Raw genomic sequence first — 71475 nt, 5'->3', positions numbered from 1 at the left:
TAACTCTCTGCTAGCTGCCCCTGTGTAAAGAACTCACTGTTCAATGTTCCTCTCTGGCTGCCACTGCACAGAGAGCTATTGTTTAGCAAATTCCTTACCTAGAGCTATGGAGTGAAGTTGAAACATTGAGTAGGAGTCCATAGGCTCGTGCTTCTTGCGTGTGCTTCTCGCGTTGTACCAATGAAATATGAGTTCTGTTGTGTGGACAGTAGCTTAGAACCAATCACAGCTTGTTTAGCTGTATGCGATCACGCCCCAATAGTATATCAGATGCTCTGTGCTTAATAAAATGGGATCAAGCTGGCAAACCATACTGGTGTTATTCTTGATACCCGGGCTGTATCCGTCGACAGCTCAAAGAGGAGTTTCTCCTGGTCCCTGAAGTTGTGTGTTCGAGCAACAAATCATCCCGGATTCCAGCACAAACCGGCCTGGCAGTTTGGCCAGGGCCCAGGGAACAACTGAGCCTGCGCAGAGCGACAGGGTGAGAAGTTCATCAGCGAGGAAGAAGAGGTGCTTCATCTGTGCGACCCTGGCCCAGAAATTTACGACCCTTGACCGGAACTTGAAGAGCTCATCGCGCAGGCACAAGGGGAGGAGACCTGATTACCATGAGGAGCGAGGGGGGGGATAGGCCACGGATCTGCACAGGCGTCCATGAATACGCACTATTTTGTAACAGAGAGGCCGGACGGGAGCTACGAACGGCGCGCATGCTTGTGGTGGAGCGATCCCCCATGCGCCCGGCGCTGGATAAACAAACCTGCGTTATAACCCCTCAGTTACGGAGTGATTTCTCCGCACGGCAACTGGCCCCGCCCCTCCCTCACTGCCAATGGGCTCCTGGCCCCGCCCCTCCGCTCAACTGCCAATGGTCTGCTGGCCCGCCCCTTAGATTTAGAAGTGCTCTAGATGTAGCAGGCAAATGAGTTAAACTGCATTAAAAGTAAACCCGTGCGTGGGATTACTTTTGCCCAAGGACCTGGGTGCACTTGGTGGGTGATGCAGAAGGCCGGGGAAGTGCGATGTGTGCCTCGAGGGTTGGGTTTTAGGTGAAAAGAGCCGATGGATGGAACTGTTTGACGTTAACTGCCAACTAAGGCTGTTCTTGCATCGCGTCATCGCTCCGGCTGACAGAGCTTCCCCTAACGGCCTGACGTGACTAGAAAAGATGAACTTTGGCAGGGTCAGCACTGATGGCAGCACCTGGTGCCCGGCAGCGCCCTGCAGATGGACACCTCCGCCCTGCAGACTGCGAGCGGGGACCGCGCCAGAGGCACCAGCTCCGCCTGTGGCAGAGACTTCACGCCATCGTCCCGCTGAGCCCGAGGTCACCCGCTCCGCCGACGGAGCCAACTCCGCCTCATCCCTCCTGCCTGCAAAGCCTGTCCTGAGAGATGGAAGCCAAAGTTATGGGCTAAATGATCTCACTGCACATTTTGGAGGGGTGGCCCACAGACGAAGGGAATGAGATCTGTGGAGACACATTTGAGAGCAGGGAATGGGACGGGGATTCCTTAGAATGTCTTGGCAACCTGAGCATGACGTGAACGGTATATAAATGGTGTAACGTAAGGGGTGGAGCCTGCCCTGGTTTCACTGGGATAGAGTTAATTTTTCTCCTCAGTAGCTCGACTAGCGCTGTGTTTTGGATTCCGTACGGGATTTGCCATGAGAAGAATGCTGATCCTACAGGGGTTGATGTCAGAGATCAAGGTCTCGGCAGGGGCAGAGCCAGAGCCCCAACTTAGCCAGCGGCATGTCCCATCTCCTGTAACGTCGTGCTCAGGGTGTCAAGGAGGGGCGGCTGGGAAGCGGGGGGTTCTCTCCTGCACCTGGGACTGCGAGTGCGGGGTCTCAGTTTTTGGGGATCGCTGGCTGGGAAGGGGCTGGGTATCAGCGGGTGGGTGGTGAGCAATCACAGGGTGCAGCGCCCCTTTGTACTTTCCCTCACTGTTACTGTTTTATCACAATTGCTAGTGACACTGAGCGGAACCTGTAAGGAAAAGGACCTTTGCCCCCGGTGTGACCCTTCCCCGGGGAGACTGAGCCAGCTGCGGGGCCAGCGAGGCCCGAAGCACCCGGCCATGGCGCTGGGCAGCCGGCCAAGGCCAGCCCGCAAGGAGGGAGGGCTGGGCAAGGGGCTGCCAGGCCCCGGGGGAAGAAACCCTCTGGGCCCGGCCCCTAACGCTGCCCCTGGAGAAAGGGAGAGGAGGAGGAAGGTGACAGATGAGCGTGGAATCTCCCAGGGCAGAGGTTAACAGACAACTTTATTCTGCTGGTGGAGGGGGATCCAGGCCAGAACGTGTGAAGGGCGCACGGCTGGTCCCGCGCCTGCGTCCGCGCCAGTTGTAAGGGTTTTGGGCCCGACGTTCAGCACGGGACTGGTCCCTCCTCCGCATGGGCCCACGGCGGCTGGACCTGTTGCTGCCCTCAGGAGCTGGGGACACGGGGGATGGCCCCAGTGCCACCTGGCTGGCGGTGCTGGGGCTGCTGCTCTCTGGCACTGGGGAGCCCTGGGACGTCCCCAGCGCTGCCTGGCCGGGGGGGCTGCTCTCAGCCCTTGGTGCTGGCACGCGTCTCCTCTCCTGGCGTGTTCTGGGCCGGCTGTAGGGCGTCTGAGCCAAACGTTCAGCACGGGAGCGGCGTCGAGTGTGCTGGGGCCCAGATGGCCTGGACCTGCTACTGTCCTCAAGCACTGGGGAGTCATGGGATGGCCCCAGTGCTGCCTGGCCGCTGGTGCTGGGGCGTCTGCTCTCTGGTAGTGGGGAGCCCTGAGACGTCCCCAGCACTGCCTGGACGGGGGTGCTGCTCTCAGCTCTTGGCACTGGCGTGCGGCTTCTATCCCGGCATGTTCTGTGCTGGCGGTCCCTGTGGTCAGGCGCAGGTGAGCTGGAGCTGCTGCTGCCTTCACGTGCTGGGGAGTCACTGGACGGCCCCAATCCCACCTGGCTACTGCTTCTGGGGCTGCTGCTCTCTGGTTCTGGCAAGCTGTAGGATGGCCTCAATCCTGACCCGCTACCAGTGCCAGAGCCAGCGAGCCCTGAGCTGTCAGTGGAGGCTGTAAGGGGGAGCAGGAAGGTCAGGGGCACAGAGGACACAGTGGAGAGGCCAGAGTAGTGCCCCAGCCCTCCTGGGGCAGAGAGGCTCTGCCAAGCCCAGCCTGGGCACCCGCTGCCAGGCCTTGCCTGGGCCCTGGCCCCATCCCAGGGGCATGAAGGTGCTTTGCCCCTTACCATTGCCCTGGCCAGCACAACTCTCACACTCCCAGATGATCCTGTCGGTGCTGACGTTGGAGCAGCGCCGGTGGGTGCCCTCGGCAGCGCAGGATCTGCAGAGCAGCAGTTCCCAGGGCCTGGGGAACAAAAGGGTTCATGGCTGTGAGGACAAAGTGGCCGCACACGGGGTTGTGCGGCACAGCTCCTGTTCTCAGTCCTTCTGCTCCGAGGTCTCGGTGAGGCAGAGATCCCGTGCAGAGCCCAGGGTGCTGCTTTGGCAACTTACCCCCGTTCCTCTGCGTGCTCCCTGCCCCCGGGACACAGGCACTCACGGGCATCGCAGCGGCTGTGCCTCTCAACTACCGCTGCAACAGGAGGCACGTTGTCCTGTGATGGAGGTCTGATGGAGAAAGGGAAATGGCTGAGCCCCTGCTGCCCCAGCATGAGGCCGATGCAGGGCAGCCCTGCTCCTGCCCCCTGCCCGGTTTCCAGCTCCTCCGTGAAGCTGAAGCCCAGGCAGACGGGACAGCGGAGGGGCAGGACTGCAGGGGCAGCCCCGGGCACGGCACAGGGCTTGCAGCCTCCTGTGCTGTGAGCCGGCAGGACACCAACCTCAAGGGCATTCGTATGCCCATGCTGAGCATGTCCTTGTGAAAGTAATTTTGGTTTCTGCAGTGCGGGCATTTGAAGGAAACGCCAGCAGAGCGTGCGTGCCTCTGCAGGAGAAAAAAATGATCAGGAGTTAGACCCTGGTGCTGCCCAGCTCCTGCCGTGTCCGGGGGTGAGGGAACGGCTCCTACCTGGATGCAGTCCCGGTGGAACCAGGCGTGTTTGCAGACGGGGCACACCAAGGTGTGGAAGGACTTTCTGTCCCCCACAGGCTCCAGGCAGATGAGGCAGCTGATGTTCTCCTCTGGAGCCGCCTCCACCTGCTGCTCTGGGCAGTGCTCCCTGCAGAAGGAGCTGGGGGGCAGAGGGAAGGGATGGGTGAGGTGAGAAGTGCTGGGTCCTCCCCCGGTGGGGGCGAGGAGGGGACAGGAGGTACCTGTGTGGAGAAAAGTACTGGGTGACGCATTCACCCTCGATGGCACAGGGCAGGTGGAAGCTGCGGTCGCAGCCCTCCCGGCAGCAGGTGATGGCGGCCCCGCTCTGCCCGCAGACGAAGCATCGCTGGAAAGAGCAGAGCAGCCCCGTCAGCGGCAGCCTCAGGGCCTCCCCAGCCAGCCCCACGCCTCCGGGCAGGGCACAGGATGTGGCCGCTGCTGGGCCACAGCCCACAGATCCGCCCGGCGCCCCAGGCTCCTGGGCTGGAGCTCTGTGGAGCTGCTGGGAGCAAGGCTTTTGTCCCGGGGCTGCTTGGAGGGGCTGGGAGTTCTTCCCTGGGCTCTGGGCTAAGCTCCCCCAGACCTCTCCTCACACAAATCTCCCTGATACGTTCAAGGTCCTCACCCTCTGCGCTGCCTGCTCGATTACGCGGCGATTGTCATCAGTGAAAAATCCCAGCAGCCATGTTTGCTCATCCCGCCAGCAAAAAAGCTCACTGGCAAAAACCTACAGAAGAGAAGAGAGAAGGAGCTGATGAGGAGAGCGTGGCCGGGAGTTTCTGTTGGCGAGCTGGAGGGACCCCCGGGGCACTCACCACGCAAAAGAGATGGGCATAAAGATTTTGCATGTTGATTTTCTCCACCAAGAGATCCAGGTCCTCTTCTGATCGGCCGCACAGCATGCATGCTGGAGGGGAGAGAGCAAACGCCGGCGGGAATGAGCACCTCTGTGGGGCTGGGGGAAGCGTCCCTGAGGGATCGCCCCCAGGGCCCTGCTCCGACCCTGAGGGGCTGAGGGGCAGGGCTGGGGGCCGTGGCGAGGAAGGGGCATCGCAGGCACTGCCTCCCCCTGCCACCGCGCTCAGCCCCACGCTGACCCCCGACAGCCCCTCTGCTGTGCTGCGGGAGGGAAACTTTGCTCTCACCCTGCTCCATCGAGTCGGGGGCCTCCTCCTCTCGCCTCTCAGAAATGGTGCAAGTGCACACGAGCGTTGGGAGCGTCCCTGTCCCAGCAGCACCAGGGCGTCTCTCCCAGAGGCTCCTCGGCTGGCTCTGATGGAGAAGCGGGGCGCAGGTCAGCTCTCAGCACAGCCCCGGCGCCCCGAGGTGTGGGACCCCCCACTCCTCCCTCAGCAGCCCCCGACCAGCCCCTTCCCTGCCCTGCCCCCTCCTCAGCTCCCAGGTCGCACAGACGCACGTCTGGAACCCAGCGACCCTTGTTAGAGGCTTGTTGCCGTGGGGCACAGCGGCCATTGTGACATCATATTCACCATATATGGGCAGGGACACCCTTGGCGTGTCACTGTGGCCATCGTGATGTCACACCCCCATAGATGGGCAGGGACACCACTGGCGGGTCACCATGGCAACGGTGCCATCAGCATCTCCATAGACGTGCAGGACAGCCTTGGCGGGTCACCACAGCCACAGTGACATCGGCCCCCCACATACAGGCAGGGACGCCCTCAGCCTCCTGCCACCCCCTGAGGTTGGTGTCACCCACGTCACCGGGGCTGCTGCTCCCGCAGCAAGTGCAGAGCCACATGCCAGGCCCTGTGGGGGATCCTGGCCTTGCCCGTCCCACCCACTCCGAGGGGCACCCACCATGTCCCCGTGCCCCACACAGTCCCCCTGTCCAGAGGTGATGACCTTCAGCCCCAGCCCTGTGCCCACGGCTGTCTCCCCAGGTACCACCACTGTCCCCAGTGACCAGCCTGTGGTCAAACTGGTGCCAGCGGCACCCACGATCCCCAGTGCCGCTGTCACTGGCAGCGTCCAGAAGTACAGCGTGGTGTCCCTGTCCCCCACCAGTGACACCAAGGGGGACACCGGGAAACCCACAGGTGCCACCACCCCAGCACCCAAACTGCCCCCTCTGACACCGCCCCCAGTGCTGTCCCCCCAGATCAGTCCACAGCTGCCCCCCTCCTCCTTTGGGAAAAGCAACAGGATCCCCAGGCAGTGGCCAGTCCCCCCACTCTGCCCAGTGACCCCACTGGGACCCTGCTGCTGGGAACAGGGGCTGGCCTGGTGGTCCTCTGCTCTCCCGGTGTCACCCCCGCTGTGTCCCCAAATGTCCTGGGACCTCTCTATGGGGCTGGGGAGTGTCCTGGGCCCCCGCTCCCGTGTGTGCCCCAGGTCTCCCACTGTCCTGGGATGCCTCTATAAAGACAGGGGTGGCCTGGGGGTCCCCCCGTGTCACCTCACAGAGTTTGTGCCCCAACAGCACATTTGACCAAATACTGACAGAGGGTGACTCTCCATGTTCATTGGATTACACCTCACAAATATCCATATGCAGGAGTCAGGCTGCCTTCGCTCTAGAGTCCGGTGTCAGCAGTTTGTGTTCTCTTTGCGCCTGGGCATTGCCTCCTGGGGGGCGTCTCCGGGGGCTTTGGGAGGAAGGCTCACCGTCCTCCTCCCCTTGTACTTCTCCTCAGAGCACGCACAGATTCTCTCAGCCAATTTCTTGAACAACAGGAACGGTTCCAGCTGGTTTATCACCTCTATCTTATGCGAAACCACAGCTTTTAGATGGAAGGAGCCATGGAAGGAGCTGGGAGTGTTCAGTGCGAGGAGGAGGAGGCTGAGGGGAGCCCTCATCCCTCTCTGCAGCTCCTGACAGGACATTGCAGAGAGGCTGGGGCTGGGCTCTGCTCCCAGGGGATCAGGGACAGAACAAGAGGGAACGGCTGGAAACTGCAGCAGGGGAGGGTCAGGCTGGGCAGGAGGAAAAAAATCTCACGGAAACAGTGATGAGAGAGTGGAACAAGCTGCCCAGGGAGGTGGTGGAGTCGCCATCCCTGCATGTGCTTAAGGGTCTTTGAGATGAGGTGTTGGGGGATATGGGGTAGGGGAGACCTTTGTAGAGTCAGGCTGATGGTTGGACTCGAGGATCCCAAGGGTCTTTTTCCAACCTGAGTGATTCTGTGGTTAGTTTTTACTGTCCCTATATATTCTACACGTGCTGGAACCCATCTGCTTTCCAAGGACGTGTCTCTTACTTTTGCCGAACATTGTAGTTCTTGGTGAGTTTCCACAGAAAACCGCTTTGTTTTGACGAACGCCGCAGTCCTTGGAAAGCTTCCGCAGAGCAGTCAGGGCAAGCAGGATGATCAAGCAATATTCAGCAATCGTTATAAGTTGCTGTAACTACAGACGCTGCAAAGCAGGTGATCCTTTCCTTGTATCACGGAGGATCCTCTAGTGGCACACAACAAGCCACGGGGGCACAGAGCTCCGGTCAGAGCTCTGCTCCCCCTCAGCAGGGCTGCCCCCCAGGAAGGACCCAGCAAGACCCCCAGCGAGCCCCACCAGTGGGGACTGGGGCCGGGCAGCCAGAAATGGGTCCCCGGGGACTCGCTGGTGAACCTTGCAGTGGTGTGAGGGTTCTCCAGGTAGGGCAGCCTCTGGCGCAGATATTCCTCCACGCTGCGCCTCTTGTGGGCTCTCTGAGGTGTGGTCCCTCCGCAGCCGTCTGCCAAAGAGATTTTTAGAAACCTCTTTTCTCTGAGGATATTTTTAATAGCAGGAATAACTAATAAATAGATATTTATAGGTTTCATTAATAGAGCACAGGTGCTTGAGGAACAATACTGACAGTTCAGTGCATACACTGCCCGTTTGTCCCCAGTACAGCCCTCACCACGGCTGACTTAAACCCCAGTCAAACTGAATCACTCAAAATTAATCTTAGATATTAAGTTTAAGGCAAAACAAACGTGTTTTTTTTTTTTTTTTAAAAAAAAAGTGATTAACTTGTGGTAAGTCATTTAGAAAGGGGACATAACGAAAAGCTGGACATAGACTGAGCATCTCTCAAATAGAACATTTTGGAGTCTTTTCTCAGAAGGCTAAAGGTGAATTATTGTGGTGGTTTGACCTGGGCTAAATGCCAGGTACCACCAAGTCGCTCTATCACTTCTCCCCCCTTCCCTTTGTTTCCTCAACAGGGCAAAGAGGGGAAAGAAAATAAGATAGACCAACCCTTGTGGGTAAAACAAAAGCAGTTTTAATAGAAGCAAAGCGAAGCAAAGGTCTGCGCCCGGAAACAAAAAAAAAAAAGAAACCAGATTTATTCTCTCCTTCCCATGGAGAGGCGATGTGGGGCCTTCTCAGGAAGCGGGGCTCCCATACGCGGAGTGCTTGCCTCGGAGGACCGAGGGTGACACCCCCCCCCCCCTTCCTCCTTTCTCCCAGCTTTATACTGGAGCAGTCAGATGGATTGGAATGTCCCTTGGTCAGCTGGGGTCAGCTGTCCGGGCTGTGTCCCCTCCCGAGATCTCGCCCACCCCGTCCCACCGGAGCCCTGGTGCCGCGTAAGCACCACTCAGCAGCAGCCACCACACCAGGCTGCTGCCAACACCCTGCAGCTCCCAGAATAAACCACAGCACCGTGGGGCTGCTGTAGGGGAAAGCCAGTTCCAGCTCAGCCAGGCCCAGCACAGTAACGATGAGCGCCGATGGGAAATGTGTCTGTGCGTCAGGCCGCTCCATTTCTTGTGCCGTGCGACAGCTAAGCCTTTTGGTTAGAACATAAACGATGTTTTCCTTATTTTATACAAACAACAGTGTGATAATATTTTGGAAGCGTTTAGGAGAAAGCTGCCGCGCTGCAGCGTAGAAAAAAGCGTTGAGGCGTGGGGAGGAAAGCAGGGGAAGTGCTCTGGTTTCTTAGCAGGTGAGGCCTGTGACAAGGAAGCCTCGGAGCTTGTTTTCTGCTGACGCCGTTGTCACGGGCAGGGATCAGGAACCCCGTGGTGCTCTGGAAGTGGCAGCTTTGGGACTGGAAGGATCGGAGGTTGCTCGGCAGGAAAGCAGCCTGACGGGTCAATTACCGCGGCAAGTCCAGTCCTTACGCTGAAGCTCTTCAGGGTGAGGTGCCAAGCTTCAGCTTCAGAGCCGTGTGGTGCGGCCGACGCGGAAGAGATGCCCCCGTGCCCTGGGCGGTGGTAGGCTGAGCACTTCTCCTGGGGATGCAGAGAAATGCTCTGAGGGCTGCCATGGACAGGCCGGCTCAGCACAGTTTGACTCTGCCTCTGTAGGCAGCAAGAGGCTGGAAAAGACTTTCGCAGCTTTTTAGAGAGTAGAGTTGGAGTGTTCAGTAGTTCAGGGTGGCTGCTCAGCAGCAGTGCGAGTGCTATAGGGCAGGGAAAATCAACTGAGCACTTGTACCGTGGGTCCTCATGAGGCTGCAGTGAAGCAGAGGAGGGATGGAGCAGAGAGCTGGGGCGGTGATCAGCTCTGCCCGAAGAATCTCCTGCTGAACGGGAGTGGAAAAAACCACCTGCGGAGTCAGAGAATTACTGTTTGAATAAACCTGACAGACCTGGAGTAGGAATGGAGACAGGACCTTCAGGTTGAAGAGATTACCTGAGGGGATGGAGCAGAAAGTGCTGAAATGATTTAAAAGCTCCGAGTTTCTCCTGTGACTGATGTCCCTTTAGGATATGCTGCCTTTTGGGTGAAATGTTTGAGTCCTTCGAGTTTATGGCTTGGTCAAAAAATTAAAGGAAAAAAAAAATTTAAAAATCAGGTGTCAACTTTTTATCTGCTTTCATATCCAAACAAGATAAAATACAAGATTAATATTAGTTATGGTAAGTCAGAAGACTTTCACAAGCTGTGTAACCAAGCAAATCATCCGATTCCACTGAAAATGCCTTTTTTTAAAGCAGGGAGTTGTTGAGTAAAAGCAGATTATCACCTGCTTTTTTTTTTTTTTTTCCAAAAGGCACGAAATCTCCTTTTCCTCGGACGCTCGGCCCAAGCCGTGCAGCGAGTGGAGCAGATGAAGGATGCTGCTTTTGTCAACGCAAGCAGATCTTCCCCTGAATCCTGGATTTTTAAGGCCTGCAAACCCCAGGGCTGTTAACGTAACCTTAGAAATAATGAGAATGTGTCGTTTTGGAGACCTATTTTATACCTGGCAAACACGTGGGCGTTAGTAGTTTTTTGTCTGCTTTATATTTGATAAAAGAGACAAGAATTTTTTTAGTGTCATGTTTTACTTTTTTCGATAGTGCATGGAAAATGAACAGCGATGGATCCGTTCAGGGGTGGTACCCGAAAACCACTGTCTGACAGGCGGTTTTTGCACACAAATATGTCTTTTTCTTTTTTTAACATGTGATGTTTACATTCTCCCAGATTGAGCTGGAACGTCCCCAGGGATCAGGATGCCCACACTGTCCCTGACCCACTGTGCTGTCAGGTGCTGTCGTGCCTCCCGGGTATCCTGAGCAGAAAGGGAAACAACAGCCCCATCACATCCCTGCAGTTCATCCTTCTGCGGATGTCAACGGATACAGCCCGGGTATCAAGAATAACACCAGTATGGTTTGCCAGCTTGATCCCATTTTATTAAGCACAGAGCATCTGATATACTATTGGGGCGTGATCGCATACAGCTAAACAAGCTGTGATTGGTTCTAAGCTACTGTCCACACAACAGAACTCATATTTCATTGGTACAACGCGAGAAGCACGTGCAAGAAGCACGAGCCTATGGACTCCTACTCAATGTTTCAACTTCACTCCATAGCTCTAGGTAAGGAATTTGCTAAACAATAGCTCTCTGTGCAGTGGCAGCCAGAGAGGAACATTGAACAGTGAGTTCTTTACACAGGGGCAGCTAGCAGAGAGTTACTCATGTCGGTATCAAGGACCAGGTGGCCGTTATCTTCCAAAAACTTCTCCACAGGAGATAGTCTCTTTTATGCTCCTGCGGTGCTTGTGGCAGAGTCTGGTACTTGTTCAGGGCAGCCAGAGCTCTGAAACTGGTGACACCCTCTGCTGCTGCCCCATCCGTGAGCCCCAGTGGGGCATCCCGTACCATAAACCTGGCATCAGTTGTAACCACGCAGTCCTGGCACAAGGAGTTCTTGAGGCAGGAGATGAAAGCAAATTAATCTTACCTGGTTCTGATTTTTCTGACCCCGGAAATCTGTTCCCAGCGTGGTCTGTCAGCAAGTAAAGGGAAGTGAGTGAAGTGCAGACCGCTGATGGGCTGTAGTGAGCTGGCGGGAAAGCCGTTGTATGAAAACACACCCCTCCTTGCTAAGAAGAAATGGGAATTCTTTAAGAATTGTCTGTTAGTGCTGTGTGCTGGGGGTACTCTTTGGGGACTACATCCCCCCGTGTCGGCGTGGAACAGACGTCTGGCTCGGGGCTGGCACAGCAGGGCCCCAGCGGGACGAGGCTGTGCCTGTCCAAATGCACAGCTACCTGAACCGTAGCCACCAGCTTCCAGCAGCACCAGAAAGCGTGCAGGGCCTGATCTGTGCCGGAGCTGGCTGTAAAGCGTCAGGTAACGCTGTTCTCTGATGTCTGACTGCTGGGGCAGCCTTGCTCTGGTTGGGAAACAGGAGCTCTGGAGGCAGTACTGTGACAGCAGGAGTGCTGTAAAGCAACAAGAGGGAGCAGTTTGTCCAGCTGCACCGTCAGACACCGCAGACCCTGGATGTGACAAAGGGAATTGCTAGAGCACAGGGCAGAGGGCCTGGGAATTGGGTCCTAGGCGGCTTCTTGGGGAAGACGGACTTTTTGTCAAGACTTGGCTTGCCCGCTCCCCACGGAGCTTGGGGATGCAGATCTCAGAGCTGGCTCCATTTCGATGGAGCTCTGCTTCCAAGCTGCCCTTCAAAACCTTGTGGAGAATGGACCCGCAGGGGGGACACTAATTACCTTGTATTTTGACCATAATGACCTGGGGGAAAGAACAGGGGCAGCTGTAAGCTATAAAGGAGATGTTATGTCTGATGACTCCCGGATCTTCTTTTCCCTGGGTGTTAGGCCGCTGTGGAAGGCAGGAGGAGGCAGTGGGAGCCTGGGTCTGCTCAGCTGTGTGGGTGCCCCTTTCCTGAATGCCGGCACAGCAATGGGATGCTTGTTAGAAATCAGGGATCCAGAAGGGAGACCTGGGCCAAGCTCTTTGCTGGCAGACCTGTGCTGGACTCTGTGGCCTCGCACCAAGAGCTAATTTGCCTCCCAGTGCTGGAGGGCTGAGCAAATGCTCCCCGTGGATGGGAAACAAGTTGCTCCATCTCCCCCCTGCCCTTTCCTTTTTCCTTAAGGAAAGAGGGAAAACCCTACTGAAGACGGGATCCCTGGCACAAAAGCTGAGTTGTGTGGAGTTATTTTCCAAACTCACATTACCTCTGTGAAACCAGAGCAGATGAGGAAGGTCGGGGTGGCTGAGCTTAGGATTTAGCTTCCGCTGTGGCTCCGACAAGCCCATGAGCCCATCCTGCCATAGCTGAGTGCGAGCAGCACAGCCCACTCGAATACCTGCCAGAGTCAGTGTGTCGGATCCGAGGGAGCTCCTCTTCCCCAGGTTCACCAGCTGGAGAAGAGATGGTGTCCATCCTCACCCTGCTGCGGGGCTGTGGCAGTCGCCTTCGGGAAAGGAGTGAGCTTGGTGTGGCTCTGGGCAGCGGAATGGGATATTTACCCTGTGACACAGAGGTACCTCTCGGGCAGAGCAAAATACTAAGTGATATTTTTGGTGAATGTTCATTCTCATTCTGATTTCATGCTCTCTGGACTCTTTTGTCGAATCCCGACTGTTCTCCCCAGCTGTCCGTCACCCACTCTCATGTTTTGATGGCTCTTGTCCCAGACAGCCTGGTAAAAAGATCTTGGTTATTTCCTCTTTCCTTTTTTTCCCCTTTGAGAAGTCCCATGAACTTTTTGCAGCTGTCCTGACTCTCCTCCCCTGTGCTCCCTGGGCAGCAGCGTGGCAGTGAGAGCTGCCCCCCGGGAGGAGATGTGCTCTTCTGGCCAGGGGCTGGTGGGCAGCTCTCTGGTGACCAAACCCCGGAGAAAACAAGGGGCTTTGCTGTAGGGCCTCTTGTCCCTGAAGGAACAATCCTTTAGCCCAGGTGTCTTGGGACGTGTCTTTTGGGAGGGGGCTACCAGGCCTCCAAACCCAGCAGTTTGTGTCAGCTTATTCTTTGTTCCGTTTTGGTTTTGCTTCTGGCCCTGAATCTGCAGCAGCAGTTTGGGGCTGCACAGGGGTTCAGGGTAGGGTCGCCTGTTCCTCCAGGAGAGGATCTGCTGACTCGGCTCAGTATTTTAAACAAGATGGAGCCAAATGAATCCTCTTTGTCTCAAGAACTGGTAGCCAGGGTGGATGAGCAGTTCATTCACAGTTACTTAAACCCTGCAGGAAATGAGATTTGCACAGTTAAAATTGCTTTCTTAACCAGTGTTTAGCATCTTGGGGCCTCAAGGGTTAAAATTCCTCTGGCACCTTGGATCAGTGTGTTAGGATTTAGAAGTGCTCTAGATGTAGCAGGCAAATGAGTTAAACTGCATTAAAAGTAAACCCGTGCGTGGGAATAATTTTGCCCAAGGACCTGGGTGCACTTGGTGGGTGATGCAGAAGGCCGGGGAAGTGCGATGTGTGCCTCGAGGGTTGGGTTTTAGGTGAAAAGAGCCGATGGATGGAACTGTATGACGTTAACTGCCAACTAAGGCTGTTCTTGCATCGCGTCATCGCTCCGGCTGACAGAGCTTCCCCTAACGGCCTGACGTGACTAGAACAGATGAACTTTGGCAGGGTCAGCACTGATGGCAGCACCTGGTGCCCGGCAGCGCCCTGCAGATGGACACCTTCGCCCTGCAGACTGCGAGCGGGGACCGCGCCAGAGGCACCAGCTCCGCCTGTGGCAGAGACTTCACGCCATCGTCCCGCTGAGCCCGAGGTCACCCGCTCCGCCGACGGAGCCAACTCCGCCTCATCCCTCCTGCCTGCAAAGCCTGTCCTGAGAGATGGAAGCCAAAGTTATGGGCTAAATGATCTCACTGCACAGTTTGGAGGGGTGGCCCACAGACGAAGGGAATGAGATCTGTGGAGACACATTTGAGAGCAGGGAATGGGACGGGGATTCCTTAGAATGTCTTGGCAACCTGAGCATGACGTGAACGGTATATAAATGGTGTAACGTAAGGGGTGGAGCCTGCCCTGGTTTCACTGGGATAGAGTTAATTTTTCTCCTCAGTAGCTCGACTAGCGCTGTGTTTTGGATTCCGTACGGGATTTGCCATGAGAAGAATGCTGATCCTACAGGGGTTGATGTCAGAGATCAAGGTCTCGGCGGGGGCAGAGCCAGAGCCCCAACTTAGCCAGCGGCATGTCCCATCTCCTGTAACGTCGTGCTCAGGGTGTCAAGGAGGGGCGGCTGGGAAGCGGGGGGTTCTCTCCTGCACCTGGGACTGCGAGTGCGGGGTCTCGGTTTTTGGGGATCGCTGGCTGGGAAGGGGCTGGGTATCAGCGGGCGGGTGGTGAGCAATCACAGGGTGCAGCGCCCCTTTGTACTTTCCCTCACTGTTACTGTTTTCTCACAATTGCTAGACCGTCTACAGCAATCTCCGTGTCACAACTCCTGCCGAGACCTCTGGGCTCAGCCCCTAACGCTGCCCCCAGAGAAAGGGAGAGGAGGAGGAAGGTGACAAATGAGCGTGGAATCTTCCAGGGCAGAGGTTAACAGACAACTTTATTGTGCTGGTGGAGGGGGATCCGGGCCAGCACGCTTGAAGGATGCATGGCTGTTCCCACGCCTGCGTCCACGCCAATTGTAAGGGTTTTGGGCCCGACGTTGAGCCCGGGACTGGTCCCTCATCCGCACAGGCCCAGGGGGCGTTGAGCTGGTGCTGCCCTTATGTTCTGAGGAATCATGGGATGGCCCCAGTACCGCCTCGCCACTGGTGCTGGGGCTGCTGCCCTCGAGCACTTGGGAGCCCTGGGACATCCCCAGCGCTGCCTGGCTGGGGGTGCTACTCTCGGTCCTTGGTGCTTGCATGGGGCTCCTCTCCCGGCGTGTTCTGGGCCGGCTGTATGGTGTCTGGGCCAAACGTTGCACACGAAAATGGCGTTCCCTGTGCTCGGGCCCAGGTGAATCAGAGCTGCTGCTGCCCTCACGTGCTGGGGAGTCGTGGGACAGCCCCGATGCTGCCTGGCTGCCAGTGCTGGGGCTGCTGCTCTCTGGTGCTGCCGAGCCACGGGATGACCCTGGTCCTGACCCGCTACCAGTGCCAGAGCCAGCGAGCCCTGAGCTGTCAGTGGAGGCTGTAAGGGGGAGCAGGAAGGTCAGGGGCACAGAGGCCACAGTGGAGAGGCCAGAGCGGTGCCCCCAGCCCTCCAGGGGCTGAGAGGCTCTGCCAAGCCCAGCCTGGGCACCCGCTGCCAGGCCTTGCCTGGGGCCTGGCCCCAGCCCAGGGGCATGAAGGTGCTTTGCCTCTTACCATTGCCCTGGCCAGCACAGCTCTCACACTCCCAGATGCTTCTGCTGGACCTGAGGTAGGAGCAGCGCCAGTGGGTGCCTTTGGCAGCACAGGAGCTGCACAGGAGCAGTTCCCAGGGCCTGGGGAACAAAAGGGTTCATGGCTGTGAGGACAAAGTGGCCGCACACGGGGTTGTGCGGCACAGCTCCTGTTCTCAGTCCTTCTGCTCCAAGATCTCGGTGAGGCAGAGATCCCGTGCAGAGCCCAGGGTGCTGCTTTGGCAACTTACCCCCGTTCCTCTGTGTGCTCCCTGCCCCCGGGACACAGGCACTCACGGTCATCGCAGCGGTTGTGCCTCTCAACTACCGCTGCAACAGGAGGCACGTTGTCCTGTGATGGAGGTCTGATGGAGAAAGGGAAATGGCTGAGCCCCTGCTGCCCCAGCATGAGGCCGATGCAGGGCAGCCCTGCTCCTGCCCCCTGACCGGTTTCCAGCTCCTCCGTGAAGCTGAAGCCCAGGCAGACGGGACAGCGGAGGGGCAGGACTGCAGGGGCAGCCCCGGGCACGGCACAGGGCTTGCAGCCTCCTGTGCTGTGAGCCGGCAGGACACCAACCTCAAGGGCATTCGGATGCCCATGCTGAGCATATCCTTGAGAAAGTAATTTTGATTTCTGCAGTGCGGGCATTTGAAGGAAACGCCAGCAGAGAGAGCGTGCCTCTGCAGGAGAAACAAATGAGCAGGAGTTAGACCCTGGTGCTGCCCAGCTCCTGCCGTGTCCGGGGGTGAGGGAACGGCTCCTACCTGGATGCAGCCCCGGTGGAACCAGGCGTGTTTGCAGACGGGGCACACCAAGGTGTGGAAGGACTTTCTGTCCTCCACAGGCTCCAGGCAGATGAGGCAGTCGGTGTTCTCCTCCGGAGCCGCCTCCACCTGCTGCTCTGGGCGGTGCTCCCTGCAGAAGGAGCTGGGGGGCAGAGGGAAGGGATGGGTGAGGTGAGAAGTGCTGGGTCCTTCCCCGGTGGGGGCGAGGAGGGGACAGGAGGTACCTGTGCGGACGAAAGTACTGGGTGACGCATTCACCCTCGATGGCACAGGGCAGGTGGAAGCTGCGGTCGCAGCCCTCCCGGCAGCAGGTGATGGCGGCCCCGCTCTGCCCGCAGACGAAGCATCGCTGGAAAGAGCAGAGCAGCCCCGTCAGCGGCAGCCTCAGGGCCTCCCCAGCCAGCCCCACGCCTCCGGGCAGGGGGCAGGATGTGGCCGCTGCTGGGCCACAGCCCACAGATCCGCCCGGCGCCCCAGGCTCCTGGGCTGGAGCTCTGTGGAGCTGCTGGGAGCAAGGCTTTTGTCCCGGAGCTGCTTGGAGGGGCTGGGAGTTCTTCCCTGGGCTCTGGGCTAAGCTCCCTTAAACCTCTCCTCACACAAATCTCCCTGATCTTGTCAGGTCCTCACCTTCTGTGCTGCCCGTTCGACTACGCGGCGATTGTTCTCAGCAAAAAATCCCAGCATCCCTGTTTGCTCATCCTGCCAGTAAAAAAGCTCACTGGCAAAAACCTACAGAAGAGAAGAGAGAAGGAGCTGATGAAGAGAGCGTGGCCGGGAGTGCCTGTCGGCGATCTGGCGGGATCCCCGGGGCACTAACCAGGCAAAAGAGATGGGCATAAAGCCTTCCCATGTTGATTTTCTGCCCCAAGAGATCGATATCCTCCGCTACCCGGCCACACAGCATGCACGCTGGAGGGGAGAGAGCAAACGCCGGCGGGAATGAGCACCTCTGTGGGGCTGGGGGAAGCGTCCCTGAGGGATCGTCCCCAGGGCCCTGCTCCGTCCCTGAGGGGCTGAGGGGCAGGGCTGGGGGCCGTGGTGAGGAAGGGGCATCGCAGGCACTGCCTCCCCCTGCCACCGCGCTCGGCCCCACGCTGACCCCCGACAGCCCCTCTGCTGTGCTGCGGGAGGGAAACTTTGCTCTCACCCTGCTCCATCGAGTCGGGGGCCTCCTCCTCTCGCCTCTCAGCCATGGCGCACGTCCTCAGCGAACGTTGGGAGCGTCCCTGTCCCAGCAGCACTGGGGTGTCTCTCCCAGATGCTCCTCGGCTGGCTCTGAGGGAGAAGCGGGGCGCGGGTCAGCTCTCAGCACAGCCCCGGCGCCCCGAGGTGTGGGACCCCCCACTCCTCCCTCAGCAGCCCCCGACCAGCCCCTTCCCTGCCCTGCTCTCTCCTCACCTCCCAGGTCGCACTGACGCACGGCTGGAACCCAGCGACCCTTGTTAGAGGCTCATCCCCGCGGGTCACACTGGCCATTGTGACATCACACCTCCATATATGGACATGGACACCCTTGATGTGTCAGTATGGCATCGGTGGCATCAGCATCTCCATAGACGTGCAGGGACAGCCTTGGCGTGTCACCACGGCCACAGTGACATCGGCACCCCCACATACAGGCAGGGACGCCCTCAGCCTCCTGCCACCCCCTGAGGTTGGTGTCACCCACTTCACCGGGGCTGCTGCTCCCGCAGCAAGTGCAGAGCCAAGTGCCAGGCCCCGCGGGGGATCCTGGCCTTGCCCGTCCCATCCACTCTGAGGGGCACTCACCGTGTCCTTGTGCCCCACACAGTCCCCCTGTCCAGAGGTGATGACCTTCAGCCCCAGCCCTGTGCCCACGGCCATCTCTACCCAGATGGTTTTTCTCCCTGGTAACACACTCTCTGCTCTGGGATCTGACCAAGATTCCTCCCAAACATCCCAGACTGACCTGAGCCCTGCTGCAGGGCCCTGAGATCCCAGGGAGCAGCCCAAGGGTTCTCCAAGGATGCCACCTGAAATATTTTTTACCTTCTGGGGAAAGCTCACCTCCAGCATCCACCAGATCTTTTGCCAGGCATCTCCTGCTCCCTTCTCTCCTTTGATTTATGGCCATCAGATCGCAGGTTGCAGCCCCTGGCACCTCCAAAGGGAGACACTCGAGACATGTTTTCTCTTGTAAAGAAAGATTTTTCCTCCAGCATCATCCCAAGCTTCCTCGCAGGCACATCCTGGAGTCTTTTCAGCCCTGATTATGGAGGCCTAATCCTGGGTAGCAGCCCCAGACTCCTCCAAGGATGTCACCTGAAATGCTGTCATACATTATAACGGTGGCCAAATTCATCCCCAATAGATTCTCTCCCGTAACGCCTTTATGTCCAAAATAAGCATCTGTCCAATGCCATTCCCAAGCACTTGTTCAATTACAGTTCAGCAAGCTTATACGCTTTTGTCTATGAAAAATGAATGCTTGGACTATAAAAATGAGATTTTAGCCCCTAAAAATGGTGCTTTTTGACCTTGAAATAGGTTTTGTGCCCTGAATGTGAGGGATTGTCTGTGAAAAATGAATGCATGGAGTATAAAAATGAGATTTTGGAAACTATAAATGGGGGCTGTTTAGAAAAGTGAGGATTTTCACACAAAAACGGTGGGTTTGGGCCTTGAAATAGGGTTTGTGCCCTAAATTTGAGGGATTGTCTGTGGAAAATGAATTCTACTGGGAAAACGTGCGCTACTAGGGCAACGTGCTACCAGGGAAATGCGCTACTAGGGAAACTCGCGCTAGTAGGGCAATGCGCTAATAGAGCAACACACTACTAGGGAAACGTGCTACTAGGGAGACACACACTACTAGGCAAACACGCACTACTAGGTAACCTGTGCTACTAGGCAACACAGTATTAGGGCAACGTGCTACTAGGGAAACGTGCTCTACTAATGAAATGCACTCTAGTAGGGAATCACGCTACCAGGGAAACACGTGCTACTTAGGGAAACATGCTACTAGGGAAATGTGCTACTAGGGCATATTTGCTACTAGGGAAACGATGCAACAAGGGAAACGTGCTATTAGCGAAACAGCGCTACAAGGGAAACGCACTCTAGCAGTGAAACGTGCTACTAGGCAAACGGCACTAGTAGGGCAAGGTGCTACTCGGGCAACGTGTGTTTCCAGTATCAGCAACGGGTGCTCCAGTGTCACCCAAGAGTGTCTCAGGGGTTCCAGCATCACCCATGGGTGCTCCAGTGTCACCAACGAGTGTCCCAGGGGGTCAAGCATCACCAACGGGTGCTCCAGTGTCACCCATGAGTGTCCCGGGGGGTTCCAGCCACACTCATGGGAGCTCCAGTTTCAACCACGAGTGTCCTGGGTGGGTACAGCATCACCCCCAATTGCTCCAGATTCACCCACGAGTGTCCCGGGGGGTTCCAGCAACACCCTCGGGTGCTCCAGTGTCACCCACGAGTGTCCTGGGGGGTTCCAGCAACACCCACGAGTGCTCCAGTGTCACCCACGAGGGACCCAGGGGGGGTCCAGCATCACCCACGGGTGCTCCAGTGTCACCCATGAGTGTCCAGGGGGGTTCCAGCATCATCCACAGGTGCTCCAGTGTGTCCTGATCCAATATCAGGGAGGGTTCTTAAACGATCCCAAGAACGAGATTAAGACACAAACGAGGCCAGATGCTGTACAACCTGAGGAACTTCATTTTCTGTAACCACTGATAAGAGCGATAGGACAGGGAGGAAAAGAAAGGAAAAAAGTCAGAATGCCTGAGCGAGAGAACAGTAGAGACGCAGCTAATTCCCACCACCGCCACCAGGGATCCAGTGATGTTCCGTCGGCTTGTTCTTGGTGCTGATGATGCTCCACGTTCCTGGCTCCGTCGAGGTCTCCAACAAGCAGCAGCAGCAGCAGCAGCAGCATCCCGAGAGAGGAGCACGCAGCCCCTTTATAGTCCCCGTCCCCACGAGTTCTCCAAAAAGTCCGCCCGTTTCCACGGGGGCTGGTGGTGATATTTGCTGCCCCGTGGTCCTCCATGCACGCAGGCCCAGGTGGTCACAGTGGTCTTGCTGGTGGGGGTCGACCTGCGGTGCCCCCAGCCTCTCCTCGCCACCTACAGTCTGGCCCCGCCCGCCCGGCCTGCGCGGGTGTAGCTTGGTGGGCGCTGCAAGGCTGCTGCTGTTCCAGCCTCGGGCGGACGTCAGGGTGTCGTTGGGGACTTTCCGTCTTCAAGACATACTCCTTTGCAACGACAGGGTGCTGAGGGCGGGAAGGGGTGGTCATGAAGCAGCAGTGTTGAGACAAACAAAAGTCTAAAAGGTTCCTTACACCACCCCATGGCTCAACATTGCTGTCTTCATGGTGGCGTGAAAGATAACAGTGCAGAGAGAGAGAGAAAGGCTAGAAAAAGTGCAATATCTATAAGAAATAAAATTTTTGGCAAACTTTTCATTGATAAACATCTCTTAACATTCTTAACAGCAACAACCATTTTAGTCTAACAAGTATATATTTTTAACAATATTCTTAACAACTATAAATATTTTTATCTAACCAACATGTAAGGAAGAACAATTTTATAAAACTAGAACATCTTATAAACTATTTTTAAGGCTCCGATGCATCAGCAGAGGGATGCAGTGACAGTCTCCTGGAAAACATTTACAGGGACAGAACAAAAGTAGAACAATAAGAAGCAAAATACTAGCCAACGGGGCAAAAAAGGTAACATGAATCAAAACTAATGCTAAAACATGATCCTTTTTGTTTGTTTGTTTGTTTGTTTTCAAACATAAACAAACAAACAAAAAACCCCCACAAGATGGTTAGGGCCCTACAAGTCCACGCAGACAGCTGCTCTGGTCTGCTGGGATTGGGATCAGCATGCGCAGAGGGAAAAAATGGCTTTCCACCCCCTCCTTTATCCTAAAGCGCATGTGTCATTCGAGCCTAGAAAATTCTCATCTGATTTTAAATGAAAACAAGTAAACAATACTACTATTTCTCACAATTATTAAAACTAATTAACTTTATGAAATAAAGACATCTTACGAACTAAACTTGAGATTCAGGAGAATCAATAGAACACGAGGGCAGTTGAGGTTCAGATAAAACGGTAGAAGAACACGACAGTTGAGGCTCAGGTAAAACAGAAGAACATGATGGTTGAGGTTCAGGCTGGAAGAAGACGATGGTTGTTGAGGAGACTCAGGGGAATCAGCAGAAGAACGCAGCGGTTGTTGCTCAGGTGAAGCAGCAGAAGGCAGCGAAGGTAGCTTACAAAATTGACACAGCGACAAAAAAGAAAGATTACAATAACAAATAAGGCAATAGCCAACAAAACAAGAAAGCTAACGCTGAAATGCAATCCATATGCATGATTGCAATGGATTGCGGAGCTGCAAAATGGTGGTCCGGCTTGCCTGAGTTGGGGGTCCGTCTATGCAGCAAGAAAATGGATTTCCACGCCCCCAGCCCAAAGCGCATGTGTCGTTTAGGCCTAAAAGCACCTATCCTAAATATAATCAAAGACACACGCACATATATACATATATATAAAAAAGGTTTAAATGGTTGATGCAGCGGCAGACTTTGTTTACGGGTGATTCGTTCGCCTCCCAATGATGTGCAGGGCGAGTGAACCGACTCGGCACCCAGAGAGGTCCTTCCCCTGTGGAAACACACATGTAACCTCTGCCATGAAATAAAACAGGGGATGGTCCTTCCCATTGTCCTGTTCGAGGAGGTTTATAATTTACAAAAAACTGAGGTAAAGATTGTGGTCTCCCAGATTTTATAGTAGCATGATGGATAACAACGGGCGGCTCTTCCCTCTGTAATACCAAGATAATTTAAAGTGAACAAAACTTTGTTCAGTCTTTGAATTGGGTCGTTTTCATCATTGCTTTTCTGTCTTTTCAAATAATCTTTAACATTTGATGTGCTCGCTCAACTATAGCTTGTCCAGTAGGAGAATGAGGTATGCCTGTAAGATGTTTTATATTCCAAATACGCATAAATTTTGCTACACTTTGACTAACATAGGCTGGTCCATTATCAGTTTTTATTTGCACTGGAACACCCATGACTGCAAAACATGCTGTCAGATGGTTTTTGACATGTAATGCTTTTTCTCCTGCTTGGGCTGTAGCCCAGATAAATTTTGAAAAGGTATCTATTGACACATGAACATATTTCAATCGTCCAAATTCTGGAACATGAGTCACATCCATTTGCCATAACTCTAGAGCCTGAAGACCTCTAGGATTTACTCCCAGACCCAGACCTGGGCCATGATGACTACACTGAGGACAGGCACGTACTATACCACTTGCTTCTATTTTTGTTAAATTGAACTGTCTTTGTAAAGAGCGAGCATTTTGGTGAAAAACATCATGACTGTTTCTGGCTTGTTCAAATGCATTTAAAGGTGGTAAGTGTGTCACTAAACTGACAGCTTGATCTGCTTTTGTGTTCCCTTCTCCTAAACCTATATCCCATAAATGGCTACGGATATGAATAATACAGTAAGGCTGATTTCTCTGATTCAGAATGTGTCGCAGCTGCTGAAATAGTTGGTTTAACCTGACATTTTTCGTTCTTTTTAAAAGCGCATCAGCTATTCTCTGCACAATTCCTACAACATAAAGAGAATCAGATACAACATTTAAAGGTTCCTGTGGCCAATTTTGAAAAGCCCAAGACACTGCTTTCAACTCAAGAGTCTGTAAACTGTCTTGGTTGTCAACCTGTAAAATATGCTTTTGCCACTCAGTATCTTTTTTCCACACGCATACAGCTAAGCGAGTTCGTTTTCCAGCATCAGTGAACACAGTTCTTCCATCAACAGGTAAAAATGATACATATGGCCTTTCAATCCATTGTTGGCCACCTAATACTTGCCACATCCGACCTTTAGGTTGTTTATTATGAATAACTCCAGAAAAACCCAATACAGCTTCTTGCATAGGCAATGAATGCCGCAGCATCCATTCTAAGTCTTCTGAACGGATTGGAACACTAATGTCCTCTGGTTCCACACCTGCAATTTCACATACACGATCTCTACTTTTTCTGATGAGAAGCCCAAGAGCTTCTGACCGTGTCAATACTGAGATTTTTGGTTGCGTCTGTAAGAAAACCCATTCTAAAATCACCATCTCTCCATCTTGCAAACAATCCTCTCTCAACTCCCCTTTTTTCTTTTTAATCCATTGACATAAAACACTGAAAGGCTGGTTTGCAACATTGACAACATAAACAGAAATTGCAGTGTCTTCCAGACGGCGAGAGCTCCAATGAGAAGACATTTTTTGTGCTATGTTATCCAAGGCCTCTTGTTGTTTTGTTGTACATATACGGGGTTCTGCTGCATCGGTACCTTGTAACCATGATAAAAGTGGAGCAATATCATCGCTAGTGATTCCAACAATATTTCGAACCCATTGGATATCACCTTGTAATTTTTGAGCATCATTCAAGGTTCTAATAGTGGTGCGCAGATGGATCTTTTGTGGCCGTATCTGTGTATCTGTGATGATCCATCCAAGATATTTCCACGGTGCCGAGTGTTGAATCTTTTCTGGTGCTACAATCAATTTCTTTGTGGCCAGTGATTGGATTATACTTTGAACAAGTTCATCAGAAATCTCATGTGGGTGTGCAAAAAGAATATCATCCATGTAATGATATATAAGCATCTCAGGGAACTGTTGACGCAACGGTGTCAACGCCCATGCTACACATAACTGACACAAGGTTGGTGAGTTTTTCATTCCTTGAGGAAGCACTGTCCATTCATATCTTTGGCTTGGGGCTTCACGGTTTACTGCTGGTCAAGTAAATGCAAAGCGTTGAGTGTCAGTTTGATGCAGTGGAATGGTAAAGAAACCATCTTTTAAGTCTATTATGAAAAGAGACCAACCGGCAGGCAACATGGTAGGGGTAGGAAGTCCAGGCTGCAAAGCACCCATAGATTGCATTTGTGCATTTACAGCTCGCAAGTCCTGTAATAAACGCCATTTTCCAGATTTTTTCGGTATAATAAATATAGGAGTGTTCCAGGGACTTACTGAGGTTGAATGTGACCAGCAGCTAATTGTTCTTGAACCAATTGTTGTGCAATTTGCAGCCGTTCTTTTGTCATTGGCCATTGATCTACCCATACAGGTGTTTCTGTAAGCCATGTGAGGGGCAAGATGGGCGGCTGTTGATCAATGGCCATTACTAAAAAAGCTGCTTATCAGTAGTCAATACCGCACCAATCTGCGACAAAACATCTCTTCCTCTCAGTCCTTGAATTCCAGCTGGTAATGACACAACATATGGTCGTAACGTGACTCTTTGTTGATCTGGGAATATAATAGATACTGGATCAGTACTTAAGGCAGGTGCTTCTACACCCCCTACTGCCAAAACTCTTGTAACAGGCTTTTGTACAGGCCAGTGATGCGGCCAGTGTTGTTTATTAATAATAGTGATGTCTGCTCCTGGGTCTAATATAACTCGTATCTGCAAGTGGGTTGAGTCCTTATGTAAGGTGACTGTTCGCTCCGGTCGACTAGATAATGCTTGAGTGAATAGAATGGCAGGTCCAGTAGAGCCAAAACCTTTTGCTCCTCTTCCGTTATGATGTTTAAGAGACAAATCACCGGCTTTAGGTTGTGAATTCCACAGCGCAATGATTTGAGCTATTTTGCTGCCAGCAGGAATAGTCAGGGGACAAAACAGCGTATCGGCCATGACATGAATTATTCCAGTGTAGTCAGCCTCAATTACGCCTGGTAAAATTATAAGTCCTTTTATTCCGGAGGAGGATCTTCCGATTAACAAACCTCCTAATCCACCTGTAACATACTCTGGTACAAACAATGGTCCTTTTGCAGTAGTTGGAATTAAAGTGACTTTGTTATCCGTTAAGGTGACATCTATTGCTGTTGCCACATCCACCCCGAGACTTCCGTATGTGGCTGGTGCATGTTGGGAAAGGTATCCATTGTCGATTGAGGAGGAACAGCCATTTTTGTCGACGCGCGTTGTCCCACCGCGCTGCATCTCCCGTTTCCCGATTGGAGACGAGCTGCAGTTGCATGAGAGGATCTATTACAATTGTGACACCATACCGCTGTTTTTTGACAATTTTTTCTAAAGTGTCCACTTTCTCCGCAATGAAAACATGGACCCATATCCTGAATAAATTTCCTCCTTTCTGGTATTTTATTGCTCAGTAACAGCAGCAACTACTGGTTTTTCTCTTTCTACCTGTAAAGCACTTTTCACAGCAGAGGCAATCATGGCTGCCTGGGCATTCTGTTCTGCCCTGGAAGCACGTCATAACATTTCATCAACAGGGGCTTCTTTTGGTAAACCTGCTAATAGAGTCCTTGTCTTGGCATTGGCATTCTCAAAAGCTAACAACCGGAACATACAGTCTTTCATCTCATCAGGTAAATCTGCTTGGTCTTTTATAGCTTGGGATAGTCGATCAATAAAAGCATTCTATGGTTCTGAAATTCCTTGTCGAACAGCTGCCAATGGAGATGACCTTTTCCCTTCAGGAATCTGTAGAAGAGCCTGGTGAGCTAGATGTTGTGACATTTGATGAAGAATTGAAGGAAAAGTCACCTGCACGTGAGTGGTGGCACATGGGCCTTGACCTGTGAGCATATCTACCGTCACAGCATAGAATGGATCATTCTGATCATGTTGATGCTTATTTAATTCAGCAATTGCAAGTTGTTCCCATGTTCTTTCCCAAATTATATATTGCGAAGGAGTCAGCAGAAGTGAAGCACTATTCTGACAGTCAGCAGGAGCCATCAAATCTGCTGTAAATATATATTTTATAATGTTCTTTGCTGCTTCTGATTTTAGTCCGTAAGTAGTTACTGTCTGTTTTGATTGTTGTGAAATTTTCCAATCATGTGGTTCCCCCTTTCCAGCTCCACCATCAATAACCACAGGGCAAGCTAAAGATCCAGCTGTTTCCCAATCTCCTTCTAAAATAGCATCTCGGATTACTCCAGTCCCTCGTCTCTGCACAGGATCAAGGTTAGATACTGCAGTGTGATAAGATGGGAGTTGTTGTGTAGCCGGAGCTGTATTTGTTGTAGCTGCTGGTGGTGGTGGCAGTGGTGGTGCAGAAGGAATTGCAGGGCCTGCATTAGAATGCCGCCAAGTGGTAGATTTTAACGAGTCCTTTTTTATCTCCGCACTGGGATGCAACTCCTCCAGTTTTTTCATTAGTTGATGTAACAGTTTGTCATTTTCTAGGTCATCTGCAGCAGGAGCTGCTGGAGGCGTGTTAGTGCCAGAGTTATTAGCTGACGATGAGGAAGAGGAGGAACCAGAAACCGGAAGAGGTGGATATGCTCGTGGGTGGCAGCTAGATCCACCTTGCTCTGCCTCCTCTTTCTTAACGTCCTCCATCTTAGAAACAGTCTCTTTCACTTCCGTTTTATTCTCAGTTGGAACCGGAGCTGCACTGCTCGTACCCCCCCTTCCACACGAGCTGTGACTTCTGCTGCAGAAGGAGCGACTGGAGCTGACATACCACGAACTGGCAACTTAGTAACATCAAGGCCAAAAAATTTCACCACTCGAGGATGTGGGGTGGCTGCTGCTTTGTTCACCTCTGTGTTACCTGATTGTAACGCCTCTATTGCTGCAGCGGCGACCTTCCGCTCAGCTTTCATCTCTTGTAAAGCAGCAATCACCTCCCACCACACCGATCCAAGTCCCTTTGCTTTCTTTCCTGCTTTTCCACCCTTTATAGTAAATTTCCACAGTAAATCTCCTACTGCCCTCCACTCGGAGAGATTAAATAACATAGAGGCGCTGAGACAAAGCTGCTGTTCCTGTGCCCATTGCACCAAGTCCTTTAGCTTGGACTGACTCACATCACTACCTCTCTTAGAGAGTATACTTGTGAGGAGCCGTATCGCTGCTACCACTTCTCGTGCCATAGCAGCTCACCTTCGCAGAGGACAGCCTGCAGAACTGTCTCCTAACTCCAGAAGTGCGTCTGTGCGCCGGCTTCTGTGTTTCTCTGCGCCGCCTTGATCCGAAGTTCTCCGCTCATCGCCACGTCCTGGTCGATGTTTTGAGAAAAAGGTCGCCCCCTTGTCCCTGTTTGGGCGCCAATTTGTCAACGGATACAGCCCGGGTATCAAGAATAACACCAGTATGGTTTGCCAGCTTGATCCCATTTTATTAAGCACAGAGCATCTGATATACTATTGGGGCGTGATCGCATACAGCTAAACAAGCTGTGATTGGTTCTAAGCTACTGTCCACACAACAGAACTCATATTTCATTGGTACAACGCGAGAAGCACACGCAAGAAGCACGAGCCTATGGACTCCTACTCAATGTTTCAACTTCACTCCATAGCTCTAGGTAAGGAATTTGCTAAACAATAGCTCTCTGTGCAGTGGCAGCCAGAGAGGAACATTGAACAGTGAGTTCTTTACACAGGGGCAGCTAGCAGAGAGTTACTCATGTCGGTATCAAGGACCAGGTGGCCGTTATCTTCCAAAAACTTCTCCACATTATTTCTCATTTTTATGGACCAAAAGCTCATTTTTATACTCCAAGCATTCATTTTTCACAGAAAATCCCTCACATTTAGGTTACAATACCTTGTTCAAGATCAAAAAGCACCGTTATTTTCGTGACATTCCTCTTTTTTTCTTCAATGAGGCCTCTATTTTTATTGTCCAAATCCTCATTTTTATAGTCCAAGCATTCATTTTTCACAGATAATGCCTACTTTACCCCATTTCAAGGCCTAAAAGCACCTGTTTTGTGTGAAAATCCTATTTTTTCTACAATTAATTCTTATTTTTATGATCAAAAAGCTCATTATTATAATCCAAGCATTCATTTTTTACCGACAATCCCTCAAATTTAGGGCACAAAACATATCAATAGATCAAAAAGCACCATTATTTTCCTGATAATCCTCATTATTCTACATTAAGTCCTATTTTGTAGGCTCTGAAATCTCATTTTCATACTCCGTGCATTCATTTTTCACAGACCATCCCTCACTTTTCTAGCACAAATCCCATTTCAAGGCCTAAAAGCACCTGTTTTGTGTGAAAATCCTCATTTTTCGACAATTAGTTCTCATTTTTATGGTCCAAAAACTCATTTTAATAATCCAAGCCTTCATTTTTCACAGAGAATCCCTTACGTTTAGGGAAAAAACATATTAAAAGATCAAAAAGCACCATTCTTTTCCTGATAATCCTCATTATTCTAAATTAAGTCCACCTTTGTAGGCTCTGAAATCTCATTTTCATACTGCATGCATTCATTTTTCACAGATGATCCCTCATTTTTAGGTCACAAATCCAATTTCAAGATGAAAACTCAAAATCTTTGTCTGAAAACAATCATTCTTCTAAAATTAGTCCTCATTTTTATGGTCCAAAGCTCATTTTTATATTCCAAACATTCATTTTTCACCGTCAATCCCCCACATTTAGGGACAAAACCCATATCAAGGTCAAAAAGCAAATTTTTGTAAAAATCCTCATTTTTCTACATTATGCCCACTTTTTTAGGCTCCAAAGTCTCATTTTCATACTCCATGCATTCATTTTTCATAGACAATACCTCACATTTAGGACAGAAACCCTATTTTAAGGTCAAAAAGCACCATTTTGTCCCTGATAATGCTCATTTTTCTACTCTAAGTCTGCATTCTTAGAGTCTGAAACCTCACTATTACAGTCGAAGCATTCATTTTTCACAGATAATGCCTACCATACCTCATTTCAAGGTCAAAAAGCACCTGTTTTATGTGAAAATCCTAATTTTTCTATAATTACGCCTAATTTTTATGGTCTAAATGCTCATTTTTCGATGACAAGCACGCATTTTTCACAGACTATCCCTCACTTTTCGAGCACAAATCCCATTTCAACGTGAAAAAGCACATTCTATGTGTGAAAATCCTCATTTTTCTACAATTAGGCCTCATTTTTATTGTCCAAATCCTCATTTTTTATAGTCCAAGCATTCATTTTTCACATATAATTCCAACTATACCCCGTTTCAAGGCCTAAAAGCACCTGTTTTGTATGAAAATCTTCATTTTTCTACTATTTTTTCTCATTTTTATGGTGCTAAAGCTCATCTTTATACTCCAAGCATTCATTTTTCACAGAGTATCCCTCACATTTAGGGCACAAAACCGATGTCAAGATCAAAAAGCACCATTTTTCCCTGATAATCCTCATTTTTCCACTCTAAGTCTGCATTCTAAGATTCCAAAACCTCACTTTTACAGTCCAAGCATTCATTTTTCACAGATAATGCCTACCATACCTCATTTCAAGGTCAAAAAGCACCTGTTTTTTGTGAAAATCCTAATTTTTCTATAATTACGCCTAATTTTTATGGTCCAAATGCTCATTTTTAGACTCCAAGCACTCATTTTTCACAGACAATCCCTGACATTTAGGGCACAAAACCTATTACAAGGTCAAAAAGCACGATTATTTTCCAGAGAACCCTCATTATTCTACACTAAATACTAATTTGTAGGCTCCATAATCTCATTTTCGTACTCCATGCATTCATTTCTCACAAACAATCCCTCACATTTAGGGCACAAAACCTATTTCGAGGTCAAAAAGCACCATTATTTTCCTGATAATCCTCACTTTTCTACAATAATACCTCAGCCGCTCCCCAGCAGACCTGTGCTCCAGACCCTGCCCCAGCTCCGTTGCCCTTCTCTGGCCACGCTCGAGTCATTCAATGGCCTTTTTGGGGTGAGGGGCCCAACACTGAACCCACCCATCGTGATATGGCCTCACCCGTGCCGAGCCCAGGGCTCAGATCCCTTCCCTGTCCCTGCTGGCCACGCCAGTGCTGACACAAGCCAGGATGCCATTGGCCGCCTTGGCCCCCTGGGCACCTGCTGGCTCATGCTCAGCCCCTGGCAATCACCCCCCACACAAACCACTTCACCTGCTCCAGCAGCACCGTCAGCACAAACACAACATTGCAGGATCTTCCCCCTGCTCTGACCCCGCCACTGATCCGAGTCCATTTACACATCAATGACCAGGTAATCAAAGGTGCAAGGATTGGTCCTACCTGAGAGACGACCAGTTACTTCTGACCTTAACCTCCTAAACCAGCTGTGTCACATGGCACAACAGCCCTGCTGCCCAACCGGCAGAGACTGAGGGGTGCAAGAGGCAGAATTTGAAAGGACCGGGCTAGAACGCTAAAAAAAATAACCCCAAACCCCAAATCAAACACATCACACGTGCTTACAACTCTGAGCGCGTTGAACTGATTTCAGTTTTCATCTGTTCTTTTAGGGGATGAGAAAGGAAACAACCATTAAAATTTCATTTTCCTTCTCCTGGGCAGTGCCTGGGCAGTACTTCATCACAGGTGTGATGAGCTGGCGCTGCTCTCAGCTCCAGTCCTGCCCTCCAGCCAGAGGCAAGCGCCTCCTACCCTGCAAATAACTGGGTGCTGTGTGCGTCCTCCTTCCAGACGGCGACTCAGACTGTCCGCAGAAGGATGAACTGCAGGGATGTGATGGGGCTGTTGTTTCCCTTTCTGCTCAGGATACCCGGGAGGCACGACAGCACCTGACAGCACAGTGGGTCAGGGACAGTGTGGGCATCCTGATCCCTGGGGACGTTCCAGCTCAATCTGGGAGAATGTAAACATCACATGTTAAAAAAAGAAAAAGACATATTTGTGTGCAAAAACCGCCTGTCAGACAGTGGTTTTCGGGTACCACCCCTGAACGGATCCATCGCTGTTCATTTTCCATGCACTATCGAAAAAAGTAAAACATGACACTAAAAAAATTCTTGTCTCTTATCAAATATAAAGCAGACAAAAAACTACTAACGCCCACGTGTTTGCCAGGTATAAAATAGGTCTCCAAAACGACACATTCTCATTATTTCTAAGGTTACGTTAACAGCCTTGGGGTTTGCAGGCCTTAAAAATCCAGGATTCGGGGGAAGATCTGCTTGCGTTGACAAAAGCAGCATCCTTCATCTGCTCCACTCGCTGCACGGCTTGGGCCGAGCGTCCGAGGAAAAGGAGATTTCGTGCCTTTTGGAAAAAAAAAAATAAAAAACAAAACAAAAAAGCAGGTGATAATCTGCTTTTACTCAACAACTCCCTGCTTTAAAAAAAGGCATTTTCAGTGGAATCGGATGATTTGCTTGGTTACACAGCTTGTGAAAGTCTTCTGACTTACCATAACTAATATTAATCTTGTATTTTATCTTGATTGGATATGAAAGCAGATAAAAAGTTGACACCTGATTTTTAAATTTTTTTTTTCCTTTAATTTTTTGACCAAGCCATAAACTCGAAGGACTCAAACATTTCACCCAAAAGGCCGCATATCCTAAAGGGACATCAGTCACAGGAGAAACTCGGAGCTTTTAAATCATTTCAGCACTTTCTGCTCCATCCCCTCAGGTAATCTCTTCAACCTGAAGGTCCTGTCTCCATTCCTACTCCAGGTCTGTCAGGTTTATTCAAACAGTAATTCTCTGACTCCGCAGGTGGTTTTTTCCACTCCCGTTCAGCAGGAGATTCTTCGGGCAGAGCTGATCACCGCCCCAGCTCTCTGCTCCATCCCTCCTCTGCTTCACTGCAGCCTCATGAGGACCCACGGTACAAGTGCTCAGTTGATTTTCCCTGCCCTATAGCACTCGCACTGCTCCTGAGCAGCCACCCTGAACTACTGAACGCTCCAACTCTACTCTCTAAAAAGCTGCAAAAGTCTTTTCCAGCCTCTTGCTGCCTACAGAGGCAGATCAAACTGTGCTGAGCCGGCCTGTCCATGGCAGCCCTCAGAGCATTTCTCTGCATCCCCAGGAGAAGTGCTCAGCCTACCACCGCCCAGGGCACGGGGGCATCTCTTCCGCGTCGGCCGCACCACACGGCTCTGAAGCTGAAGCTTGGCACCTCACCCTGAAGAGCTTCAGCGTAAGGACTGGACTTGCCGCGGTAATTGACCCGTCAGGCTGCTTTCCTGCCGAGCAACCTCCGATCCTTCCAGTCCCAAAGCTGCCACTTCCAGAGCACCACGGGGTTCCTGATCCCTGCCCGTGACAACGGCGTCAGCAGAAAACAAGCTCAGAGGCTTCCTTGTCACAGGCCTCACCTGCTAAGAAACCAGAGCACTTCCCCTGCTTTCCTCCCCACGCCTCAACGCTTTTTTCTACGCTGCAGCGCGGCAGCTTTCTCCTAAACGCTTCCAAAATATTATCACACTGTTGTTTGTATAAAATAAGGAAAACATCGTTTATGTTCTAACCAAAAGGCTTAGCTGTCGCACGGCACAAGAAATGGAGCGGCCTGACGCACAGACACATTTCCCATCGGCGCTCATCGTTACTGTGCTGGGCCTGGCTGAGCTGGAACTGGCTTTCCCCTACAGCAGCCCCACGGTGCTGTGGTTTATGCTGGGAGCTGCAGGGTGTTGGCAGCAGCCTGGTGTGGTGGCTGCTGCTGAGTGGTGCTTACGCGGCACCAGGGCTCCGGTGGGACGGGGTGGGCGAGATCTCGGGAGGGGACACAGCCCGGACAGCTGACCCCAGCTGACCAAGGGACATTCCAATCCATCTGACTGCTCCAGTATAAAGCTGGGATAAAGGAGGAAGGGGGGGGGGGGTGTCACCCTCGGTCCTCCGAGGCAAGCACTCCGCGTATGGGAGCCCCGCTTCCTGAGAAGGCCCCACATCGCCTCTCCATGGAAGGAGAGAATAAATCTGGTTTCTTTTTTTTTTTGTTTCCGGGCGCAGACCTTTGCTTCGCTTTGCTTCTATTAAAACTGCTTTTGTTTTACCCACAAGGGTTGGTCTATCTTATTTTCTTTCCCCTCTTTGCCCTGTTGAGGAAACAAAGGGAAGGGGGGAGAAGTGATAGAGCGACTTGGTGGTACCTGGCATTTAGCCCAGGTCAAACCACCACAATAATTCACCTTTACCCTTCTGAGAAAAGACTCCAAAATGTTCTATTTGAGAGATGCTCAGTCTATGTCCAGCTTTTCGTTACGTCCCCTTTCTAAATGACTTACCACAAGTTAATCACTTTTTTTTTTAAAAAAAAAAAAAAACACGTTTGTTTTGCCTAAAACTTAATATCTAAGATTAATTTTGAGTGATTCAGTTTGACTGGGGTTTAAGTCAGCCGTGGTGAGGGCTGTACTGGGGACAAACGGGCAGTGTATGCACTGAACTGTCAGTATTGTTCCTCAAGCACCTGTGCTCTATTAATGAAACCTATAAATATCTATTTATTAGTTATTCCTGCTATTAAAAATATCCTCAGAGAAAAGAGGTTTCTAAAAATCTCTTTGGCAGACGGCTGCGGAGGGACCACACCTCAGAGAGCCCACAAGAGGCGCAGCGTGGAGGAATATCTGCGCCAGAGGCTGCCCTACCTGGAGAACCCTCACACCACTGCAAGGTTCACCAGCGAGTCCCCGGGGACCCATTTCTGGCTGCCCGGCCCCAGTCCCCACTGGTGGGGCTCGCTGGGGGTCTTGCTGGGTCCTTCCTGGGGGGCAGCCCTGCTGAGGGGGAGCAGAGCTCTGACCGGAGCTCTGTGCCCCCGGGGCTTGTTGTGTGCCACTAGAGGATCCTCCGTGATACAAGGAAAGGATCACCTGCTTTGCAGCGTCTGTAGTTACAGCAACTTATAACGATTGCTGAATATTGCTTGATCATCCTGCTTGCCCTGACTGCTCTGCGGAAGTTTTCCAAGGACTGCGGCGTTCGTCAAAACAAAGCGGTTTTCTGTGGAAACTCACCAAGAACTACAATGTTCGGCAAAAGTAAGAGACACGTCCTTGGAAAGCAGATGGGTTCCAGCACGTGTAGAATATATAGGGACAGTAAAAACTAATCACAGAATCACTCAGGTTGGAAAAAGACCCTTGGGATCCTCGAGTCCAACCATCAGCCTGACTCTACAAAGGTCTCCCCTACCCCATATCCCCCAACACCTCATCTCAAAGACCCTTAAGCACATGCAGGGATGGCGACTCCACCACCTCCCTGGGCAGCTTGTTCCACTCTCTCATCACTGTTTCCGTGAGATTTTTTTCCTCCTGCCCAGCCTGACCCTCCCCTGCTGCAGTTTCCAGCCGTTCCCTCTTGTTCTGTCCCTGATCCCCTGGGAGCAGAGCCCAGCCCCAGCCTCTCTGCAATGTCCCGTCAGGAGCTGCAGAGAGGGATGAGGGCTCCCCTCAGCCTCCTCCTCCTCGCACTGAACACTCCCAGCTCCTTCCATGGCTCCTTCCATCTAAAAGCTGTGGTTTCGCATAAGATAGAGGTGATAAACCAGCTGGAACCGTTCCTGTTGTTCAAGAAATTGGCTGAGAGAATCTGTGCGTGCTCTGAGGAGAAGTACAAGGGGAGGAGGACGGTGAGCCTTCCTCCCAAAGCCCCCGGAGACGCCCCCCAGGAGGCAATGCCCAGGCGCAAAGAGAACACAAACTGCTGACACCGGCCTCTAGAGCGAAGGCAGCCTGACTCCTGCATATGGATATTTGTGAGGTGTAATCCAATGAACATGGAGAGTCACCCTCTGTCAGTATTTGGTCAAATGTGCTGTTGGGGCACAAACTCTGTGAGGTGACACGGGGGGACCCCCAGGCCACCCCTGTCTTTATAGAGGCATCCCAGGACAGTGGGAGACCCGGGGCACACACGGGAGCGGGGGCCCAGGACACTCCCCAGCCCCATAGAGAGGTCCCAGGACATTTGGGGACACAGCGGGGGTGACACCGGGAGAGCAGAGGACCACCAGGCCAGCCCCTGTTCCCAGCAGCAGGGTCCCAGTGGGGTCACTGGGCAGAGTGGGGGGACTGGCCACTGCCTGGGGATCCTGTTGCTTTTCCCAAAGGAGGAGGGGGGCAGCTGTGGACTGATCTGGGGGGACAGCACTGGGGGTGGTGTCAGAGGGGGCAGTTTGGGTGCTGGGGTGGTGGCACCTGTGGGTTTCCCGGTGTCCCCCTTGGTGTCACTGGTGGGGGACAGGGACACCACGCTGTACTTCTGGACGCTGCCAGTGACAGCGGCACTGGGGATCGTGGGTGCCGCTGGCACCAGTTTGACCACAGGCTGGTCACTGGGGACAGTGGTGGTGCCTGGGGAGGTGGCCGTGGGCACAGGGCTGGGGCTGAAGGTCATCACCTCTGGACAGGGGGACTGTGTGGGGCACGGGGACACGGTGGGTGCCCCTCGGAGTGGGTGGGATGGGAAAGGCCAGGATCCCCCGCGGGGCCTGGCATGTGGCTCTGCACTTGCTGTGGGAGCAGCAGCCCCGGTGACGTGGGTGACACCAACCTCAGGGGGTGGCAGGAGGCTGAGGGCGTCCCTGCCTGTATGTGGGGGGCCGATGTCACTGTGGCTGTGGTGACCCGCCAAGGCTGTCCCTGCCCATCTATGGAGATGCTGATGGCACCGTTGCCATGGTGACCCACCAAGGGTTTCCATGTCCATATATGAAGGTGTGACGTCACAATGGCCAGTGTGACCCGCGGGGACGATCCTATATAAAGGCTCTCAGAGCTCCAGCCGTGCGTCAGTGCGACCTGGGAGGTGAGGAGAGAGCAGGGCAGGGAAGGGGCTGGTCGGGGGCTGCTGAGGGAGGAGTGGGGGGTCCCACACCTCGGGGCGCCGGGGCTGTGCTGAGAGCTGACCCGCGCCCCGCTTCTCCCTCAGAGCCAGCCGAGGAGCATCTGGGAGAGACACCCTGGTGCTGCTGGGACAGGGACGCTCCCAACGTTCGCTGAGGACGTGCGCCATGGCTGAGAGGCGAGAGGAGGAGGCCCCCGACTCGATGGAGCAGGGTGAGAGCAAAGTTTCCCTCCCGCAGCACAGCAGAGGGGCTGTCGGGGGTCAGCGTGGGGCCGAGCGCGGTGGCAGGGGGAGGCAGTGCCTGCGATGCCCCTTCCTCGCCACGGCCCCCAGCCCTGCCCCTCAGCCCCTCAGGGTCGGAGCAGGGCCCTGGGGACGATCCCTCAGGGACGCTTTCCCCAGACCCACAGAGGTGCTCATTCCCGCCGGCGTTTGCTCTCTCCCCTCCAGCGTGCGTGCTGTGTGGCCGGGCAGTGGCGAATCCGGATCTCTGGGGCCCAAAAATCGAGAAGCAAGGGATCTGTGTCCATCACTTTTGCCTGGTGAGTTCCCCATGGATCCCTCCAGCTCGCCGACAGGCACTCCCGGCCACGCTCTTCATCAGCTCCTTCTCTCTTCTCTTTGCAGTTTTTTGCCAGTGAGCTTTTTTACTGGCAGGATGAGCAAACAGGGATGCTGAGAATTCTCCCTGGATACATTCTCTGCACAGTCGAGTGGGCAGCACAGAAGGTGAGGACCTTGAACGTATGAGGGAGATTTGTGTGAGGAGAGGTCTGGGGGAGCTTAGCCCAGAGCCCAGGGAAGAACTCCCAGCCCCTCCAAGCAGCCCCGGGACAAAAGCCTTGCTCCCAGCAGCTCCACAGAGCTCCAGCCCAGGAGCCTGGGGCGCCGGGCGGATCTGTGGGCTGTGGCCCAGCAGCGGCCACATGCTGCGCCCTGCCCGGAGGCGTGGGGCTGGCTGGGGAGGCCCTGAGGCTGCCGCTGACGGGGCTGCTCTGCTCTTTCCAGCGATGCTTCGTCTGCGGGCAGAGCGGGGCCGCCATCACCTGCTGCCGGGAGGGCTGCGACCGCAGCTTCCACCTGCCCTGTGCCATCGAGGGTGAATGCGTCACCCAGTACTTTCCTCCGCACAGGTACCCCCTCTTCCCTCCTCGCCCCCACTGGGGAAGGACCCAGCGCTTCTCACCTCACCCATCCCTTCCCTCTGCCCCCCAGCTCCTTCTGCAGGGAGCACCGCCCAGAGCAGGAGGTGGAGGCGGCTCCGGAGGAGAACACCGACTGCCTCATCTGCCTGGAGCCTGTGGGGGACAGAAAGTCCTTCCACACCTTGGTGTGCCCCGTCTGCAAACACGCCTGGTTCCACCGGGACTGCATCCAGGTAGGAGCCGTTCCCTCGCCCCCGGACACGGCAGGAGCTGGGCAGCACCAGGGTCTAACTCCGGCTTTTTTGTTTGTTCTGCAGGGCCATGCTCTCTCCGCAGGTATTTCCTTCAGCTGCCCACACTGCAGAAACGAAGATGACTTTCTCAAGGACATGCTCACCATGGGCATCCGAATCCCCTTGAGGTTGGTGTCCCTGCAGTCCTGCCCCTCCGCTGTCTCGTCTGCCTGGGCTTCAGCTTCACGCAGGAGCTGGAAACCGGGCAGGGGGGAGGAGCAGGGCTGCCCTGCATCGGCCTCATGCCGGGGCAGCAGGGGCTCAGCCATTTCCCTTTCTCCATCAGATTGCCATCATGGGAGAACGAGCCTCAAGAGGAAATACTAATTGAGATGCACAGCCACTGTGACGCTCATGAGTGCCTGTGTCCCTGGGGCAGGGAGCACGCAGAGGAACGGGGGTAAGTTGCCAAAGCAGCACCCTGGGCTCTGCACGGGATCTCTGCCTCACCGAGACCTCGGTGCTGAAGGTCAGAGAACAGGAGCTGTGCTGCACAACCCTGTGTGCGGCCACTTTGTCCTCACAGCCATGAACCCTTTTGTTCCCCAGGCCCTGGGAACTGCTCCTGTGCAGCTCCTGCGCTGCCGAAGGCACCCACCGGCGCTGCTCCAATGTCAGCAACATCAGGATCATCTGGGTGTGCGACAGATGTATTGTCCTGGGCAATGGTAAGAGGCAAAGCACCTTCATGCCCCTGGGCTGGGGCCAGGCCCCAGGCAAGGCCTGGCAGAGGGTGCCCAGGCTGGGCTTGGCAGACCCTCTCTGCCCCAGGAGGGCTGGGGCACCGCTCTGGCCTCTCCTCTGTGGCCTCTGTGCCCCTGACCTTCCTGCTCCCCCTTACAGCCTCCACTCACAGCTCAGAGCTCTCTGGCTCCGGTAATGGTAGCCCGTCAGAACTGGGGCCATCCTATGTCTCACCTCCACCAGAGAGCAACAGCCCCAGCATTGGTAGCCAGGCGGCATCGGGTCTGTTCAACAACTCCCCAGCACATGAGGGCAGCAGCAGCTCCAGCTCACCTGAGCCCGTACCAAGTGCTGAGAGCAGCACTCCCAGCCCGGCAGCGCTGGGGACGTCCCAGGGCTCCCCAGTGCCAGAGACCAGCAGCCCCGGCACAGGTAGCCAGGCGGCATTGGGGCCGTCCCATGACTCCCCAGCGCTTGAGGGCAGTAGCAGGCCATTTGGGCCCGTGCGGAGGAGGAACAGCTCCCGTGCAGAACGACGTGCCCAGACGCCCTACAGCCGGCCCAGAACACGCCGGGGGAGGAGCCCCATGCCAGCACCAAGGGCTGAGAGCAGCAACCCCGGCCAGGCTGCGCTCGGGACATCCCAGATCTCCCCAGTGCCGGAGAGCAGCAGTTCCAACATTGGCAGCCAGGAAGCATTGGGGCCGTCCCAGGACTACGCAGAGCTTGAGGGCAGCAGCTCCAGCAGCCATGGGCCTGTGCGGAGGAGGCACCGCTCCCGCATGGAACATCGGGCCCAAAACCCTTACAGTCGGCCCGGACACAGGCGCGGGACCAGCCGTGCGCAGTCCCCACGTGATGGCCCTGATCCCCATCCAGAACAATAAAGTTGACCGTTGATCTCTGCCCTGGGAGATTCCACGCTCATCTGTCACCTTCCTCCTCCTCTCCCTTTCTCCAGGGGCAGCGTTAGGGGCCGGGCCCAGAGGGTTTCTTCCCCCGGGGCCTGGCAGCCCCCCCTCCTTGCGGGCTGGCCTTGGCCGGCTGCCCAGCGCCATGGCCGGGTGCTTCGGGCCTCGCTGGCCCCGCAGCCGGCTCAGTCTCCCCGGGGAAGGGTCACACCGGGGGCAAAGCTCCTTTTCCTTACAGGTTCTGCTCAGTGTCACTAGCAATTGTGATAAAACAGTAACAGTGAGGGAAAGTACAAAGGGGCGCTGCACCCTGTGATTGCTCACCACCCGCCCGCTGATACCCAGCCCCTTCCCAGCCAGCGATCCCCAAAAACCGAGACCCCGCACTCGCAGTCCCAGGTGCAGGAGAGAACCCCCCGCTTCCCAGTCGCCCCTCCTTGACACCCCGAGCACGACGTTACAGGAGATGGGACATGCCGCTGGCTAAGTTGGGGCTCTGGCTCTGCCCCCGCCGAGACCTTGATCTCTGACATCAACCCCTGTAGGATCAGCATTCTTCTCATGGCAAATCCCGTACGGAATCCAAAACACAGCGCTAGTCGAGCTACTGAGGAGAAAAATTAACTCTATCCCAGTGAAACCAGGGCAGGCTCCACCCACAATCACAGAATCATCTAGGCTGGAAAGGACCTTGGAGATCATCTAGTCCAACCGTTCACCCAGCACTGACCGTTCCCAACTGCCCCAGATCCCTCAGCGCTGGCTCAGCCCGACTCTTCAACCCCCCCAGGGATCCCGGGGACTCCCCCCTGCCCTGGGCAGCCCATTCCAATGCCCAACAGCCCCTTCTGCACAGAAATCCTTCCTCAGAGCCAGCCTGACCCTGCCCTGGGCAGCTTGAGGCCATTCCCTCGGGGCCTGGCGCTGGCTCCTTGGCTCCAGAGACTCATCCCCCCTCTCTGCCCCCTCCTGGCAGGGAGTTGCAGAGGGCCAGGAGGTCTCCCCTCAGCCTCCTCTTCTCCAGACTGAACCCCCGCAGTTCCCCCAGCCGCTCCCCAGCAGACCTGTGCTCCAGACCCTGCCCCAGCTCCGTTGCCCTTCTCTGGCCACGCTCGAGTCATTCAATGGCCTTTTTGGGGTGAGGGGCCCAACACTGAACCCACCCATCGCGATGTGGCCTCACCCGTGCCGAGCCCAGGGCTCAGATCCCTTCCCTGTCCCTGCTGGCCACGCCAGTGCTGACACAAGCCAGGATGCCATTGGCCGCCTTGGCCCCCTGGGCACCTGCTGGCTCATGCTCAGCCCCTGGCAATCACCCCCCACACAAACCACTTCACCTGCTCCAGCAGCACCGTCAGCACAAACACAACATTGCAGGATCTTCCCCCTGCTCTGACCCCGCCACTGATCCGAGTCCATTTACACATCAATGACCAGGTAATCAAAGGTGCAAGGATTGGTCCTACCTGAGAGACGACCAGTTACTTCTGACCTTAACCTCCTAAACCAGCTGTGTCACACGGCACAACAGCCCTGCTGCCCAACTGGCAGAGACTGAGGGGTGCAAGAGGCAGAATTTGAAAGGACCGGGCTAGAACGCTAAAAAAAATAACCCCAAACCCCAAATCAAACACATCACACGTGTTTATAACTCTGAGCGCGTTGAATTGATTTCAGTTTTCATCTGTTCTTTTAGGGGATGAGAAAGGAAACAACCATTAAAATTTCATTTTCCTTCTCCTGGGCAGTGCCTGGGCAGTACTTCATCACAGGTGTGATGAGCTGGCGCTGCTCTCAGCTCCAGTCCTGCCCTCCAGCCAGAGGCAAGCGCCTCCTACCCTGCAAATAACTGGGTGCTGTGTGCGTCCTCCTTCCAGACGGCGACTCAGACTGTCCGCATGTGGAGAAGTTTTTGGAAGATAACGGCCACCTGGTCCTTGATACCGACATGAGTAACTCTCTGCTAGCTGCCCCTGTGTAAAGAACTCACTGTTCAATGTTCCTCTCTGGCTGCCACTGCACAGAGAGCTATTGTTTAGCAAATTCCTTACCTAGAGCTATGGAGTGAAGTTGAAACATTGAGTAGGAGTCCATAGGCTCGTGCTTCTTGCGTGTGCTTCTCGCGTTGTACCAATGAAATATGAGTTCTGTTGTGTGGACAGTAGCTTAGAACCAATCACAGCTTGTTTAGCTGTATGCGATCACGCCCCAATAGTATATCAGATGCTCTGTGCTTAATAAAATGGGATCAAGCTGGCAAACCATATTGGTGTTATTCTTGATACCCGGGCTGTATCCGTCGACAGCTCAAAGAGGAGTTTCTCCTGGTCCCTGAAGTTGTGTGTTCGAGCAACAAATCATCCCGGATTCCAGCACAAACCGGCCTGGCAGTTTGGCCAGGGCCCAGGGAACAACTGAGCCTGCGCAGAGCGACAGGGTGAGAAGTTCATCAGCGAGGAAGAAGAGGTGCTTCATCTGTGCGACCCTGGCCCAGAAATTTACGACCCTTGACCGGAACTTGAAGAGCTCATCGCGCAGGCACAAGGGGAGGAGACCTGATTACCATGAGGAGCGAGGGGGGGGATAGGCCACGGATCTGCACAGGCGTCCATGAATACGCACTATTTTGTAACAGAGAGGCCGGACGGGAGCTACGAACGGCGCGCATGCTTGTGGTGGAGCGATCCCCCATGCGCCCGGCGCTGGATAAACAAACCTGCGTTATAACCCCTCAGTTACGGAGTGATTTCTCCGCACGGCAACTGGCCCCGCCCCTCCCTCACTGCCAATGGGCTCCTGGCCCCGCCCCTCCGCTCAACTGCCAATGGTCTGCTGGCCCGCCCCTTAGATTTAGAAGTGCTCTAGATGTAGCAGGCAAATGAGTTAAACTGCATTAAAAGTAAACCCGTGCGTGGGATTACTTTTGCTCAAGGACCTGGGTGCACTTGGTGGGTGATGCAGAAGGCCGGGGAAGTGCGATGTGTGCCTCGAGGGTTGGGTTTTAGGTGAAAAGAGCCGATGGATGGAACTGTATGACGTTAACTGCCAACTAAGGCTGTTCTTGCATCGCGTCATCGCTCCGGCTGACAGAGCTTCCCCTAACGGCCTGACGTGACTAGAAAAGATGAACTTTGGCAGGGTCAGCACTGATGGCAGCACCTGGTGCCCGGCAGCGCCCTGCAGATGGACACCTTCGCCCTGCAGACTGCGAGCGGGGACCGCGCCAGAGGCACCAGATCCGCCTGTGGCAGAGACTTCACGCCATCGTCCCGCTGAGCCCGAGGTCACCCGCTCCGCCGACGGAGCCAACTCCGCCTCATCCCTCCTGCCTGCAAAGCCTGTCCTGAGAGATGGAAGCCAAAGTTATGGGCTAAATGATCTCACTGCACATTTTGGAGGGGTGGCCCACAGACGAAGGGAATGAGATCTGTGGAGACACATTTGAGAGCAGGGAATGGGACGGGGATTCCTTAGAATGTCTTGGGAACCTGAGCATGACGTGAACGGTATATAAATGGTGTAACGTAAGGGGTGGAGCCTGCCCTGGTTTCACTGGGATAGAGTTAATTTTTCTCCTCAGTAGCTCGACTAGCGCTGTGTTTTGGATTCCGTACGGGATTTGCCATGAGAAGAATGCTGATCCTACAGGGGTTGATGTCAGAGATCAAGGTCTCGGCGGGGGCAGAGCCAGAGCCCCAACTTAGCCAGCGGCATGTCCCATCTCCTGTAACGTCGTGCTCAGGGTGTCAGGGAGGGGCGGCTGGGAAGCGGGGGGTTCTCTCCTGCACCTGGGACTGCGAGTGCGGGGTCTCAGTTTTTGGGGATCGCTGGCTGGGAAGGGGCTGGGTATCAGCGGGCGGGTGGTGAGCAATCACAGGGTGCAGCGCCCCTTTGTACTTTCCCTCACTGTTACTGTTTTATCACAATTGCTAGTGACACTGAGCGGAACCTGTAAGGAAAAGGAGCTTTGCCCCCGGTGTGACCCTTCCCCGGGGAGACTGAGCCAGCTGCGGGGCCAGCGAGGCCCGAAGCACCCGGCCATGGCGCTGGGCAGCCGGCCAAGGCCAGCCCGCAAGGAGGGAGGGCTGGGCAAGGGGCTGCCAGGCCCCGGGGGAAGAAACCCTCTGGGCCCGGCCCCTAACGCTGCCCCTGGAGAAAGGGAGAGGAGGAGGAAGGTGACAGATGAGCGTGGAATCTCCCAGGGCAGAGGTTAACAGACAACTTTATTCTGCTGGTGGAGGGGGATCCAGGCCAGAACGTGTGAAGGGCACACGGCTGGTCCCGCGCCTGCGTCCGCGCCAGTTGTAAGGGTTTTGGGCCCGACGTTCAGCACGGGACTGGTCCGTCCTCCGCATGGGCCCACGGCGGCTGGACCTGTTGCTGCCCTCAGGAGCTGGGGACACGGGGGATGGCCCCAGTGCCACCTGGCTGGCGGTGCTGGGGCTGCTGCTCTCTGGCACTGGGGAGCCCTGGGACGTCCCCAGCGCTGCCTGGCCGGGGGGGCTGCTCTCAGCCCTTGGTGCTGGCACGCGTCTCCTCTCCTGGCGTGTTCTGGGCCGGCTGTAGGGCGTCTGAGCCAAACGTTCAGCACGGGAGCGGCGTCGAGTGTGCTGGGGCCCAGATGGCCTGGACCTGCTACTGTCCTCAAGCACTGGGGAGTCATGGGATGGCCCCAGTGCTGCCTGGCCGCTGGTGCTGGGACGTCTGCTCTCTGGTAGTGGGGAGCCCTGAGACGTCCCCAGCACTGCCTGGACGGGGGTGCTGCTCTCAGCTCTTGGCACTGGCGTGCGGCTTCTATCCCGGCATGTTCTGTGCTGGCGGTCCCTGTGGTCAGGCGCAGGTGAGCTGGAGCTGCTGCTGCCTTCACGTGCTGGGGAGTCATTGGACGGCCCCAATCCCACCTGGCTACTGCTTCTGGGGCTGCTGCTCTCTGGTTCTGGCAAGCTGTAGGATGGCCTCAATCCTGACCCGCTACCAGTGCCAGAGCCAGCGAGCCCTGAGCTGTCAGTGGAGGCTGTAAGGGGGAGCAGGAAGGTCAGGGGCACAGAGGACACAGTGGAGAGGCCAGAGTGGTGCCCCAGCCCTCCTGGGGCAGAGAGGCTCTGCCAAGCCCAGCCTGGGCACCCGCTGCCAGGCCTTGCCTGGGCCCTGGCCCCAGCCCAGGGGCATGAAGGTGCTTTGCCCCTTACCATTGCCCTGGCCAGCACAACTCTCACACTCCCAGATGATCCTGTCGGTGCTGACGTTGGAGCAGCGCCGGTGGGTGCCCTCGGCAGCGCAGGATCTGCAGAGCAGCAGTTCCCAGGGCCTGGGGAACAAAAGGGCTCATGGCTGTGAGGACAAAGTGGCCGCACACGGGGTTGTGCGGCACAGCTCCTGTTCTCAGTCCTTCTGCTCCGAGGTCTCGGTGAGGCAGAGATCCCGTGCAGAGCCCAGGGTGCTGCTTTGGCAACTTACCCCCGTTCCTCTGCGTGCTCCCTGCCCCCGGGACACAGGCACTCACGGGCATCGCAGCGGCTGTGCCTCTCAACTACCGCTGCAACAGGAGGCACGTTGTCCTGTGATGGAGGTCTGATGGAGAAAGGGAAATGGCTGAGCCCCTGCTGCCCCAGCATGAGGCCGATGCAGGGCAGCCCTGCTCCTGCCCCCTGCCCGGTTTCCAGCTCCTCCGTGAAGCTGAAGCCCAGGCAGACGGGACAGCGGAGGGGCAGGACTGCAGGGGCAGCCCCGGGCACGGCACAGGGCTTGCAGCCTCCTGTGCTGTGAGCCGGCAGGACACCAACCTCAAGGGCATTCGGATGCCCATGCTGAGCATGTCCTTGAGAAAGTAATTTTGGTTTCTGCAGTGCGGGCATTTGAAGGAAACGCCAGCAGAGAGAGCGTGCCTCTGCAGGAGAAACAAATGATCAGGAGTTAGACCCTGGTGCTGCCCAGCTCCTGCCGTGTCCGGGGGTGAGGGAACGGCTCCTACCTGGATGCAGTCCCGGTGGAACCAGGCGTGTTTGCAGACGGGGCACACCAAGGTGTGGAAGGACTTTCTGTCCCCCACAGGCTCCAGGCAGATGAGGCAGCTGATGTTCTCCTCCGGAGCCGCCTCCACCTGCTGCTCTGGGCGGTGCTCCCTGCAGAAGCACCTGGGGGGCAGAGGGAAGGGATGGGTGAGGTGAGAAGTGCTGGGTCCTTCCCCGGTGGGGGCGAGGAGGGGACAGGAGGTACCTGTGCGGACGAAAGTACTGGGTGACGCATTCACCCTCGATGGCACAGGGCAGGTGGAAGCTGCGGTCGCAGCCCTCCCGGCAGCAGGTGATGGCGGCCCCGCTCTGCCCGCAGACGAAGCATCGCTGGAAAGAGCAGAGCAGCCCCGTCAGCGGCAGCCTCAGGGCCTCCCCAGCCAGCCCCACGCCTCCGGGCAGGGGGCAGGATGTGGCCGCTGCTGGGCCACAGCCCACAGATCCGCCCGGCGCCCCAGGCTCCTGGGCTGGAGCTCTGTGGAGCTGCTGGGAGCAAGGCTTTTGTCCCGGGGCTGCTTGGAGGGGCTGGGAGTTCTTCCCTGGGCTCTGGGCTAAGCTCTCCCAAACCTCTCCTCACACAAATCTCCCTGATACGTTCAAGGTCCTCACCCTCTGCGCTGCCTGCTCGATTACGCGGCGATTGTCATCAGTGAAAAATCCCAGCAGCCCTGTTTGCTCATCCCGCCAGCAAAAAAGCTCACTGGCAAAAACCTACAGAAGAGAAGAGAGAAGGAGCTGATGAAGAGAGCGTGGCCGGGATTTTCTGTTGGCGAGCTGGAGGGACCCCCGGGGCACTCACCACGCAAAAGAGATGGGCATAAAGATTTTGCATGTTGATTTTCTCCCCCAAGAGATCCAGGTCCTCTTCTGATCGGCCGCACAGCATGCACGCTGGAGGGGAGAGAGCAAACGCCGGCGGGAATGAGCACCTCTGTGGGGCTGGGGGAAGCGTCCCTGAGGGATCGCCCCCAGGGCCCTGCTCCGACCCTGAGGGGCTGAGGGGCAGGGCTGGGGGCCGTGGCGAGGAAGGGGCATCGCAGGCACTGCCTCCCCCTGCCACCGCGCTCAGCCCCACGCTGACCCCCGACAGCCCCTCTGCTGTGCTGCGGGAGGGAAACTTTGCTCTCACCCTGCTCCATCGAGTCGGGGGCCTCCTCCTCTCGCCTCTCAGAAATGGTGCAAGTGCACACGAGCGTTGGGAGCGTCCCTGTCCCAGCAGCACCAGGGCGTCTCTCCCAGAGGCTCCTCGGCTGGCTCTGAGGGAGAAGCGGGGCGCGGGTCAGCTCTCAGCACAGCCCCGGCGCCCCGAGGTGTGGGACCCCCCACTCCTCCCTCAGCAGCCCCCGACCAGCCCCTTCCCTGCCCTGCCCCCTCCTCACCTCCCAGGTCGCACTGACGCACGGCTGGAACCCAGCGACCCTTGTTAGAGGCTTGTTGCCATGGGGCACAGCGGCCATTGTGACATCATATTCACCATATATGGGCAGGGACACCCTTGGCGTGTCACTGTGGCCATCGTGATGTCACACCCCCATAGATGGGCAGGGACACCACTGGCGGGTCACCATGGCAACGGTGCCATCAGCATCTCCATAGACGTGCAGGACAGCCTTGGCGGGTCACCACGGCCACAGTGACATCGGCACCCCCACATACAGGCAGGGACGCCCTCAGCCTCCTGCCACCCCCTGAGGTTGGTGTCACCCACGTCACCGGGGCTGCTACTCCCGCAGCAAGTGCAGAGCCACATGCCAGGCCCCGTGGGGGATCCTGGCCTTGCCCGTCCCACCCACTCCGAGGGGCACCCACCGTGTCCCCGTGCCCCACACAGTCCCCCTGTCCAGAGGTGATGACCTTCAGCCCCAGCCCTGTGCCCACGGCTGTCTCCCCAGGTACCACCACTGTCCCCAGTGACCAGCCTGTGGTCAAACTGGTGCCAGCGGCACCCACGATCCCCAGTGCCGCTGTCACTGGCAGCGTCCAGAAGTACAGCGTGGTGTCCCTGTCCCCCACCAGTGACACCAAGGGGGACACCGGGAAACCCACAGGTGCCACCACCCCAGCACCCAAACTGCCCCCTCTGACACCGCCCCCAGTGCTGTCCCCCCAGATCAGTCCACAGCTGCCCCCCTCCTCCTTTGGGAAAAGCTACAGGATCCCCAGGCAGTGGCCAGTCCCCCCACTCTGCCCAGTGACCCCACTGGGACCCTGCTGCTGGGAACAGGGGCTGGCCTGGTGGTCCTCTGCTCTCCCGGTGTCACCCCCGCTGTGTCCCCAAATGTCCTGGGACCTCTCTATGGGGCTGGGGAGTGTCCTGGGCCCCCGCTCCCGTGTGTGCCCCAGGTCTCCCACTGTCCTGGGATGCCTCTATAAAGACAGGGGTGGCCTGGGGGTCCCCCCGTGTCACCTCACAGAGTTTGTGCCCCAACAGCACATTTGACCAAATACTGACAGAGGGTGACTCTCCATGTTCATTGGATTACACCTCACAAATATCCATATGCAGGAGTCAGGCTGCCTTCGCTCTAGAGGCCGGTGTCAGCAGTTTGTGTTCTCTTTGCGCCTGGGCATTGCCTCCTGGGGGGCGTCTCCGGGGGCTTTAGGAGGAAGGCTCACCATCCTCCTCCCCTTGTTCTTCTCCTCAGAGCACGCACAGATTCTCTCAGCCAGTTTCTTGAACAACAGGAACGGTTCCAGCTGGTTTATCACCTCTATCTTATGTGAAACCACAGCTTTTAGATGGAAGGAGCCATGGAAGGAGCTGGGAGTGTTCAGTGCGAGGAGGAGGAGGCTGAGGGGAGCCCTCATCCCTCTCTGCAGCTCCTGACGGGACATTGCAGAGAGGCTGGGGCTGGGCTCTGCTCCCAGGGGATCAGGGACAGAACAAGAGGGAACGGCTGGAAACTGCAGCAGGGGAGGGTCAGGCTGGGCAGGAGGAAAAAAATCTCACGGAAACAGTGATGAGAGAGTGGAACAAGCTGCCCAGGGAGGTGGTGGAGTCGCCATCCCTGCATGTGCTTAAGGGTCTTTGAGATGAGGTGTTGGGGGATATGGGGTAGGGGAGACCTTTGTAGAGTCAGGCTGATGGTTGGACTCGAGGATCCCAAGGGTCTTTTTCCAACCTGAGTGATTCTGTGGTTAGTTTTTACTGTCCCTATATATTCTACACGTGCTGGAACCCATCTGCTTTCCAAGGACGTGTCTCTTACTTTTGCCGAACATTGTAGTTCTTGGTGAGTTTCCACAGAAAACCGCTTTGTTTTGACGAACGCCGCAGTCCTTGGAAAGCTTCCGCAGAGCAGTCAGGGCAAGCAGGATGATCAAGCAATATTCAGCAATCGTTATAAGTTGCTGTAACTACAGACGCTGCAAAGCAGGTGATCCTTTCCTTGTATCACGGAGGATCCTCTAGTGGCACACAACAAGCCCCGGGGGCACAGAGCTCCGGTCAGAGCTCTGCTCCCCCTCGGCAGGGCTGCCCCCCAGGAAGGACCCAGCAAGACCCCCAGCGAGCCCCACCAGTGGGGACTGGGGCCGGGCAGCCAGAAATGGGTCCCCGGGGACTCGCTGGTGAACCTTGCAGTGGTGTGAGGGTTCTCCAGGTAGGGCAGCCTCTGGCGCAGATATTCCTCCACGCTGCGCCTCTTGTGGGCTCTCTGAGGTGTGGTCCCTCCGCAGCCGTCTGCCAAAGAGATTTTTAGAAACCTCTTTTCTCTGAGGATATTTTTAATAGCAGGAATAACTAATAAATAGATATTTATAGGTTTCATTAATAGAGCACAGGTGCTTGAGGAACAATACTGACAGTTCAGTGCATACACTGCCCGTTTGTCCCCAGTACAGCCCTCACCACGGCTGACTTAAACCCCAGTCAAACTGAATCACTCAAAATTAATCTTAGATATTAAGTTTTAGGCAAAACAAACGTGTTTTGTTTTTTTTTTTTTAAAAAAAGTGATTAACTTGTGGTAAGTCATTTAGAAAGGGGACATAACGAAAAGCTGGACATAGACTGAGCATCTCTCAAATAGAACATTTTGGAGTCTTTTCTCAGAAGGCTAAAGGTGAATTATTGTGGTGGTTTGACCTGGGCTAAATGCCAGGTACCACCAAGTCGCTCTATCACTTCTGCCCCCTTCCCTTTGTTTCCTCAACAGGGCAAAGAGGGGAAAGAAAATAAGATAGACCAACCCTTGTGGGTAAAACAAAAGCAGTTTTAATAGAAGCAAAGCGAAGCAAAGGTCTGCGCCCGGAAACAAAATAAAAAGAAACCAGATTTATTCCCTCCTTCCCATGGAGAGGCGATGTGGGGCCTTCTCAGGAAGCGGGGCTCCCGTACGCGGAGCGCTTGCCTCGGAGGACCGAGGGTGACACCCCCCCCCTTCCTCCTTTCTCCCAGCTTTATACTGGAGCAGTCAGATGGACTGGAATGTCCCTTGGTCAGCTGGGGTCAGCTGTCCGGGCTGTGTCCCCTCCCGAGATCTCGCCCACCCCGTCCCACCGGAGCCCTGGTGCCGCGTAAGCACCACTCAGCAGCAGCCACCACACCAGGCTGCTGCCAACACCCTGCAGCTCCCAGCGTAAACCACAGCACCGTGGGGCTGCTGTAGGGGAAAGCCAGTTCCAGCTCAGCCAGGCCCAGCACAGTAACGATGAGCGCCGATGGGAAATGTGTCTGTGTGTCAGGCCGCTCCATTTCTTGTGCCGTGCGACAGCTAAGCCTTTTGGTTAGAACATAAACGATGTTTTCCTTATTTTATACAAACAACAGTGTGATAATATTTTGGAAGCGTTTAGGAGAAAGCTGCCGCGCTGCAGCGTAGAAAAAAGCGTTGAGGCGTGGGGAGGAAAGCAGGGGAAGTGCTCTGGTTTCTTAGCAGGTGAGGCCTGTGACAAGGAAGCCTCGGAGCTTGTTTTCTGCTGACGCCGTTGTCACGGGCAGGGATCAGGAACCCCGTGGTGCTCTGGAAGTGGCAGCTTTGGGACTGGAAGGATCGGAGGTTGCTCGGCAGGAAAGCAGCCTGACGGGTCAATTACCGCGGCAAGTCCAGTCCTTACGCTGAAGCTCTTCAGGGTGAGGTGCCAAGCTTCAGCTTCAGAGCCGTGTGGTGCGGCCGACGCGGAAGAGATGCCCCCGTGCCCTGGGCGGTGGTAGGCTGAGCACTTCTCCTGGGGATGCAGAGAAATGCTCTGAGGGCTGCCATGGACAGGCCGGCTCAGCACAGTTTGACTCTGCCTCTGTAGGCAGCAAGAGGCTGGAAAAGACTTTTGCAGCTTTTTAGAGAGTAGAGTTGGAGCGTTCAGTAGTTCAGGGTGGCTGCTCAGGAGCAGTGCGAGTGCTATAGGGCAGGGAAAATCAACTGAGCACTTGTACCGTGGGTCCTCATGAGGCTGCAGTGAAGCAGAGGAGGGATGGAGCAGAGAGCTGGGGCGGTGATCAGCTCTGCCCGAAGAATCTCCTGCTGAACGGGAGTGGAAAAAACCACCTGCGGAGTCAGAGAATTACTGTTTGAATAAACCTGACAGACCTGGAGTAGGAATGGAGACAGGACCTTCAGGTTGAAGAGATTACCTGAGGGGATGGAGCAGAAAGTGCTGAAATGATTTAAAAGCTCCGAGTTTCTCCTGTGACTGATGTCCCTTTAGGATATGCGGCCTTTTGGGTGAAATGTTTGAGTCCTTCGAGTTTATGGCTTGGTCAAAAAATTAAAGGAAAAAAAAAATTTAAAAATCAGGTGTCAACTTTTTATCTGCTTTCATATCCAAACAAGATAAAATACAAGATTAATATTAGTTATGGTAAGTCAGAAGACTTTCACAAGCTGTGTAACCAAGCAAATCATCCGATTCCACTGAAAATGCCTTTTTTTAAAGCAGAGAGTTATTGAGTAAAAGCAGATTATCACCTGCTTTTTTTTTTTTTTTTTCCAAAAGGCACGAAATCTCCTTTTCCTCGGACGCTCGGCCCAAGCCGTGCAGCGAGTGGAGCAGATGAAGGATGCTGCTTTTGTCAACGCAAGCAGATCTTCCCCTGAATCCTGGATTTTTAAGGCCTGCAAACCCCAGGGCTGTTAACGTAACCTTAGAAATAATGAGAATGTGTCGTTTTGGAGACCTATTTTATACCTGGCAAACACGTGGGCGTTAGTAGTTTTTTGTCTGCTTTATATTTGATAAGAGACAAGAATTTTTTTAGTGTCATGTTTTACTTTTTTTGATAGTGCATGGAAAATGAACAGCGATGGATCCGTTCAGGGGTGGTACCCGAAAACCACTGTCTGACAGGCGGTTTTTGCACACAAATATGTCTTTTTCTTTTTTTAACATGTGATGTTTACATTCTCCCAGATTGAGCTGGAACGTCCCCAGGGATCAGGATGCCCACACTGTCCCTGACCCACTGTGCTGTCAGGTGCTGTCGTGCCTCCCGGGTATCCTGAGCAGAAAGGGAAACAACAGCCCCATCACATCCCTGCAGTTCATCCTTCTGCGGATGTCAACGGATACAGCCCGGGTATCAAGAATAACACCAGTATGGTTTGCCAGCTTGATCCCATTTTATTAAGCACAGAGCATCTGATATACTATTGGGGCGTGATCACATACAGCTAAACAAGCTGTGATTGGTTCTAAGCTACTGTCCACACAACAGAACTCATATTTCATTGGTACAACGCGAGAAGCACACGCAAGAAGCACGAGCCTATGGACTCCTACTCAATGTTTCAACTTCACTCCATAGCTCTAGGTAAGGAATTTGCTAAACAATAGCTCTCTGTGCAGTGGCAGCCAGAGAGGAACATTGAACAGTGAGTTCTTTACACAGGGGCAGCTAGCAGAGAGTTACTCATGTCGGTATCAAGGACCAGGTGGCCGTTATCTTCCAAAAACTTCTCCACAGGAGATAGTCTCTTTTATGCTCCTGCGGTGCTTGTGGCAGAGTCTGGTACTTGTTCAGGGCAGCCAGAGCTCTGAAACTGGTGACACCCTCTGCTGCTGCCCCATCCGTGAGCCCCAGTGGGGCATCCCGTACCATAAACCTGGCATCAGTTGTAACCACGCAGTCCTGGCACAAGGAGTTCTTGAGGAAGGAGATGAAAGCAAATTAATCTTACCTGGTTCTGATTTTTCTGACCCCGGAAATCTGTTCCCAGCGTGGTCTGTCAGCAAGTAAAGGGAAGTGAGTGAAGTGCAGACCGCTGATGGGCTGTAGTGAGCTGGCGGGAAAGCCGTTGTATGAAAACACACCCCTCCTTGCTAAGAAGAAATGGGAATTCTTTAAGAATTGTCTGTTAGTGCTGTGTGCTGGGGGTACTCTTTGGGGACTACATTCCCCCGTGTCGGCGTGGAACAGACGTCTGGCTCGGGGCTGGCACAGCAGAGCCCCAGCGGGACGAGGCTGTGCCTGTCCAAATGCACAGCTACCTGAACCGTAGCCACCAGCTTCCAGCAGCACCAGAAAGCGTGCAGGGCCTGATCTGTGCCGGAGCTGGCTGTAAAGCGTCAGGTAACCCTGTTCTCTGATGTCTGACTGCTGGGGCAGCCTTGCTCTGGTTGGGAAACAGGAGCTCTGGAGGCAGTACTGTGACAGCAGGAGTGCTGTGAAGCAACAAGAGGGAGCAGTTTGTCCAGCTGCACCGTCAGACACCGCAGACCCTGGATGTGACAAAGGGAATTGCTAGAGCACAGGGCAGAGGGCCTGGGAATTGGGTCCTAGGCTGCTTCTTGGGGAAGACGGACTTTTTGTCAAGACTTGGCTTGCCCGCTCCCCACGGAGCTTGGGGATGCAGATCTCAGAGCTGGCTCCATTTCGATGGAGCTCTGCTTCCAAGCTGCCCTTCAAAACCTTGTGGAGAATGGACCCGCAGGGGGGACACTAATTACCTTGTATTTTGACCATAATGACCTGGGGGAAAGAACAGGGGCAGCTGTAAGCTATAAAGGAGATGTTATGTCTGATGACTCCCGGATCTTCTTTTCCCTGGGTGTTAGGCCGCTGTGGAAGGCAGGAGGAGGCAGTGGGAGCCTGGGTCTGCTCAGCTGTGTGGGTGCCCCTTTCCTGAATGCCGGCACAGCAATGGGATGCTTGTTAGAAATCAGGGATCCAGAAGGGAGACCTGGGCCAAGCTCTTTGCTGGCAGACCTGTGCTGGACTCTGTGGCCTCGCACCAAGAGCTAATTTGCCTCCCAGCGCTGGAGGGCTGAGCAAATGCTCCCCGTGGATGGGAAACAAGTTGCTCCATCTCCCCCCTGCCCTTTCCTTTTTCCTTAAGGAAAGAGGGAAAACCCTACTGAAGACGGGATCCCTGGCACAAAAGCTGAGTTGTGTGGAGTTATTTTCCAAACTCACATTACCTCTGTGAAACCAGAGCAGATGAGGAAGGTCGGGGTGGCTGAGCTTAGGATTTAGCTTCCGCTGTGGCTCCGACAAGCCCATGAGCCCATCCTGCCATAGCTGAGTGCGAGCAGCACAGCCCACTCGAATACCTGCCAGAGTCAGTGTGTCGGATCCGAGGGAGCTCCTCTTCCCCAGGTTCACCAGCTGGAGAAGAGATGGTGTCCATCCTCACCCTGCTGCGGGGCTGTGGCAGTCGCCTTCGGGAAAGGAGTGAGCTTGGTGTGGCTCTGGGCAGCGGAATGGGATATTTACCCTGTGACACAGAGGTACCTCTCGGGCAGAGCAAAATACTAAGTGATATTTTTGGTGAATGTTCATTCTCATTCTGATTTCATGCTGTCTGGACTCTTTTGTGGAATCCCGACTGTTCTCCCCAGCTGTCCATCACCCACTCTCATGTTTTGATGGCTCTTGTCCCAGACAGCCTGGTAAAAAGATCTTGGTTATTTCCTCTTTCCTTTTTTTCCCCTTTGAGAAGTCCCATGAACTTTTTGCAGCTGTCCTGACTCTCCTCCCCTGTGCTCCCTGGGCAGCAGCGTGGCAGTGAGAGCTGCCCCCCGGGAGGAGATGTGCTCTTCTGGCCAGGGGCTGGTGGGCAGCTCTCTGGTGACCAAACCCCGGAGAAAACAAGGGGCTTTGCTGTAGGGCCTCTTGTCCCTGAAGGAACAATCCTTTAGCCCAGGTGTCTTGGGACGTGTCTTTTGGGAGGGGGCTACCAGGCCTCCAAACCCAGCAGTTTGTGTCAGCTTATTCTTTGTTCCGTTTTGGTTTTGCTTCTGGCCCTGAATCTGCAGCAGCAGTTTGGGGCTGCACAGGGGTTCAGGGTAGGGTCGCCTGTTCCTCCAGGAGAGGATCTGCTGACTCGGCTCAGTATTTTAAACAAGATGGAGCCAAAGGAATCCTCTTTGTCTCAAGAATGGGTAGCCAGGGTGGATGAGCAGTTCATTCACAGTTACTTAAACCCTGCAGGAAATGAGATTTGCACAGTTAAAATTGCTTTCTTAACCAGTGTTTAGCATCTTGGGGCCTCAAGGGTTAAAATTCCTCTGGCACCTTGGATCAGTGTGTTAGGATTTAGAAGTGCTCTAGATGTAGCAGGCAAATGAGTTAAACTGCATTAAAAGTAAACCCGTGCGTGGGAATAATTTTGCCCAAGGACCTGGGTGCACTTGGTGGGTGATGCAGGAGGCCGGGGAAGTGCGATGTGTGCCTCGAGGGTTGGGTTTTAGGTGAAAAGAGCCGATGGATGGAACTGTATGACGTTAACTGCCAACTAAGGCTGTTCTTGCATCGCGTCATCGCTCCGGCTGACAGAGCTTCCCCTAACGGCCTGACGTGACTAGAAAAGATGAACTTTGGCAGGGTCAGCACTGATGGCAGCACCTGGTGCCCGGCAGCGCCCTGCAGATGGACACCTTCGCCCTGCAGACTGCGAGCGGGGACCGCGCCAGAGGCACCGGCTCCGCCTGTGGCAGAGACTTCACGCCATCGTCCCGCTGAGCCCGAGGTCACCCGCTCCGCCGACGGAGCCAACTCCGCCTCATCCCTCCTGCCTGCAAAGCCTGTCCTGAGAGATGGAAGCCAAAGTTATGGGCTAAATGATCTCACTGCACATTTTGGAGGGGTGGCCCACAGACGAAGGGAATGAGATCTGTGGAGACACATTTGAGAGCAGGGAATGGGACGGGGATTCCTTAGAATGTCTTGGCAACCTGAGCATGATGTGAACGGTATATAAATGGTGTAACGTAAGGGGTGGAGCCTGCCCTGGTTTCACTGGGATAGAGTTAATTTTTCTCCTCAGTAGCTCGACTAGCGCTGTGTTTTGGATTCCGTACGGGATTTGCCATGAGAAGAATGCTGATCCTACAGGGGTTGATGTCAGAGATCAAGGTCTCGGCGGGGGCAGAGCCAGAGCCCCAACTTAGCCAGCGGCATGTCCCATCTCCTGTAACGTCGTGCTCAGGGTGTCAAGGAGGGGCGGCTGGGAAGCGGGGGGTTCTCTCCTGCACCTGGGACTGCGAGTGCGGGGTCTCGGTTTTTGGGGATCGCTGGCTGGGAAGGGGCTGGGTATCAGCGGGCGGGTGGTGAGCAATCACAGGGTGCAGCGCCCCTTTGTACTTTCCCTCACTGTTACTGTTTTATCACAATTGCTAGACCGTCTACAGCAATCTCCGTGTCACAACTCCTGCCGAGACCTCTGGGCTCAGCCCCTAACGCTGCCCCCAGAGAAAGGGAGAGGAGGAGGAAGGTGACAAATGAGCGTGGAATCTTCCAGGGCAGAGGTTAACAGACAACTTTATTGTGCTGGTGGAGGGGGATCCGGGCCAGCACGCTTGAAGGATGCATGGCTGTTCCCACGCCTGCGTCCACGCCAATTGTAAGGGTTTTGGGCCCGACGTTGAGCCCGGGACTGGTCCCTCATCCGCACAGGCCCAGGGGGCCTTGAGCTGGTGCTGCCCTTATGTTCTGAGGAATCATGGGATGGCCCCAGTACCGCCTCGCCACTGGTGCTGGGGCTGCTGCCCTCGAGCACTGGGGAGCCCTGGGACATCCCCAGCGCTGCCTGGCTGGGGGTGCTACTCTCGGTCCTTGGTGCTTGCATGGGGCTCCTCTCCCGGCGTGTTCTGGGCCGGCTGTATGGTGTCTGGGCCAAACGTTGCACACGAAAATGGCGTTCCCTGTGCTCGGGCCCAGGTGAATCAGAGCTGCTGCTGCCCTCACGTGCTGGGGAGTCGTGGGACAGCCCCGATGCTGCCTGGCTGCCAGTGCTGGGGCTGCTGCTCTCTGGTGCTGCCGAGCCACGGGATGACCCTGGTCCTGACCCGCTACCAGTGCCAGAGCCAGCGAGCCCTGAGCTGTCAGTGGAGGCTGTAAGGGGGAGCAGGAAGGTCAGGGGCACAGAGGCCACAGTGGAGAGGCCAGAGCGGTGCCCCCAGCCCTCCAGGGGCTGAGAGGCTCTGCCAAGCCCAGCCTGGGCACCCGCTGCCAGGCCTTGCCTGGGGCCTGGCCCCAGCCCAGGGGCATGAAGGTGCTTTGCCTCTTACCATTGCCCTGGCCAGCACAGCTCTCACACTCCCAGATGCTTCTGCTGGACCTGAGGTAGGAGCAGCGCCAGTGGGTGCCTTTGGCAGCACAGGAGCTGCACAGGAGCAGTTCCCAGGGCCTGGGGAACAAAAGGGTTCATGGCTGTGAGGACAAAGTGGCCGCACACGGGGTTGTGCGGCACAGCTCCTGTTCTCAGTCCTTCTGCTCCAAGATCTCGGTGAGGCAGAGATCCCGTGCAGAGCCCAGGGTGCTGCTTTGGCAACTTACCCCCGTTCCTCTGCGTGCTCCCTGCCCCCGGGACACAGGCACTCACGGGCATCGCAGCGGCTGTGCCTCTCAACTACCGCTGCAACAGGAGGCACGTTGTCCTGTGATGGAGGTCTGATGGAGAAAGGGAAATGGCTGAGCCCCTGCTGCCCCAGCATGAGGCCGATGCAGGGCAGCCCTGCTCCTGCCCCCTGCCCGGTTTCCAGCTCCTCCGTGAAGCTGAAGCCCAGGCAGACGGGACAGCGGAGGGGCAGGACTGCAGGGGCAGCCCCGGGCACGGCACAGGGCTTGCAGCCTCCTGTGCTGTGAGCCGGCAGGACACCAACCTCAAGGGCATTCGGATGCCCATTTTCACCATGTCCTTGAGAAAGTAATTTTGATTTCTGCAGTGCGGGCATTTGAAGGAAACGCCAGCAGAGCGTGCGTGCCTCTGCAGGAGAAACAAATGAGCAGGAGTTAGACCCTGGTGCTGCCCAGCTCCTGCCGTGTCCGGGGGTGATGGAACGGCTCCTACCTGGATGCAGCCCCGGTGGAACCAGGCGTGTTTGCAGACGGGGCACACCAAGGTGTGGAAGGACTTTCTGTCCCCCACAGGCTCCAGGCAGATGAGGCAGCTGATGTTCTCCTCTGGAGCCGCCTCCACCTGCTGCTCTGGGCGGTGCTCCCTGCAGAAGCACCTGGGGGGCAGAGGGAAGGGATGGGTGAGGTGAGAAGTGCTGGGTCCTTCCCCGGTGGGGGCGAGGAGGGGACAGGAGGTACCTGTGCGGACGAAAGTACTGGGTGACGCATTCACCCTCGATGGCACAGGGCAGGTGGAAGCTGCGGTCGCAGCCCTCCCGGCAGCAGGTGATGGCGGCCCCGCTCTGCCCGCAGACGAAGCATCGCTGGAAAGAGCAGAACAGCCCCGTCAGCGGCAGCCTCAGGGCCTCCCCAGCCAGCCCCACGCCTCCGGGCAGGGGGCAGGATGTGGCCGCTGCTGGGCCACAGCCCACAGATCCGCCCGGCGCCCCAGGCTCCTGGGCTGGAGCTCTGTGGAGCTGCTGGGAGCAAGGCTTTTGTCCCGGGGCTGCTTGGAGGGGCTGGGAGTTCTTCCCTGGGCTCTGGGCTAAGCTCCCTTAAACCTCTCCTCACACAAATCTCCCTGACCTTGTCAGGTCCTCACCTTCTGTGCTGCCCGTTCGACTACGCGGCGATTGTTCTCAGCAAAAAATCCCAGCATCCCTGTTTGCTCATCCTGCCAGTAAAAAAGCTCACTGGCAAAAACCTACAGAAGAGAAGAGAGAAGGAGCTGATGAAGAGAGCGTGGCCGGGAGTGCCTGTCGGCGATCTGGCGGGATCCCCGGGGCACTAACCAGGCAAAAGAGATGGGCATAAAGCCTTCCCATGTTGATTTTCTGCCCCAAGAGATCGATATCCTCCGCTACCCGGCCACACAGCATGCACGCTGGAGGGGAGAGAGCAAACGCCGGCGGGAATGAGCACCTCTGTGGGGCTGGGGGAAGCGTCCCTGAGGGATCGTCCCCAGGGCCCTGCTCCGTCCCTGAGGGGCTGAGGGGCAGGGCTGGGGGCCGTGGTGAGGAAGGGGCATCGCAGGCACTGCCTCCCCCTGCCACCGCGCTCAGCCCCACGCTGACCCCCGACAGCCCCTCTGCTGTGCTGCGGGAGGGAAACTTTGCTCTCACCCTGCTCCATCGAGTCGGGGGCCTCCTCCTCTCGCCTCTCAGCCATGGCGCACGTCCTCAGCGAACGTTGGGAGCGTCCCTGTCCCAGCAGCACCGGGGTGTCTCTCCCAGATGCTCCTCGGCTGGCTCTGAGGGAGAAGCGGGGCGCAGGTCAGCTCTCAGCACAGCCCCGGCGCCCCGAGGTGTGGGACCCCCCACTCCTCCCTCAGCAGCCCCCGACCAGCCCCTTCCCTGCCCTGCTCTCTCCTCACCTCCCAGGTCGCACTGACGCACGGCTGGAACCCAGCGACCCTTGTTAGAGGCTCGTCCCCGCGGGTCACACTGGCCATTGTGACATCACACCTCCATATATGGACATGGACACCCTTGATGTGTCACCATGGCAACGGTGCCATCAGCATCTCCATAGACGTGCAGGACAGCCTTGGCGTGTCACCACGGCCACAGTGACATCGGCACCCCCACATACAGGCAGGGACGCCCTCAGCCTCCTGCCACCCCCTGAGGTTGGTGTCACCCACTTCACCGGGGCTGCTGCTCCCGCAGCAAGTGCAGAGCCAAGTGCCAGGCCCCGCGGGGGATCCTGGCCTTGCCCGTCCCATCCACTCTGAGGGGCACTCACCGTGTCCTTGTGCCCCACACAGTCCCCCTGTCCAGAGGTGATGACCTTCAGCCCCAGCCCTGTGCCCACGGCCACCTCTACCCAGATGGTTTTTCTCCCTGGTAACACACTCTCTGCTCTGGGATCTGACCAAGATTCCTCCCAAACATCCCAGACTGACCTGAGCCCTGCTGCAGGGCCCTGAGATCCCAGGGAGCAGCCCAAGGGTTCTCCAAGGATGCCACCTGAAATATTTTTTACCTTCTGGGGAAAGCTCACCTCCAGCATCCACCAGATCTTTTGCCAGGCATCTCCTGCTCCCTTCTCTCCTTTGATTTATGGCCATCAGATCGCAGGTTGCAGCCCCTGGCACCTCCAAAGGGAGACACTCGAGACATGTTTTCTCTTGTAAAGAAAGATTTTTCCTCCAGCATCATCCCAAGCTTCCTCGCAGGCACATCCTGGAGTCTTTTCAGCCCTGATTATGGAGGCCTAATCCTGGGTAGCAGCCCCAGACTCCTCCAAGGATGTCACCTGAAATGCTGTCATACATTATAACGGTGGCCAAATTCATCCCCAATAGATTCTCTCCCGTAACGCCTTTATGTCCAAAATAAGCATCTGTCCAATGCCATTCCCAAGCACTTGTTCAATTACAGTTCAGCAAGCTTATACGCTTTTGTCTATGAAAAATGAATGCTTGGACTATAAAAATGAGATTTTAGCCCCTAAAAATGGTGCTTTTTGACCTTGAAATAGGTTTTGTGCCCTGAATGTGAGGGATTGTCTGTGAAAAATGAATGCATGGAGTATAAAAATGAGATTTTGGAAACTATAAATGGGGGCTGTTTAGAAAAGTGAGGATTTTCACACAAAAACGGTGGGTTTGGGCCTTGAAATAGGGTTTGTGCCCTAAATTTGAGGGATTGTCTGTGGAAAATGAATTCTACTGGGAAAACGTGCGCTACTAGGGCAACGTGCTACCAGGGAAATGCGCTACTAGGGAAACTCGCGCTAGTAGGGCAATGCGCTAATAGAGCAACACACTACTAGGGAAACGTGCTACTAGGGAGACACACACTACTAGGCAAACACGCACTACTAGGTAACCTGTGCTACTAGGCAACACAGTATTAGGGCAACGTGCTACTAGGGAAACGTGCTCTACTAATGAAATGCACTCTAGTAGGGAATCACGCTACCAGGGAAACACGTGCTACTTAGGGAAACATGCTACTAGGGAAATGTGCTACTAGGGCATATTTGCTACTAGGGAAACGATGCAACAAGGGAAACGTGCTATTAGCGAAACAGCGCTACAAGGGAAACGCACTCTAGCAGTGAAACGTGCTACTAGGCAAACGGCACTAGTAGGGCAATGTGCTACTCGGGCAACGTGTGTTTCCAGTATCAGCAACGGGTGCTCCAGTGTCACCCAAGAGTGTCTCGGGGGTTCCAGCATCACCCATGGGTGCTCCAGTGTCACCAACGAGTGTCCCAGGGGGTCAAGCATCACCAACGGGTGCTCCAGTGTCACCCATGAGTGTCCCGGGGGGTTCCAGCCACACTCATGGGAGCTCCAGTTTCAACCACGAGTGTCCTGGGTGGGTACAGCATCACCCCCAATTGCTCCAGATTCACCCACGAGTGTTCCGGGGGGTTCCAGCAACACCCTCGGGTGCTCCAGTGTCACCCACGAGGGACCCAGGGGGGTTCCAGCAACACCCATGAGTGCTCCAGTGTCACCCACGAGGGACCCAGGGGGGGTCCAGCATCACCCACGGGTGCTCCAGTGTCACCCATGAGTGTCCAGGGGGGTTCCAGCATCATCCACGGGGGTTCCAGCATCATCCACAGGTGCTCCAGTGTGTCCTGATCCAATATCAGGGAGGGTTCTTAAACGATCCCAAGAACGAGATTAAGACACAAACGAGGCCAGATGCTGTACAACCTGAGGAACTTCATTTTCTGTAACCACTGATAAGAGCGATAGGACAGGGAGGAAAAGAAAGGAAAAAAGTCAGAATGCCTGAGCGAGAGAACAGTAGAGACGCAGCTAATTCCCACCACCGCCACCAGGGATCCAGTGATGTTCCGTCGGCTTGTTCTTGGTGCTGATGATGCTCCACGTTCCTGGCTCCGTCGAGGTCTCCAACAAGCAGCAGCAGCAGCAGCAGCAGCATCCCGAGAGAGGAGCACGCAGCCCCTTTATAGTCCCCGTCCCCACGAGTTCTCCAAAAAGTCCGCCCGTTTCCACGGGGGCTGGTGGTGATATTTGCTGCCCCGTGGTCCTCCATGCACGCAGGCCCAGGTGGTCACAGTGGTCTTGCTGGTGGGGGTCGACCTGCGGTGCCCCCAGCCTCTCCTCGCCACCTACAGTCTGGCCCCGCCCGCCCGGCCTGCGCGGGTGTAGCTTGGTGGGCGCTGCAAGGCTGCTGCTGTTCCAGCCTCGGGCGGACGTCAGGGTGTCGTTGGGGACTTTCCGTCTTCAAGACATACTCCTTTGCAACGACAGGGTGCTGAGGGCGGGAAGGGGTGGTCATGAAGCAGCAGTGTTGAGACAAACAAAAGTCTAAAAGGTTCCTTACACCACCCCATGGCTCAACATTGCTGTCTTCATGGTGGCGTGAAAGATAACAGTGCAGAGAGAGAGAGAAAGGCTAGAAAAAGTGCAATATCTATAAGAAATAAAATTTTTGGCAAACTTTTCATTGATAAACATCTCTTAACATTCTTAACAGCAACAACCATTTTAGTCTAACAAGTATATATTTTTAACAATATTCTTAACAACTATAAATATTTTTATCTAACCAACATGTAAGCAAGAACAATTTTATAAAACTAGAACATCTTATAAACTATTTTTAAGGCTCCGATGCATCAGCAGAGGGATGCAGTGACAGTCTCCTGGAAAACATTTACAGGGACAGAACAAAAGTAGAACAATAAGAAGCAAAATACTAGCCAACGGGGCAAAAAAGGTAACATGAATCAAAACTAATGCTAAAACATGATCCTTTTTGTTTGTTTGTTTGTTTGTTTTCAAACATAAACAAACAAACAAAAAACCCCCCCAAGATGGTTAGGGCCCTACAAGTCCACGCAGACAGCTGCTCTGGTCTGCTGGGATTGGGATCAGCATGCGCAGAGGGAAAAAATGGCTTTCCACCCCCTCCTTTATCCTAAAGCGCATGTGTCATTCGAGCCTAGAAAATTCTCATCTGATTTTAAATGAAAACAAGTAAACAATACTACTATTTCTCACAATTATTAAAACTAATTAACTTTATGAAATAAAGACATCTTACGAACTAAACTTGAGATTCAGGAGAATCAATAGAACACGAGGGCAGTTGAGGTTCAGATAAAACGGTAGAAGAACACGACAGTTGAGGCTCAGGTAAAACAGAAGAACATGATGGTTGAGGTTCAGGCTGGAAGAAGACGATGGTTGTTGAGGAGACTCAGGGGAATCAGCAGAAGAACGCAGCGGTTGTTGCTCAGGTGAAGCAGCAGAAGGCAGCGAAGGTAGCTTACAAAATTGACACAGCGACAAAAAAGAAAGATTACAATAACAAATAAGGCAATAGCCAACAAAACAAGAAAGCTAACGCTGAAATGCAATCCATATGCATGATTGCAATGGATTGCGGAGCTGCAAAATGGTGGTCCGGCTTGCCTGAGTTGGGGGTCCGTCTATGCAGCAAGAAAATGGATTTCCACGCCCCCAGCCCAAAGCGCATGTGTCGTTTAGGCCTAAAAGCACCTATCCTAAATATAATCAAAGACACACGCACATATATACATATATATAAAAAAGGTTTAAATGGTTGATGCAGCGGCAGACTTTGTTTACGGGTGATTCGTTCGCCTCCCAATGATGTGCAGGGCGAGTGAACCGACTCGGCACCCAGAGAGGTCCTTCCCCTGTGGAAACACACATGTAACCTCTGCCATGAAATAAAACAGGGGATGGTCCTTCCCATTGTCCTGTTCAAGGAGGTTTATAATTTACAAAAAAATGAGGTAAAGATTGTGGTCTCCCAGATTTTATAGTAGCATGTTGGATAACAACGGGCGGCTCTTCCCTCTGTAATACCAAGATAATTTAAAGTGAACAAAACTTTGTTCAGTCTTTGAATTGGGTCGTTTTCATCATTGCTTTTCTGTCTTTTCAAATAATCTTTAACATTTGATGTGCTCGCTCAACTATAGCTTGTCCAGTAGGAGAATGAGGTATGCCTGTAAGATGTTTTATATTCCAAATACGCATAAATTTTGCTACACTTTGACTAACATAGGCTGGTCCATTATCAGTTTTTATTTGCACTGGAACACCCATGACTGCAAAACATGCTGTCAGATGGTTTTTGACATGTAATGCTTTTTCTCCTGCTTGGGCTGTAGCCCAGATAAATTTTGAAAAGGTATCTATTGACACATGAACATATTTCAATCGTCCAAATTCTGGAACATGAGTCACATCCATTTGCCATAACTCTAGAGCCTGAAGACCTCTAGGATTTACTCCCAGACCCAGACCTGGGCCATGATGACTGCACTGAGGACAGGCACGTACTATACCACTTGCTTCTATTTTTGTTAAATTGAACTGTCTTTGTAAAGAGCGAGCATTTTGGTGAAAAACATCATGACTGTTTCTGGCTTGTTCAAATGCATTTAAAGGTGGTAAGTGTGTCACTAAACTGACAGCTTGATCTGCTTTTGTGTTCCCTTCTCCTAAACCTATATCCCATAAATGGCTACGGATATGAATAATACAGTAAGGCTGATTTCTCTGATTCAGAATGTGTCGCAGCTGCTGAAATAGTTGGTTTAACCTGACATTTTTCGTTCTTTTTAAAAGCGCATCAGCTATTCTCTGCACAATTCCTACAACATAAAGAGAATCAGATACAACATTTAAAGGTTCCTGTGGCCAATTTTGAAAAGCCCAAGACACTGCTTTCAACTCAAGAGTCTGTAAACTGTCTTGGTTGTCAACCTGTAAAATATGCTTTTGCCACTCAGTATCTTTTTTCCACACGCATACAGCTAAGCGAGTTCGTTTTCCAGCATCAGTGAACACAGTTCTTCCATCAACAGGTAAAAATGATACATATGGCCTTTCAATCCATTGTTGGCCACCTAATACTTGCCACATCCGACCTTTAGGTTGTTTATTATGAATAACTCCAGAAAAACCCAATACAGCTTCTTGCATAGGCAATGAATGCCGCAGCATCCATTCTAAGTCTTCTGAACGGATTGGAACACTAATGTCCTCTGGTTCCACACCTGCAATTTCACATACACGATCTCTACTTTTTCTGATGAGAAGCCCAAGAGCTTCTGACCGTGTCAATACTGAGATTTTGGGTTGCGTCTGTAAGAAAACCCATTCTAAAATCACCATCTCTCCATCTTGCAAACAATCCTCTCTCAACTCCCCTTTTTTCTTTTTAATCCATTGACATAAAACACTGAAAGGCTGGTTTGCAACATTGACAACATAAACAGAAATTGCAGTGTCTTCCAGACGGCGAGAGCTCCAATGAGAAGACATTTTTTGTGCTATGTTATCCAAGGCCTCTTGTTGTTTTGTTGTACATATACGGGGTTCTGCTGCATCGGTACCTTGTAACCATGATAAAAGTGGAGCAATATCATCGCTAGTGATTCCAACAATATTTCGAACCCATTGGATATCACCTTGTAATTTTTGAGCATCATTCAAGGTTCTAATAGTGGTGCGCAGATGGATCTTTTGTGGCCGTATCTGTGTATCTGTGATGATCCATCCAAGATATTTCCACGGTGCCGAGTGTTGAATCTTTTCTGGTGCTACAATCAATTTCTTTGTGGCCAGTGATTGGATTATACTTTGAACAAGTTCATCAGAAATCTCATGTGGGTGTGCAAAAAGAATATCATCCATGTAATGATATATAAGCATCTCAGGGAACTGTTGACGCAACGGTGTCAACGCCCATGCTACACATAACTGACACAAGGTTGGTGAGTTTTTCATTCCTTGAGGAAGCACTGTCCATTCATATCTTTGGCTTGGGGCTTCACGGTTTACTGCTGGTCAAGTAAATGCAAAGCGTTGAGTGTCAGTTTGATGCAGTGGAATGGTAAAGAAACCATCTTTTAAGTCTATTATGAAAAGAGACCAACCGGCAGGCAACATGGTAGGGGTAGGAAGTCCAGGCTGCAAAGCACCCATAGATTGCATTTGTGCATTTACAGCTCGCAAGTCCTGTAATAAACGCCATTTTCCAGATTTTTTCGGTATAATAAATATAGGAGTGTTCCAGGGACTTACTGAGGGTTGAATGTGACCAGCAGCTAATTGTTCTTGAACCAATTGTTGTGCAATTTGCAGCCGTTCTTTTGTCATTGGCCATTGATCTACCCATACAGGTGTTTCTGTAAGCCATGTGAGGGGCAAGATGGGCGGCTGTTGATCAATGGCCATTACTAAAAAAGCTGCTTATCAGTAGTCAATACCGCACCAATCTGCGACAAAACATCTCTTCCTCTCAGTCCTTGAATTCCAGCTGGTAATGACACAACATATGGTCGTAACGTGACTCTTTGTTGATCTGGGAATATAATAGATACTGGATCAGTACTTAAGGCAGGTGCTTCTACACCCCCTACTGCCAAAACTCTTGTAACAGGCTTTTGTACAGGCCAGTGATGCGGCCAGTGTTGTTTATTAATAATAGTGATGTCTGCTCCTGGGTCTAATATAACTCGTATCTGCAAGTGGGTTGAGTCCTTATGTAAGGTGACTGTTCGCTCCGGTCGACTAGATAATGCTTGAGTGAATAGAATGGCAGGTCCAGTAGAGCCAAAACCTTTTGCTCCTCTTCCGTTATGATGTTTAAGAGACAAATCACCGGCTTTAGGTTGTGAATTCCACAGCGCAATGATTTGAGCTATTTTGCTGCCAGCAGGAATAGTCAGGGGACAAAACAGCGTATAGGCCATGACATGAATTATTCCAGTGTAGTCAGCCTCAATTACGCCTGGTAAAATTATAAGTCCTTTTATTCCGGAGGAGGATCTTCCGATTAACAAACCTCCTAATCCACCTGTAACATACTCTGGTACAAACAATGGTCCTTTTGCAGTAGTTGGAATTAAAGTGACTTTGTTATCCGTTAAGGTGACATCTATTGCTGTTGCCACATCCACCCCGAGACTTCCGTATGTGGCTGGTGCATGTTGGGAAAGGTATCCATTGTCGATTGAGGAGGAACAGCCATTTTTGTCGACGCGCGTTGTCCCACCGCGCTGCATCTCCCGTTTCCCGATTGGAGACGAGCTGCAGTTGCATGAGAGGATCTATTACAATTGTGACACCATACCGCTGTTTTTTGACAATTTTTTCTAAAGTGTCCACTTTCTCCGCAATGAAAACATGGACCCATATCCTGAATAAATTTCCTCCTTTCTGGTATTTTATTGCTCAGTAACAGCAGCAACTACTGGTTTTTCTCTTTCTACCTGCAAAGCACTTTTCACAGCAGAGGCAATCATGGCTGCTTGGGCATTCTGTTCTGCCCTGGAAGCACGTCATAACATTTCATCAACAGGGGCTTCTTTTGGTAAACCTGCTAATAGAGTCCTTGTCTTGGCATTGGCATTCTCAAAAGCTAACAACCGGAACATACAGTCTTTCATCTCATCAGGTAAATCTGCTTGGTCTTTTATAGCTTGGGATAGTCGATCAATAAAAGCATTCTATGGTTCTGAAACTCCTTGTCGAACAGCTGCCAATGGAGATGACCTTTTCCCTTCAGGAATCTGTAGAAGAGCCTGGTGAGCTAGATGTTGTGACATTTGATGAAGAATTGAAGGAAAAGTCACCTGCACGTGAGTGGTGGCACATGGGCCTTGACCTGTGAGCATATCTACCGTCACAGCATAGAATGGATCATTCTGATCATGTTGATGCTTATTTAATTCAGCAATTGCAAGTTGTTCCCATGTTCTTTCCCAAATTATATATTGCGAAGGAGTCAGCAGAAGTGAAGCACTATTCTGACAGTCAGCAGGAGCCATCAAATCTGCTGTAAATATATATTTTATAATGTTCTTTGCTGCTTCTGATTTTAGTCCGTAAGTAGTTACTGTCTGTTTTGATTGTTGTGAAATTTTCCAATCATGTGGTTCCCCCTTTCCAGCTCCACCATCAATAACCACAGGGCAAGCTAAAGATCCAGCTGTTTCCCAATCTCCTTCTAAAATAGCATCTCGGATTACTCCAGTCCCTCGTCTCTGCACAGGATCAAGGTTAGATACTGCAGTGTGATAAGATGGGAGTTGTTGTGTAGCCGGAGCTGTATTTGTTGTAGCTGCTGGTGGTGGTGGCAGTGGTGGTGCAGAAGGAATTGCAGGGCCTGCATTAGAATGCCGCCAAGTGGTAGATTTTAACGAGTCCTTTTTTATCTCCGCACTGGGATGCAACTCCTCCAGTTTTTTCATTAGTTGATGTAACAGTTTGTCATTTTCTAGGTCATCTGCAGCAGGAGCTGCTGGAGGCGTGTTAGTGCCAGAGTTATTAGCTGACGATGAGGAAGAGGAGGAACCAGAAACCGGAAGAGGTGGATATGCTCGTGGGTGGCAGCTAGATCCACCTTGCTCTGCCTCCTCTTTCTTAACGTCCTCCATCTTAGAAACAGTCTCTTTCACTTCCGTTTTATTCTCAGTTGGAACCGGAGCTGCACTGCTCGTACCCCCCCTTCCACACGAGCTATGACTTCTGCTGCAGAAGGAGCGACAGGAGCTGACATACCACGAACTGGCAACTTAGTAACATCAAGGCCAAAAAATTTCGCCACTCGAGGATGTGGGGTGGCTGCTGCTTTGTTCACCTCTGTGTTACCTGATTGTAACGCCTCTATTGCTGCAGCGGCGACCTTCCGCTCAGCTTTCATCTCTTGTAAAGCAGCAATCACCTCCCACCACACCGATCCAAGTCCCTTTGCTTTCTTTCCTGCTTTTCCACCCTTTATAGTAAATTTCCACAGTAAATCTCCTACTGCCCTCCACTCGGAGAGATTAAATAACATAGAGGCGCTGAGACAAAGCTGCTGTTCCTGTGCCCATTGCACCAAGTCCTTTAGCTTGGACTGACTCACATCACTACCTCTCTTAGAGAGTATACTTGTGAGGAGCCGTATCGCTGCTACCACTTCTCGTGCCATAGCAGCTCACCTTCGCAGAGGACAGCCTGCAGAACTGTCTCCTAACTCCAGAAGTGCGTCTGTGCGCCGGCTTCTGTGTTTCTCTGCGCCGCCTTGATCCGAAGTTCTCCGCTCATCGCCACGTCCTGGTCGATGTTTTGAGAAAAAGGTCGCCCCCTTGTCCCTGTTTGGGCGCCAATTTGTCAACGGATACAGCCCAGGTATCAAGAATAACACCAGTATGGTTTGCCAGCTTGATCCCATTTTATTAAGCACAGAGCATCTGATATACTATTGGGGCGTGATCGCATACAGCTAAACAAGCTGTGATTGGTTCTAAGCTACTGTCCACACAACAGAACTCATATTTCATTGGTACAACGCGAGAAGCACACGCAAGAAGCACGAGCCTATGGACTCCTACTCAATGTTTCAACTTCACTCCATATCTCTAGGTAAGGAATTTGCTAAACAATAGCTCTCTGTGCAGTGGCAGCCAGAGAGGAACATTGAACAGTGAGTTCTTTACACAGGGGCAGCTAGCAGAGAGTTACTCATGTCGGTATCAAGGACCAGGTGGCCGTTATCTTCCAAAAACTTCTCCACATTATTTCTCATTTTTATGGACCAAAAGCTCATTTTTATACTCCAAGCATTCATTTTTCACAGAAAATCCCTCACATTTAGGTTACAATACCTTGTTCAAGATCAAAAAGCACCGTTATTTTCGTGACATTCCTCTTTTTTTCTTCAATGAGGCCTCTATTTTTATTGTCCAAATCCTCATTTTTATAGTCCAAGCATTCGTTTTTCACAGATAATGCCTACTTTACCCCATTTCAAGGCCTAAAAGCACCTGTTTTGTGTGAAAATCCTAATTTTTCTACAATTAATTCTTATTTTTATGATCAAAAAGCTCATTATTATAATCCAAGCATTCATTTTTTACCGACAATCCCTCAAATTTAGGGCACAAAACATATCAATAGATCAAAAAGCACCATTATTTTCCTGATAATCCTCATTATTCTACATTAAGTCCTATTTTGTAGGCTCTGAAATCTCATTTTCATACTCCGTGCATTCATTTTTCACAGACCATCCCTCACTTTTCTAGCACAAATCCCATTTCAAGGCCTAAAAGCACCTGTTTTGTGTGAAAATCCTAATTTTTCGACAATTAGTTCTCATTTTTATGGTCCAAAAACTCATTTTAATAATCCAAGCCTTCATTTTTCACAGAGAATCCCTTACGTTTAGGGAAAAAATATATTAAATGATCAAAAAGCACCATTCTTTTCCTGATAATCCTCATTATTCTAAATTAAGTCCACCTTTGTAGGCTCTGAAATCTCATTTTCATACTCCATGCATTCATTTTTCACAGATGATCCCTCATTTTTAGGCCACAAATCCAATTTCAAGATGAAAACTCAAAATCTTTGTCTGAAAACAATCATTCTTCTAAAATTAGTCCTCATTTTTATGGTCCAAAGCTCATTTTTATATTCCAAACATTCATTTTTCACCGTCAATCCCCCACATTTAGGGACAAAACCCATATCAAGGTCAAAAAGCAAATTTTTGTAAAAATCCTCATTTTTCTACATTATGCCCACTTTTTTAGGCTCCAAAATCTCATTTTCATACTCCATGCATTCATTTTTCATAGACAATACCTCACATTTAGGACAGAAACCCTATTTTAAGGTCAAAAAGCACCATTTTGTCCCTGATAATGCTCATTTTTCTACTCTAAGTCTGCATTCTTAGAGTCTGAAACCTCACTATTACAGTCGAAGCATTCATTTTTCACAGATAATGCCTACCATACCTCATTTCAAGGTCAAAAAGCACCTGTTTTGTATGAAAATCTTCATTTTTCTACTATTTTTTCTCATTTTTATGGTGCTAAAGCTCATCTTTATACTCCAAGCATTCATTTTTCACAGAGTATCCCTCACATTTAGGGCACAAAACCGATGTCAAGATCAAAAAGCACCATTTTTCCCTGATAATCCTCATTTTTCCACTCTAAGTCTGCATTCTAAGATTCCAAAACCTCACTTTGACAGTCCAAGCACTCATTTTTCACAGATAATGCCTACCATACCTCATTTCAAAGTCAGAAAACACCTGTTTATTTTGAGAAAATCTTCATTTTTCTACGATTAGGCCTCAGTTTTATGGTCCAAATGCTCATTTTTAGACTCCAAGCACTCATTTTTCACAGACAATCCCTGACATTTAGGGCACAAAACCTATTACAAGGTCAAAAATCACGATTATTTTCCAGAGAACCCTCATTATTCTACACTAAATACTAATTTGTAGGCTCCGTAATCTCATTTTCGTACTCCATGCATTCATTTCTCACAAACAATCCCTCACATTTAGGGCACAAAACCTATTTCGAGGTCAAAAAGCACCATTATTTTCCTGATAATCCTCACTTTTCTACAATAATACCTCAGCCGCTCCCCAGCAGACCTGTGCTCCAGACCCTGCCCCAGCTCCGTTGCCCTTCTCTGGCCACGCTCGAGTCATTCAATGGCCTTTTTGGGGTGAGGGGCCCAACACTGAACCCACCCATCGCGATGTGGCCTCACCCCTGCCGAGCCCAGGGCTCAGATCCCTTCCCTGTCCCTGCTGGCCACGCCAGTGCTGACACAAGCCAGGATGCCATTGGCCGCCTTGGCCCCCTGGGCACCTGCTGGCTCTTGCTCAGCCCCTGGCAATCACCCCCCACACAAACCACTTCACCTGCTCCAGCAGCACCGTCAGCACAAACACAACATTGCAGGATCTTCCCCCTGCTCTGACCCCGCCACTGATCCGAGTCCATTTACACATCAATGACCAGGTAATCAAAGGTGCAAGGATTGGTCCTACCTGAGAGACGACCAGTTACTTCTGACCTTAACCTCCTAAACCAGCTGTGTCACACGGCACAACAGCCCTGCTGCCCAACTGGCAGAGACTGAGGGGTGCAAGAGGCAGAATTTGAAAGGACCGGGCTAGAACGCTAAAAAAAATAACCCCAAACCCCAAATCAAACACATCACACGTGCTTACAACTCTGAGCGCGTTGAACTAATTTCAGTTTTCATCTGTTCTTTTAGGGGATGAGAAAGGAAACAACCATTAAAATTTCATTTTCCTTCTCCTGGGCAGTGCCTGGGCAGTACTTCATCACAGGTGTGATGAGCTGGCGCTGCTCTCAGCTCCAGTCCTGCCCTCCAGCCAGAGGCAAGCGCCTCCTACCCTGCAGATAACTGGGTGCTG

This window comes from Athene noctua, unplaced genomic scaffold (assembly GCF_965140245.1).
Source record: "Athene noctua unplaced genomic scaffold, bAthNoc1.hap1.1 HAP1_HAP1_scaffold_42, whole genome shotgun sequence".
NCBI lineage: Eukaryota > Metazoa > Chordata > Aves > Strigiformes > Strigidae > Athene > Athene noctua.
Note: the sequence above shows the minus strand (reverse complement) of the source record.